Source organism: Haliotis asinina, chromosome 4 (genome assembly GCF_037392515.1).
Source record: "Haliotis asinina isolate JCU_RB_2024 chromosome 4, JCU_Hal_asi_v2, whole genome shotgun sequence".
Lineage (NCBI taxonomy): Eukaryota > Metazoa > Mollusca > Gastropoda > Lepetellida > Haliotidae > Haliotis > Haliotis asinina.
This window is the reverse complement of record NC_090283.1, coordinates 54,813,623-54,885,711: the sequence shown is the minus strand read 5'-3', so window position 1 is coordinate 54,885,711 and position 72,089 is coordinate 54,813,623. Positions and strand designations below refer to the sequence as shown.

The 72,089-nt window shown below is 40.3% G+C and overlaps 2 protein-coding genes and 1 pseudogene across 2 annotated transcripts; 2 read left to right on the top strand and 1 right to left on the bottom strand.

The window, feature by feature from the left end:
* Positions 1-12,194: 12,194 nt before the first annotated feature.
* Positions 12,195-15,797, bottom strand: LOC137281006 (uncharacterized). The gene is made up of 4 exons (XM_067812170.1): positions 14,841-15,797; positions 13,688-13,756; positions 12,844-12,960; positions 12,195-12,251 (listed from the first exon to the last, which is right to left on the bottom strand). The coding sequence occupies exons 1-4, from the start codon at positions 15,795-15,797 to the stop codon at positions 12,195-12,197; spliced, it is 1,200 nt and encodes a 399-aa protein (XP_067668271.1).
* Positions 15,798-29,231: 13,434 nt separating this feature from the next.
* On the top strand, positions 29,232-52,399 carry LOC137281005 (uncharacterized). Its single transcript, XM_067812169.1, has 7 exons — positions 29,232-29,307; positions 32,119-32,174; positions 33,559-33,638; positions 41,348-41,406; positions 43,783-43,862; positions 50,487-50,562; positions 51,958-52,399. Exons 1-7 carry the CDS (start codon positions 29,232-29,234, stop codon positions 52,026-52,028), a joined length of 498 nt encoding a protein of 165 aa, XP_067668270.1. The 3' UTR covers positions 52,029-52,399.
* An 11,877-nt stretch (positions 52,400-64,276) lies between these two features.
* On the top strand, positions 64,277-65,374 carry LOC137281680 (cAMP-dependent protein kinase type II regulatory subunit pseudogene; annotated as a pseudogene).
* Positions 65,375-72,089: the final 6,715 nt, after the last annotated feature.

Sequence of the window (72,089 nt, the reverse complement as noted above, 5' to 3'; positions counted from 1 at the left end):
AAGTTATCTAGAACATTTTCTGGGTTTATGTCGTTTTTCATTTCGTCTAAGTCCATATCAAATTCATTGACAATATGTTTATCTATCGACAAATAATCCTTCATATTACTGGTCCAAGCATTAAAATCACCCATAAGGGTGGCATAATCACTAATTGAAAGGTAATATAATAGTGACTGTTCTATTTCGTTAAAAGCATCATTATTTACATATTTAGATCCTTCAGGTGGAAGATATACAATGCCAATATAGATGTCTTGATCAATGTGAAACACTTGCCTGTCAAGTTTTATCCATAAGATGAATTTATAGTCATTTTCTAAAACTGTGACATGTTTTTCATATTTATGTTTTATAGCAACTCCTATTCCACCAGACTTTCTGGCTGCATTTAGTCTGTGTTTTAAGCATATTCTATATCCTTCTAATTTTATAGCATCAAAGCAGTCTGTTTTAGTTTCTTGAAACCCTATTACGTCATGATCTTCCAAGAGCTTAACAAATTCATCATACTGAAGTCTTTTTGTAAGGCCACATACATTCAAACTTAAAAAGTTCATAATAGTGTTATAATTTTCAGATTCATCAGGAGCATCATCATCATCATCATCATCATCATCATCGTCGTCGTCGTCATCATCATCATAATCATCATCAGTATCATCATTATCTACAGCAACAACCCTGTCAACATTATCTGCAGCATATGCACTATTAACAGTATTTACATCTTTAGCACCATTACAATCATCATCATCATCATCATCATCATCATCATCATCACCATTATTTGTTGCTTTGTTATCAGTTGTTATTGTTGATCCATTGTTCATAGAGTTCTGCATATCAACAGAAATGACTGTGTGTGTATTTGGGTCATCTACATCAAAATCAACATCATAAATATATACATTTGATTTCAAAGAGGAATTTGTAACATAAGGTTTGTATATAGGTAACATTGATTTATTGAATGGAATGTCATTGTTAGCTATACTATTACCACTTCTTGTTGTTGGTCCATTGTTCATATTAAGACTATCACACTTTTTAAATGGATTAACTAGTTGTTCATTACAGAAAGATTGGAGTGATGGTTGTATTACCTTTCTGTCACTGTGCTTATCTACATGTACAACTTTCCTGGGATATTTATCACTTTGTTGGGAGTGATTTGTATTTGAAGTCTTACAGAATAAATCAGAAGTGTTATTGTCAGAGCTGTGGTTACAGTTTTTGTTGCATGTGTCCTTTTCAGTTAATGGTTTGTAACACTTAGGGTTACATCCATGGACAGTATGCGAATATTGACCACCGTGCCTGTCCTAGGGTATTCTGTGGGTAGGAGTGCCCGATGAAGTTGGGAGTCTATAAGGGAGCTTTCTGTCTACATAGAGTTTATCTATGACAATATACGCCTGTTTGCCTTGTCTCTTCGCGTCTCTCAGTAGAAGCATGAGTACATCCCGTCGATACTTGCCGATTTCATCCGGAAACTGCTCCATAATACTGAACGGTTTACCTTTCAATCGTCGTGCAGCTGATTTTACTGTGTCCCTCTCTCGTGTGTAAATAAACTTGGCAATCATAGCTCGCGGTCTGGTGGCACCACCTTGTTGTTTTTTGTTGCCGATCCTATGAACCCGCTTGAACTTCATGTCATCACCGTCAAGTTGAAGATGTTCCTTGATGAGTTGTTTCAACACATTCTCACAATGTTCCAAAGTTGGCTGGGGTTCTGTTTCAGGGATTCCAGTAAAAATTAGATTATCATGCATGGATCTGCATCTGAGATCTACTGTGTATTCTCTAAGGATAAGGTGATCTTCTCTCAAGCGTGAAATATCAGAGGACCATGCATTGACCTGGCTACCTAGTGATTGTAGGTCCGCTTCCATGTTTACTTTGGCAGCGTTCCACTGATCGAAGCTATCACTCATGAATCGTGAGCCTGCCTCAATTTCAGCTAATTTAGTTTTTATGTCATCAATTTCCTTGACTTTGAGCTCAAGCTTGGACATGTTTACTTTGATTGTGTTAACATCATGTTCAATAGCATCCAACTTTGCAAGTCTGGCATCCATTTGTTCCAATTTAGCTAAGATGACCGACGTGTCGGGGTTATGCTGGGTTTGTTGTGGGTGGGGGTAAGGGTGTTGATACTGACCTTGATTATGCATATACATTGGAGTGAAAGGTGGCGATGTATAGACCGTTTCCAGAGACTTTCTCACAGCTTCACCGACGTTCATATCTGCTTGGCGTTTGCTTGTCGGTGTGTGTCCTGTATTCGTGTCAGACTCGGTCGCACTTGTCGAGGACGATGACTTCTTTTTTCTTTTGTTATCTTTTTCGGGCTATGATGTTTTAGGCATGTTAAACGTACCTTGGTGTCACGTGATGTGTCATTTTGCGGGATGATATTGTGTAATCAAAGCCTTATAAGAGCTATAGTGATGAGCACATGAAAAAGCAAACCTTCTCCCGCCATCTTGATCACGTGACCTATCGAGTAAAAAATACATAAATTGGGAGGACACCCTCTTAACTAATGGGAGTGAGCATTGTAGGGAGTACCCTCACTCTCACAAACCCACATATTGAGGAGAAGCGGCCGTGTTTGTCGGGGATTCTTCTGGCTTTGCTAAATAAATCGTACATAAACATGTAAAATATTTTGCTTTGATTCTTTAACTACCCTCATTATGACATTGAGACCATACTGATTTATCGAGTAAAATACGATTGTATAGTTTTGAGTTTGAATCTTGGCATATTTTACCTTTTTGCCACTTTAGCACTCTATCTTTTTAAATGGGACGTGCATAATTTGATGATTTTTAGTATTCCACTTATTTGTTTAAATTAATTGATTTATTTGTTTTTGCTTTGTTTGGGTTTTTTTACTGCTAGTGGCCCAGCGAGTGAGTCTGCTTTGATACCTGTAAATTTATTCTGACGTTTGACGAGCGGGACGAAAACAAGAACATATATGGAGACCCTGCATCAATACATATTTAAGACTAAAGTGTTTGAAACATTATTCTAGACCAGTATTTGTACACAACTGATGAAATGTACCTGAAAGTTCAAGGTTCATAAGAACGTACAGGGCACATTTCTCCTACCCCATTTAAGAATGTCCATTTCTGATTGGTTCACGTGGCCTTGCCGGGGAGAATAGGTCATTAAGTTTTAGCTCGCCACGTGGGAAAAGCATGCATCCACGGCAGTCAGTGAACTGTAAAGCAGTGGTTCGAATCGACTATAGTTTGTACCATCTTAATATAATACATCATTTCAGCTTGTTTTGATGCTCTATTTACATAAAGTGATATTTAAACATTCGTTATGGTAAATGCAGTGTAGCACTGTGATGAGTATGCGGGGTTTCACCGATGCGGGGTTTCACCGATGAAAATGGTGGTATCCTCAGATACACAACAGGACTGTTGAAAAGCAGTGGAGTGTGACAGTGCTCAACACTGTTCTAATGACACCCGGAGCGTCGACTGCCTTGGAGAACTTGTGCCCGAGAATAGCAGAAGACTCGTCTCTACTTTATTAACGAGCTAAAACACATACACAAAGGCATCGGTGAAAGAATGAGCTGTGGAACCAATTCCTGAATGATAGTCGCCGCACGAACAGTAGTCGAGAAAGTTGGCATCATCGTGAATCGAGGGTCTGTGAGCAATGTAAACTGCATATTGTAACACAGTGGCCACAATAAAGAGTAAAGGAGAACTTGACAGAAGGCTTCAGCGTCTCAACGACCAGCTTCAAAGACAAGAGATTTCCGTAATGAACTGTGCTCATCAGACTGTCTACCTCGCTCATAGTGACCACATTACTGTACTTTATAACGTATTTGGTTTTCCTTCATGTCCGGAGCATCGAACGCCATAGTGTTGACACCTGATTACCTCCTTACGTAATACCCGAAACATCGAATTTACAAAATTTTCAATTCTATTTTAGACAGCCCAGGCAAGTTGTTTGTTTAAGGAGTAAGAGGATTAGGCGGTATGGTCGACTAGATTTCTTTGTTAAACACGGCCTTCACCAATAGAGGGAATGATTTCTGTTCAGTTATGACATTGCTGTTCTCCATATGTCTCTGTTGTCTCCACACATCTCTATGTTATTGTATTTTTGTGTGTTTTGAAACTGTGATTGGGACTAGTGAACAAGCTTTACAGTACCTCACCCATACAACATATAATACAAAATATAAATGAAGCATATGTCGTCATCCATATGAACTATTATATAATAACATATGCATACATATCATTACATCAAATACAACTATCATATAAGTAAACATGAAAAATAAAGTTACGGTTTGTTGTGTCTGACTAGCTCCTTGTAGAAATACTGAACATTTGTGAGAAGGTTTTTGACAAGTTAATTAGTTTCCTGTTAAAAAATTAAAAATCAAGCTTTGTGTTGTATGATAAAATCGTGGACGGATTCAACTATTTTCTGGTTTTCACAGTGAATAAGTCTTTTTCCGTTCACCGAAGTCATCATAGACCACAGTGAGAAAAGGTCAATCTTCAAGCAGTAAGGAAGACCATGATAGCGTATGGAGTAGTTGTGTCTTCCTTGGCTTGGTCATCTCCTCCGTTACCCCCTCCCGTGAATCCACACCCCACCAGGGCGTGTAGGACTTGGCTCGGTGGATTAAAAGGGACTCCTATAACCCCATATACCCCTAATCACAATGCTATAATTTGTCGTTTTTGTGTATCCGGTTTTGTGTATTCTGTAAAATTGTATAGTACTGGTGAAGTGTTAATCGAAGCAATATTTTGCTTGCTAAACGAACCAGATTCTTTGAGAATCAAAATAAATATGTTTTAAGCACATTTCCAAAATTGAAATACAGCATGCACACAATAACTAAATTGGAAGGAATATCGTGTCGGACAAGGTTTTCCAGAGCACATGCACATAAATGTCAATGTCTTTCAAAGACTAATATGTGCAGGTCTTGCAAAAGGACAAAGCAGGTATGCTTGACAAAGTTCTTGCAAAGGAGGTTTATACACAACACCAAAACCAACTGGTCAGCTCGACGCCTTATAAAATAATCAATTCGAGATTTCCTTTGAATGTGAGAAATTTGGCTGTGCGTCTTGCGCAATCAGTCTTATTCATCCATATACATTCACGAACACCTGTTCATTTCAAATCTGGTGTCACATAATGACCTAATGTGACCCATGGATGAATTGTGTATATGACAAGTAAAATACACTTGAAAGCGGCAGCTGTTTTACTCCAATAAACAAGACCAGCGGACGAGACGCGACTTTTTCGGCGCAAATTGTCGTAGGCGCTTTGCGGAAATTACGTAAGTGAATGCGGAAGAGACAGAAAGCGTCATCGTTCCGCTCAGTTTTCATTGTCTTTGCGAGTTATGCTGAGATAATCAACAAACTGAGATTAAAGTCAGAATGATGAAAAAGTGGAAATCAGTTTGTGGATTAGAACTTGAAAATCACTCATGAAGTCTCTGACAAAGTAATATCTGTTCAGGTCATGATAATTTGATTAAAAAAAAACAGAGAAAGTTCTATGGATATACAACTTCTTATAAGGTAAGCAGCATTTCGGCGCAGCTGTTAAACTTGTTATTCAGAAAGGGATGTCTACGGGGTAAATGTGTAAGGTAAGTTAAACCTTTGTTTTAGGTCAAGGTCAAAATCGTTTGGTGTGGTGACAACGGTGTTATTTTAAGGGATTAGACACGGGTTTTCTTTAAAAAACAGTAAAATGTGTATCCTCCGGAAACGAAATAAGACACGTGTACCAGAATGTAAGTGAATCGATGTTAGCGAGTTCAACCAGTGACTTCAGTTAATAAATTGGACTTTCAGTTCACTCCTTCCATTAGTAATGAGTTATTCATTATCATTTTAACAACTTCAGTTATGGCAAATGCGCTGCTATGCTTCACGTTTCGTCCTACTTATTTTACGGGAAGATACCTTTGTGTAAACAGCTATATGTTCATTTTGAGAACTGGTAAAAAGGGAGAATGTATCTCGTGAAAATGAATTTTGAAAGACTGCAGATCAACAGTTCCAGTTGTCTCAACAACATAATTTCTAAAATACTTAGAGACCACAATCACGAAAGCCAAAGTAAATCTTTTCGACTGTAGCCAAAATGGTGAAAATCTATTTAAAAATAGAAAAGTACGCGCAAAATCAATCTTGATTATATTACGTATTCCTCACAGCCCAGTGTAAAGATTACACATTAATAGTATGGATACTTTAATCTATAGTTTAGACGAATCTCCTCAAGTAATCGTGACTGGATTCATAAACATAAACATACATATCAATGCCACTCCATACCAATAATATAATTACATAACATACATGATAACAACACTTCATGTTCCGCTCGTCAAACGTCAGAATTTGTTTACAGTTATCAAAGCAGACTAGCAGGACCACTAGCAGCTAAAAACAAAACAAAAACAAATAAATCAATAAATCTAAACGAATAGATGGAATACTAAAAAACACCAAAATATGCACGCCCCCTTTAAAAAGGTAGAGTGCAAACCGGTAAAATATGCCAAGATTCAAACTCAGAACTTTTCAATCCTATTTTACTCGATAAGTCAGAATGGTCTCAATGTCATAATGTGAGTAGTTACAGAATCAAAGCAAAATATTGTACATATATGTATCATAAAATGATAATTTATCAACTGAATAATACATAAAAATACTCTTATGATTATGTATAACATCACATTTTAGTAAAAAGTTGTATGCGTTGAGCTTGTTAGATGTTTTAAAGATTAATGGAAGAGGTAGAAAAGGACACCCCCACTTGTGAAGTTGGGCGCAGAGAGACGCCACGGTTCAGTGGTTACAGCTATACGGCCTTCTGTGCTCTCTGCTCAATATATTAAGGATGGTGATGTAGATGAAGGTTACACAGGAAAAGCAGGTGATGTGGGTATACTACGTCAGGCAGCTGTGCAGTCAACCAGATAGTTTGTTGTTTTAACCTGTCTGACAATTGTTATGTCTGACCAGGGAGACGATAACAAGCTGATGTTAACACAAGTGATCTAACGATAGTTTTGCGTTCTTTAGCATGTTTTGGAAGGGGTGGCCGTGGTGTATCATTTATTCTTTCATTCATTCACATATGTACTTCTTTCTTTTAATATTTCTTTCTCATTCATTCACATATGCACTTCTGTCTTTTATTATTTCTTTCATTCATTCACATATATTTCTTGCTCTTCATTCATTCATTGTAAGATTTCGACTGATACATTAAACTGGCTGAAGTACTGTTAAACGCAGCCAAAGTTGCGATGGAAACGAACCAGGTCACTGTGTGCATTGAAGCATGACGAGGCACATACTAATTAGTACAAATGGTAAAGAAAACAAGCGAGTGACCTATCCCTGTTGTAGATTATTTCTGATCTGACAAATAGGAGAATACCCCATAAAACCTCAGACGAAGAAAAGCCGGGACGGGCAAACGGGAAGTACTAAAAATGGAGACCACACTATTAATACGAAACATGCTAAACTGGGTAGGTACACTTAAAACTACTAGGTAAGTATATTTGGCGAATGTCAGTGGGATTGACAGGACATATTTCAATACAGTTTAAAGATCTCACAACACTGTTTATTAATGTGTCCCAGCATAGTCACTGAAGTTCGGTCACTCTTGATTAGGGCTTCACAAATAAGTTCAACTTCATAGATACAGCTTGAATTTTGTTATATTTATAGAATACCTAAATTCAAAAGAATCTCAAGGCTTAATATTCTAAGTGTACTGTATATGTTGCTGGAAGTAAAGGTCTGTGTTTGGGACCCGTGAAGATCTGGTGTAGAAGAGGGCTTCAGCAACCCATGCTTGCCATAAAAGGCGACTATACTTGTCGTAAGAGGCGACTAACGGGATCGGGTGGTCAGGCTCGCTGACTTGGTTGACACATGTCATCAGTTCCCAATTATGCAGATCGATGCTCATGCTGTTGATCACTGGATTATCTGGTCCAAACTCGATTATCTACAAACCGCCGCCATATTGCTGGGATATTACTGAGTGCGACATAAAACTAAACTCACGAAATTAAACTGAATTGTCATTAGAATTTCATCTATTTTTAAACCATATGTTTGCAAAATAAGGAAAACAAGCAAACGAAAATATTTTCGTCCACGAGCGAGATTAGTCGAATTAAGATCGGAATGATTTCATCTTTTTTTTGTCATGATACTTACTATACTCATGATAGTTACTTTTCTAAATACGATCGATACGGTTTGTCAAGTATGAGAGGTTAGGTTAAACAGGGATTACCGTCGTACCTAAGATTATGTAGCTCATTTGACGACGTGCATGTGTGTGTATGTGTGGTCCAGATTCTTGTACTTGTTACAAATTAGCGGTATTAAGTCAAAATGAGTTGAATTTTGTGCCATGATACTTATAAATGTATCCTCATTCATTTTCAACCTCCAAAACAGGAAATTGCCCTGAATTCGCAAAATTATGTCAAAATCAGTTGAATCTTGTGTCATGATACTCATAATGGCACTTTCATTCATTTACATCCTCCAAAACATTAGAAAAGATGTATTTGGAGTGAAAAGGAAATATTCTCGCTCATGGGCCAAATGTTTTTCGCCCATGGGCGAGATGTTTTTGAACGTCGGTCTCAATTAGCAGAATTAAGTCAAAATGAGTTGATTTTGTGCTAAGATACTAATAAATATATCCTCATTCATTTACAACCTCCAAAACACAGGAAAAGATGTATTTTGAGTGAAGGCAAATATTCTCGCCCATGGGCCAAAATGTCTTTCTCCCATGGGCGAGAGTTTTTAAAATGGCTCTCATTTAGAGGAATTAAGTCAAAATGAGTTGAAATTTCTGTCATGATTCTCATAGATGTACTTTCATTCATTTACATCCTCCAAAACATTGGAAAAGATGTATTTAGGATAAAAGGAAATATTCTCGCCCACGGGCCAAATAGTTTTCGCCCATGGGTAAAATTTTGTTAAATCGCTCTAAATTAACGGCATTAATTCAAAATGAGCTGAAATTTGTGCCATGGTACTTATGAACATACCTTCATCCATTCACAACCTCCAAAACATGGAAAAAGATTTATTTTGAGTAAGAGTAAATATTCTCACCCATGGGCCAAATGGTTTTCGCCCATGGGTGAGACCTTTTACAAAATCACTCTAAATTAGCCGAATTAAGTCAAAATAAGCTTATTTCGTGTCACGGCACAAATAAATACACGTTCATTTACTAGTATTTAAAAACTGCAAAGCATGGAAAAAACATGTATTTTCAATGAAAGTAATTATTCTCGTCCATGGGCCAATATGATTTTCACCCATGGGCGAGATTTTTTAAAATCGCTGTCAGTTAGCAGAGTGAAGTCACAACAAGCTGAAATGTGTGTCATGATACTTATTAACATTTTTTCATTCATTTACAACTTCCAAAACATTTATTCTGGACGAAATTAAACCCTCTCGCCCATGGGCCTGCCCATAGGCCACTGTTGGCCCATGGGAATGCCCATGGGCGAGCGAGTTTAAAGTTTGAGTTTTCGAAAAAACTTTTTTTCATTTTTTCATCCTTAGCACATATACATAACAGCTGCATGTTTAATGTTGCCAGATCCCTTGTGAGAGAGTGGCCACAGTGCTTAGAGTTTCTGGACGTTTGTGAGTCCAGAATTAAATTGTGATGTGTTTTCTTTAGAAGGGAAATATAACTTTAGCTGAAATGTATTTGCAAGTAATAGTGATAGTTTTATGACTTCCAAACATTGTTAGGGTGTAGTTGAGGTGTGTGAAAAATATGACATATCGCCAATCTGTTCTGATCCGCCAACGAAACGCTATATTAACGTTTCGTTGATGTCCATTCCATTCCCCACGTGCAGATATCTAAATTAATTATTAATGTAAGCAAAAGTGTCTCAAAGTAGATTTTTTAGAAAGGACAGCTGATGTTTACACATGTGTTTTAGCGATAGTTTTGTGTTCCTCAACATGTTTCGGGGGGATGGCCGGGGTGTATTATTTATTCTTTCATTCATTCACATTTGCCCATCATTCTTTTATTCCTTTTCCATATTTCTTTCATCTATTCATGCATAACTTTTGTTCTTAATTCTTACTATAATTCATTCATTTGTTCACTGCAAAATTCCGACTGATACAATACACTGGCCGAAGTACTGTTAAACGCAGCCGAAGTTGCCCTGGGAACGAGCCAAGTCACTGTGTGCGTTGGAGCATGACTAGGCACACTTTAATTAGTACAAATGGTAAAGAAAGCAAGGGAGTGGCCTATCTCTGTTGTAGATTGTCCCTGCTACAATTGCGTCAATGACGCACGAGTATAGCGATCTTATAAAGCCACACATACAGCAGTGACTTTTCTCTGTTGTAGATTGTCCCTGCTACAACTGCGTCAATGACGCACGAGTATAGCGATCTTATAAAGCCACACATACAGCAGTGTCCTATCCCTGTTGTAGATTGTCCCTGCTACAACTGCGTCAATGACGCACAAGTATAGCGATCTTATAAAGCCACACATACAGCAGTGTCCTATCCCTGTTGTAGATTGTCCCTGCTACAACTGCGTCAATGACGCACGAGTATAGCGATCTTATAAAGCCACACATACAGCAGTGACCTATCCCTGTTGTAGATTGTCCCTGCTACAATTGCGTCAATGACGCACGAGTATAGCGATCTTATAAAGCCACACATACAGCAGTGACCTATCCCTGTTGTAGATTGTCCCTGCTACAATTGCGTCAATGACGCACGAGTATAGCGATCTTATAAAGCCACACATACAGCAGTGACCTATCCCTGTTGTAGATTGTCCCTGCTACAACTGCGTCAATGACGCACGAGTATAGCGATCTTATAAAGCCACACATACAGCAGTGACTTTTCCCTGTTGTAGATTGTCCCTGCTACAATTGCGTCAATGACGCACGAGTATAGCGATCTTATAAAGCCACACATACAGCAGTGACCTATCCCTGTTGGAGATTGTCCCTGCTACAATTGCGTCAATGACGCACGAGTATAGCGATCTTATAAAGCCACACTTACAGCAGTGACCTATCCCTGTTGTAGATTGTCCCTGCTACAATTGCGTCAATGACGCACGAGTATAGCGATCTTATAAAGCCACACATACAGCAGTGATATTTTGACATCACATTGTGATAAAATCAAGACTCCATCAATGTGAGAACAAATGTTTAATGACTCAGTTGAACAATGTTTTCAACACGTTCTACTAAAGTGTGAACTCCTTTCTCCTACACGACGAAACGCATATAAATTACTAGTAATTACTTCATGTGTTTTTACGCGTTTTGTAGTTGAAAGTTGATCTGCAAATCTTGGTCTCATTCGTGAAGAGCACATGCTTTACTAACTGACAATGATGTTCGTCTGGTTTGTTGTTTTGTGGTCAACTTGGCAATAATCTAGCTGCACGACATCGGTCAAGAGATTGATATGATGGATATAGATATGATGTCCAAACATAAACCAAGCCGGCTAGCTTGACCATCTGAACGAGCGAGTCGCCACTGGTGACAGCAGTTCTAACGCTTATGGTCAAGGGTTTCATGAAGTTTATGAAACAAAGTCCAGTTTGCTGAGTTTCAAAAGATATGACATTGTTTCTCGCCGATCTAATTCGTGTGTTTTCTAGACAGTGATACCAAACGTATTAGTCTTTCAGACGGTGTGTCGTATTCTATTCTATTCTAAGTCACCATAAATTGAACAGCCTTTATTGCAGTTACGTTGAAAAAAGCAAAGAGAGCAACAGAACTGAGAGATATATCAATATTAGAGTCACAAGACATGAAATCAGATTAAAGGAATTCTCTTTTGATAGCAATGATAAAGAAATATATACCTTTTCAATAATCAGTTTATTGTTTATTTCTGATGGATGTTTATTTCACAATGTTCTTGTCCTTAACTGTAGAATGGGAGCAAACTATACATCTTTTCCATCGCGTCCTTTGATATCATCTTTCCTCTTAACAACAAACGGACATCATCAATGGCAGATAAATTCTAATGCTACACTGAATGATGTCGCTCTGTAACGAAAAGTCAATTAGGCTTGAACTGAAGAACCACAAAGACGTAGGTCAGCAATGTTCCAGAGAGCTGAAATCAAACATAAACATAATATAATGTTGAACCTTACAGCAGAAACGATCGTTCAATATAAACTATAAATATTTTGTACTTACATTGTTGGAAGGACATTAATCTCGATAGTAGAAATATCAAAGGCTTTTCGGTATTACAGTAAACCTATCTTTTCATTTCTACTATCCATATGCACAACATTTGAAGAGACATGTGTGTCATCGCAGACGGCCCAACACATTGCAAATGCTTCAATTTGGACTGAAGGTGCATTGTCACGACGCGACTTGGGACAACTTGTAGCATGCAATTACAACGTATGGCAGTTGCAACGTGAGAACAACCAAATTGTAACGATTTGAAATCGTATTCAACCAACTGAAGCAAAGTTGTAAGGCATAAGATTTGTCCCACTACAAGTCACAAGCTGTCGATCAATCGAATCGGTTACATCTGTGACCGCCTCAGAGTGACGTCATGCCGGAGATGCGGCGGAAACAAAATCTGGCTTCATACGATTTGCTATCTGAAAGAAGTTGTTAAGATCTGTGTTGTTCCTACACGTCGTATGCGACAAGTTGTCATTACTCGCACCATGAGAATGCACCTTTAAGTCAACAACCTCAGTGCTTACCATTAGGATGGTGGAACTGTCGACAGTGAAGAGATTGTACACAGTATACCCTATGTTTGTGGATGTTATTCTTGTAACAAAAAGGTTCATCTGGAAAAGAAATAAGATGTATCCAGTTTGCAGGCGTCATACAACAAGCATTAACGTTTTAGGTCAATAGTGACATGTACGTGTCAGAGAAATGTAATGCCAGTCTGAATGAGTGAAATCTCTGGTAAAGTACAGTCTCGCCCAATACAGAAATGGCGTCATCAGCATTTGCAAAATGCTTGCCAGACAGCTGTTTTTCAAGTGAGAGCCAAGGTTAAAATCTGAGTCCTACGAATGGTGAATGCAGATGATGTACAATGAGTTCCTATGGCAGCAGGTGCCCTCAACAACTGTGAGCAGAAACTGCATACCAAACGTGCCTTGATCCGGTGTCGGTTTATCTCTTTAAAATGGCATAGTGCTTCTTGAAGCCAAACAAATTGAAGCCTGTCATGCCAAGTCCATTCCACAGACTGAACACTGGTCTTCTGCCAATAGTAATAGTCAAAAAGTAATCATTCTCTAACTTGGATTTGTGTCTGTAATATATCACACCAATCCCTGTCTAGTAGAGAAGCGTAATACTATTTTGTTTTCACTTATTGCAGAATGGTTGTATAGTATGTCTCCCTGAACTGTATCCTTTCCCTTCCTCCTTTTCAACTAAAAACACTATTTGTTTTTGTCCAAAAATATATATTCATAGACTAAGCATAGCAAAGCTCGAAATGGGAGGGATCGAGAACATTCGCCAAACCGTATTAATTATATACAATTATTGACTTACAATTTGGAGATCCTTTTCAGACCATCTTGAAAACTCAATCTTGAGGAGTCCCGTCAGACCGGCATGAGCCTGTAGTGTGGAAGGGGATAGTACCTGAGACTACATCGTGATTTACTGAATGAACATTGTATGTTTTAAAAAGAAATACAAAGAGATTATCACAAAGTGGGATGGTACACATCATGTTAGAAGAAATATATTGTTTTGCATGTGCTTAACCCAAGTCATATCATGTATATGGAGCAGGAAGTAGTCAGAAAGTAGTCAGAAAGATTTGCTGGATTTCAAGACTCAGTTGTAGCTTCCATAAATGTTCATTGAAAAGACAAAGACCGTTACCTCTCAACACTGAAGGTGGATAACAGATGAGATTATAAATCTGTTCTTAACGAATGGATTGTCTAGGCACTATGATGTTGTGACTTTCTTGGACAAGTACTTGTTAAACGCAAGAAGTTTTCAAGGACTATTTGGTCAACGTATTGGCAATGTAGTGCAGGTGCTGACTTCGGAACGAGAGTCTCTCTGAATCCTTTACTGACTTGTTACTAAATCCTTTTCGCTTAACAAAGAGGACAGTTATAACTTAGAACGTCCTCAGTATAGACCCAAATCATTCTTATTCACCTGTCCTACATGGATGTATTTCACTCTGCAAAATCACGTTATCCTCCCTGCGTCCTTTTATGATGACTTTGGCATATTTCATCTTGGGAAATAGCATAGAAAGAAAAAGTGAGGATCAGTCATTGCACTTGAAGGATGCATCCATCTCGATTCCAACAGTTCAGGCATATACAAACTTGGGGATGCAGTTTAAGGACCACCTCCACAATACTCTTTTAAATGACTAATTTCAGACAGAACACAAACTCAGTTGAACACAAATACGATGGACAGAATTCAGGAAAAGGAGTAAGGGCTGATGTGACAGACCAGCCTGAGGGCAAGGATCACCTGGACTCTCTTTGTTGCATTTATATATCTTATTTCCTAAATAATATGTCCTTTCGGCTCCATAAATGCAACATTGTTCATCAGAAGCGTGGTACAGTGGACGAGGTTTGATAAATGTAGACATAAGAAATAATGTCAGTAATAATCATAATAAGGAAATTAAGAACTAATTTAAAGGAAAGACCAAAAGGTTTACCTTAAAGTTCAAAACCACTGAAGTCAAAGTCAGAACGGCAACAATCGTCAGCAAGACAATCATACATTCGATCAACACGAGGTACTCTTCTCTCATTAAGTCATTCTGTATGAAGCCATACAGCATCAGGCAAACAACAGGAATGGATGCTATGAAGCAGGAACCGATCACGTGTTTGAAAACGTCATTAGCCGTTTCTACAAGACCACAGATGTCTTCAAACTGTCTACGGATCCTGTCAATGACATTTGTTGATGGCACATCTCCGCCTTTAGTGCCAAATGTGTGTTTTATAACAGCATGCAACCTGGAATATTCCTTAGAGATACAGAAGGTACAGATCATGAAGAACCCTAAGATGGCATTCACCTGAAGTATCAAAAGCCACAGGTAAATAGTGTGTGCTAGTTTGAAAATAAGACGGTAGTCCTCTTGAATGTATCCCAAAGGTATGAGATATAATGCTTGGTCATTTACACTATCAAATATTGTCAGATACACAGTGAAGAAGTTGAAAATACCGATTGATAAAACCAGACACATCAGTACTTTAACCATTCGTCTGATTTTAGCATTGTCAATGGCTGAGCCATAAGTCTCACGGTAGCATTCGAATTCCTTGAAAAGGTTGGGCAGGTGCTTGTTGATGCTGACACATGTAGCACTGACGTAATAAGCACAAGCCACATGAAACCCACAGTAAGACAATACAGCGGTCCATTTGCCCACAGTATCAATACTACTTGTGAACAGAAAGAAACGAACGTTCCCCAGGCACATGAACACGTAGAAGCACACACTGTACACAACACTCAAACCATTGGAAATCTTTCCTCTTTGCAGTGGCATGTGCATCCCTATACAATCAAGAAATTTCATCAGTGGTTTGAAACACCATTCCAGGTCTGCACTGGGGGCGTCTAGAACTGCTGCAGGATTGTCCACCGATACAGACATCTTCCTATTCAACGTCTGCAGGGATGACGAGCCCAGCAAGAGTGATTGCACACGCAGTTAGCTTGGTGTAGAGGCAACTGAGGCATGTGCCGGGAAACACACAAAATCCATTTTGTGAGTAAACATTGGCGGCTAATGGGAAAAAGTAATTAACTAAAATGAAGTATCGCATGAAATAACAGCGTTGATCTGTCAAACCATCCTTACTATTTCCTGTTTGTTTTCACTCACGGTGTCATTATCATGACGTTATTTCCATTAACGACAGAGCTCAAAGATCGGACTGACAGAGGTCTCTGCTTTCATTGCTGACCAGGCCAGTAACTCATTAATGTAATGTTGTAATGGGGCTGTTACCTGTACATTTTACAATAAAGATTCCTCTCTACAGTGCCCCTAACCCTATCTCCCTTTGTTTGTGTGTGCGTGTGTGTGTTTGAGTGCACACAGAGTTTTCAGTGCAATATTGTCAGCTCATCTGATGTCATCTCAACCCAAGAATGACTCACAAAATTCAAATGTATTAGACAAAATTATCTGTTGGCAGCTTTTAGTCCTGTGTATTGTAAAATCAGTTTTTGTCCAGTATAGACAATATAATGAAAAGTTGCCCGACTATTCCATATTTCAATATGATTCAGAGAAGATGATGTTTTATTGTGATCATTCGGCACTATAATGGCTGAATTGTTCAAACGTGTGATGTCATAAGAATCTTTGTGATATGTTTCTAAACATAGGGCGCTGGGTAAACGGTATAGGGTGTGATCTTAGTCATGAGTGGATCTTCCTCAAACATTGTCACTTCCATCAAAAGTTCATAACAAAATGCCGGAACTCTGCTCAGGCATAACAGTTCTAAGTATCTGGTCAGTGTGAATTGAACAATGTATAGTCTATTAGTCAGGGTAAGACTCCTATCTGCTGATCTGAGATGCAATTCGAGGAAGAGACCTAAAAGCGCTGTCGAAAACGTTGTGCTTATGTTGGAGTATAAACCTATGATAGAGGTTACCTGCCCCTGAGAAGGTAGACACGGCGACGACATCGCGGGAGAGGAAAATACGCTCTTTCTTCTTAGTCAAGTCTTTGTAGTGCCTTTTTCTTGGGCACAACACGTTAAATGAAGAATGGTTATCGACGTGGACAGTTGGAGGTGCAGAATTGGGTGTTTTAAGATGCCCATGGGTCACAGACAAATTGAACATGTTAGAAAGTACATGGCGGAGACAACATGGACCCCAGGTATGGACGTCGCCTACAGGCTGTACGCAGTTGGTGTCACTTTAACTGTCATCATGTTGATGAGTCACAGTATAATGATACATAGTGTGAACCTCAGACATATTTTTTCTCATTTGCTCAGCACAAACAATTTTAATTATTGTCAAGAAATTTCAAACGTGCGCACGTGTGACAGGAGTTGCACGGATTCTACAATGTTTACATTTGACGCAAGATGGCAGCTTCTGTTGTCGGGTGACATCGAACCCAACCCGGGACCCGGACCCAGCACAAGGGGGAGGGGATCCCAGCCGGACACCGAGGCGGAGACCAGTATGAGTGAGTCTATGAAAACATTGACTGGCCAATTTGATGCATTGAATAAGACAATAGCGTCCATGAGTGAAATGCTATCGACCCTGAAAAATACAGTGGACCAAAACAGTGCAAAACTTAATAATCAGTTGGAACAAATTCAAAACGAAAATATAGATCTTAGGAAGATTGTAATGTCTCAGGCAAACACTATCACTGCTTTAGAGGCTAAACTTGATAAAAGTGAAAACTACCCCAGAAGAAATAATTTGATTTTGTTTGGAATGGAAATGGAAGGACGGTATGAAGAATCGAGTGAATCTAAAAGAAAAGTTTATTCATTTTTGAAGGATACATTATGTCTACAAAACGGAGATGATATTCTTTTCGACACTGTTCACAGGTTGGGCCCAAAGCGTGAACAGGGGGGAAATCCGCCTATCATGATGAAGTTCGTCTCCAGAGACGACAAACTCAGTGTCCTTACCAAAGCTAAGGCAGAACTGAAAGGTAACACCACTTTCAGAGTATCTGAAGACTTCTCTCCAAAAACGAGACTCGGAAGAAAACAACTCATACCCCACCTTAAACAAGCCAGGGACCAGGGCAAAACAGCCTATATCAAAGGCGAATTTCTAGTTATAGATGATGTTAAGTTCATGCCAGATAGTTCCGGGTCTCTAGTCCGATTTGCCGGAGATATACACGGATTACATTCACCAGGTCATGTTGACCTAAATCACAGTGCTCTATAGCAGAGTGGCCTTGACCCTGTGACTGATATCGACATTGATATTGACACCCGATCAGAAAGCTCGTGCTCTACGTGCACCCCAGATGCATCACATTCTCTGCAACTAATAAGCCTGTTGTGTTGGAACGTAAACGGCTTGTATAGTAAAGTCATTCATCCAGACTTTCGTAAATTTATCTCTAAATATGACATGATATGTTTGACCGAAACCTGGGCTAAATGTTCAAATGACTTTAGTAACTTAATCGCCTGTCATTGTGCATTTCAATCAGTTCGCTCCAAGGTAAACAACATCGGTCGGTTCAGCGGTGGTGTCGCTATATTTATACGTAAAAATATTTCATCCTTTTTCCATCGTGTACACGAGGAGTGGGTAGACGCCGTGTTTCTTGCATCTAGTCGGTGTATACGGTCAGGCAAAAAGCTTATACTGGGGTGTGTCTACATAACTCCGGAAAAACCCAACAGTAGCGATGGGATGGAGAGATTGGAAAGTTATGTTGCGGTAATAAAAAACGAATTCCCAGACACTGACCTCATTATTTGTGGCGACTTTGATAGCAGAACTGGCACTGAACTAGACTATATTGTTGATGATAGTGTGGACTTTTTACCCTCGGACGAAGACACTTACGAGGAATTTGATGCCCCACCTGTGTACCCAAATCGTAAAAACAAAGATCTGGTTGTAAATAACTATGGTAGAGAATTACTAGACTTATGCAAAACGTTTGGATGGCACCTGTTGAATGGCAGATTCTCAGACGAGGGGGACTATACATATATTGGCCCCACTGGTTGTAGCACACCAGACTACATTGCAGTGTCAGCATCGTTGTACCGTTATGTGGAGGACTTCAAGAGTGTCTCTCGCACGGGGTCAGATCATCTCCCACTCACAACTATAATCTCATCCCTGTTCGATGTTGGCAGGCCAGCCGATGATAAGTATTTTCTTTGTATTAACAGATGTAAATTAAATGGAATAATGAAAAATCACAATCATATCTTGATAACCTGCAAAATGCTGATACAAGTAATTTGTTCCAGGGCTTTATGAACAGTCTACATGTCAACACTGATAAAGCAGTAAACATACTGCAGAGCATTCTGCAAAGCTGTGGGCGAGATATGGAATGTAAACATGCCAAAACCATCGACTCTAATCAACAGCCAGAATGGTTTGATCAACAGTGTCAGACTCTTAAACGTGAAAAGTACAAATTACTTAATATGTTTAGAAAAACAACAACATTTGACAATTTGAATAGATACAAAGACATTAGATCCAAGTTCAAACAGACCTGTAAAACCAAAAAAGATAGCTATAATCGTTCGATTACAAAAAAAAATACATGATGCAGCTTGTTCTAGAGACTGCTCAGCATTTTGGAGACTTGTGAAAAAGTATACCACAAACTGTGCCATGGAAGAACGTGTAACGCCATCAACATGGGCTGCATACTTTAAGGACATGTTGAACCCGACGCTGCCAGAAGATGGCAACATTTCAGAAGATGTCAAATCATACATTGATAAACATGACTTCAATACATGTGTTGACTGTATTAATGACGATGATATTCTATCATGTGACTTTACAGTTCAGGATGTACTAGATGCTATCAGACATCTGAAAGATAACAAATCCCCAGGCGATGATGGTATACCCGCAGAGTTTTTCAAATATTCTGAACATATAATTGTTCCTTATTTAGTATTACTGTTCAACAAAATTCTTTCATCCGGTGTTTGGCCAAATTCCTGGTCAGCTGGTATTATCATCCCACTATATAAGAAAGGTAGTAGATCTGACCCGAATAACTATAGGGGAATCTCTCTTCTAAATGTAATGAGCAAAAGTTTTGTTTCGGTTCTAAACAAACGGTTGGAGTACTTCTTGGAACTTCATGAGATAATTGGAGAATATCAGGGTGGATTTAACACTGACCATTCGACTGTGGACAGTATCTTTATTCTCCAGAAAATCATTCAGAAATATTTAACACGCAAAAATGGGAAGATATACGTTGCATTCATAGATTTTCGTAAGGCCTTTGATATGGTGAATAGGTTTAAACTATTGTATGTTCTTTTGCACAATGGGATCAACGGTAAATTTTTCAAGTTGATTGAAAATATGTATACTAATGTCAAGGCCACTGTAATCTGTGAGTACGGTAAGAAATTAACTGAATATTTTGGTAGCACCTGTGGGGTTCGGCAAGGCTGTGTCCTTAGTCCTGTACTATTCTCTTTATATATCAATGAACTTGTATCGATATTAGAAACCAAGTTTGATGATGGTATATTTATCTCTGAAAATATGTTGAATATCATTGCTCTCTTATTTGCAGATGATCTGGTTTTGATTGCCGATACTGTCGTAAGATTACAGCGTCGCCTTGACGCCTTACATATATATTTACATCAATGGGGCATGGATATTAATACTGATAAAAGTAAAATTATTGTCTTTAAAATGGGTGGCCCATTGTCCAAACATGAAAAATGGTTTTATAATGGTACCCAGATGGAAACTGTCAATATTTATAAGTATTTAGGACTTATGATAACTCCAAAACTGATTTGGACTAGGGCATGTAAAACATTATCCGATCAAGCTAATAAGGCACTGTGGCCGATCAAGTCATTTATAAGACGATACGACATGTCACCCTCAGAAGGATTGTACATCTTTGATAAAAAAATTGTACCAATTCTAACATATGGTGCCGAGATATGGGGTTTTTAAAAGAGAGAAAGTATTGAAATTATCCATCGAAAATTTTGCAAATTCTTACTTCAGATTAGTTACAGATCATCTAATGCTGTTGCATATGGGGAATGTGGGAGGGCACCCTTAAGCGATGTTTATTATGTCAAATGTATTAAATACTGGCTGAGATTATTAAGAATGCATCCAAGTAGATTTCCATATCAATGTTATCAATTCCTATTATCTGTTGAATTCAGGAAACGTGCAACATGGGCTCGTCACGTCAGTGATTTGTTATTTCATTATGGTTTTGGTACTGCTTGGATTTCCCAAGATGTTGGCGATACAAAAATGTTTCTATATATGTTTACCGAAAGAATTAACAACTGCTCTATGCAAGAGTGGCATCTTTCCCTAGATGCTCCTTCGCTGTCGTTTTACAAATCACATAAATCGCTGCTGACTTGTGAAAAATATCTATCATTGAACATAAGTAATAAACTTAAACGTCTTTTCACGTTATTCAGATCAGGATCTAGTGCACTTGGTATCAAATATGCTAGACGAAGTATTGCCTCTTGCAATGACGACATCATGTTATGCAAACACTGTAAAAGTATCGAGGATGAAATTCATATTGTTTATATTTGTAAACGCTATGAGGATATGCGTCGGCGTTACATTCAAAAAACGGTCCATGGATACTATTATTCCCTCCATAGCATATGTACATCATCAGACATTAATATCATAAATAACTTTGTCAAGTACTTAGAACATGTTTATTCTGCTCCTGTTAGCGTTGTTTAATGAAACTGGTAACCAAGATCACTATTGTACCGTCTTGTTCTATGGGTCGTATGGCCTTTATACAAATAAACCCTTCTTCTTCTTCTTCTTCTTCTTCTTCTTCTATGAACCAAGGTCTCTGTTTTGGTCAGATCTTTCTGGCGATTACGATAGGTGTAGACAGGATTCATTACAAAGATCGCCCGAAGTTTCACGAATGTCGGGCATATCGAAACGTTTAAACTCTTTCCACACACAGGAACTTCAGTAAGACTTAGTCTTGCAGGCCTAAAAGGCAAAAATTCCTGGGTAAGTCTCATTACATTAAATGTACTTTACGACACCTAAAAGGCAAGGCTTTCTCTGAATGTGTGAACCAACCTGTTTAGCGCATATGGCATATATTGGAGGCGACAAGGAAAAACCAAAGATGGGCTGTGGTAATTTGACACACTATGGTGTCAGATGAACTACGGTTTTGCCAATCACTCACAGGCGTCCACAAAGGTTGTTGGCGATGCCGTATGTCAGGGCAACAGACCTTGACTATGGTTGTCAAAAGTGATGATATGAGATGAGTGTACAGGGCCTCGCCCATGGTATGCAAACACATGCAAAAGCAAGTCAGTTGTTTAAACGAAAATGTGAGGTAAACCTTTACGAAAATGTGAGGTAAACAGAAGTGCATTGGACATGTCATTGTCACTGATGTAATCTCTATGTTTACCACAATACTGTCTGCTTATTCTCATCAAGATCAGGACCTACCTCAAGGCAGCATCCTTTCTGTCACACTTTGTAGCATCAAAATAATCAGCCTCGCTAACGTTTGAACAATTGCGTCGAATGGTGACTTGACATTTTTACCAAAGTGCTTTAAGGCTCTTGACATACTGAAGGTCGTTTCAAATACAGAGTGGGGATGGGTTCAAACTACTCTCCTTCACTTGCACAAGTTACTGGTTTCCTCTCAACTGGACCATGGTTCCATTTGAAGCCCGCAACAGTAATTTAGAATAATTAGATTCTACCCACCACCAAGGCCTGAGACTCTGCCACGTAGATGTTAGGCCTTCTCCAGTAGACAGTCTATATGCAGAGGCTTAACGAACCTTCCCTTGAACATCGCCGCACAGAATTACGTTCAAATGAGTCCATCCCATCATACGACTGCATTTCCAACCCCCTCTCTATGGAAACCTGTTTCCTTATATGCGAAACCTGGTTCCACCACTCGGAATCAGAAGTGAACCGCATATATATGCAGCTTTCTACCCCACCCAGATAGATGGTGAAGCAACAGATCGATGTTACCCTCATCAAACTCAAAACGTCAGAAACACATACTTTGGTGTTAGAAATAGAATACAACCAGTTACGTTCCAGGTATTACATCCATAGACCCATTTTCACAGAAGGATCCAAGGTCGATGGCCATTTTGCCAATGCCACAGTCATTGAATCCAAGACTGTCTCCTCTAGAATTCCTGACAACAGTCCCATTTTCACGACTATCGTCACATTTTGACCTATATTAAACACCAGGACCATTCCAAAACCTTCATCGTTTTTACAGATTCATTATCTTGCCTTCAAGCACTTCAAGATGTTACGTCAAGTCACCTATTCATCACAGACATTTTAGAACTTTACCACGACCTTTCTCCTGGCCAGTGTGACACCATCCTCTGCTGGTTGCCAGGTCACGTCGGCATAGTAGGTAATACAAAGGCCGATGCTGCAGCTAAACCAGCTGTTGACAAACATTCATCTCCACTGCTGATACCGAAAAGTGACCTCAAACTCACTATTAAAAACTATACTCGGGACCTCATGCTAAAAGGTGCACCACCAAAGTAGGAAGAAATAGACATCATGAACTAAAAAAACCTGGTTATACCTACTTGGGTTGTCAGTGAAGAAGTAATGTTACAAGGATGTCTCGAATTGGCCACAGTCGGTTTCCTCATGACTATCTGCTGTAAAGGATGGGGGTGGACCACCCATGTGTGTTTCTTGCGATGAAGTGTTCGTCATCAGGTGTGTTCTGCTGGACTGTGTGGACTTTTTAACAGAAAGAGACTCACATTATGATGCGAGAAATTTGAAGTGTCTGTTTTCCCGCGTGAGCGGGCATCTGTACTTTTGTATTTGGTGCTCGGATATTTTCTGTGTTTGAACAATAACGCAATGAAAGTGTGTGGTTTTAAAACAGAACTCTTTTGGACCTTGGACTTTAAATATTTATGAATACAAACTTGATCTCGTCACTATATGGCTAGAATAATGCCGATGTGACCTAAAGCCCAATTCACCTCAACTGTAAAAACATCTAAAATCGTTACTGAGACTTTGCATAATCTGATATTATATATGAGCACGAAAGAAGAGATGCACTACTGTATCAACAATATTGTAAACTGCAGATGACACAGGGCGGGGTGCTGGAGTACTGATGCTGTAGAGGGAACGTTTACTGTTGGGAAGTTGAGGTCATCCCACTTTTGATGCAGATTTAGGGATTGTTCTTAGCCAGTGTATCTTTGAAATACCAGACAAGGCAGAGATGAGAATTTACACTCAGATAAGCATCTTTATTAACCACAAATATACATACAACGTGTATACTATTTATCAACAGGATAAGAACTTATCGTCTCTCGTCACGGCGCATAAGTCTGAGTATTTAAATCTTCCTGACAGTTCCCGTGTTCCCACGGAACTTAAACTGTTAGTCACTCTTGAACTGCAGAACCACCACTATATAAGTCAGCATAGTTCCCGACACCTGCAAACAAAACCAAATACTGAAGTAGGAGTGAGTTGGTTTACTGTTTGGAATACCATTACGGTAATATGTTGTATCCCAAGTTATGACAGTTATATCATAGCTGTGTCAGGACGTATTGCAGTTATATCACGGTGTGTTGGTACACTGTTGGAAGAAGGCTTGAAGGATTTGATATGTCAGACCTTTACCAGTCGGGGTACACCAACCAGCAAGGGTATTGTGCTGAAAAACCTAGAACAATTATCCGGGCAACCGCAATTCGAACTGAACACTGTCGATTAGACTTTTTAAGTCACGCCCTTGTCGTGCCAACTATATGTCCTTGGCAACTGCCCAAAACTTGATGTTGTGTAGAAGGTTTCAATTTAGAAGGTACTAGATTGGGACCGATCGTCTGCACTGATTTTGGACGTATATGTCATCTCACAGTAATACTCACCATCAAGATTGTAGAACTATCAATCGTGAAGAGATTGTACAAGGTATACCCTATATTGGTTGTTGTGAGTCTCATGATGAAAGTGTTAATCTGAAACAGATATTGACGTTTCGTTGCAATTACTGAAAAATATGATACTCGTAAGCACACGGTCGCTTTTGGCAGTAGAGCACATGTACATAGAGGATAGAACTGGTCCTCTGCAATCAAAATTGTTGTAAGAGGAGATGAACAGGATCGGGTTCTCAGGCTCGCTCACTCATTTGTCATCGTATCCCAGTTTCGTAGATCTGTGGTCATGCTATTGATCACCGGATCGTCTGGTCCAGACACTATCGTGTAATGACAGACGCCATTATGATGGAGTGCGGCTTAAAAAAACAACCACACCAAACTGAGGGACTGTAATTATATATCTTGCTCTCATCACGAGGCAGAGATTCACTGTTCCCACCATTTACATACGATGTGGTCTGGTTGAGATGTCATCTTCACATACATATACGTGTTATTCTTCATAATCTGTGGTTAGTGCAAGTATATTTCTGTGTCGCTACGATGGAAGAAGTTAGCTCCCTTGTTTCAGACAGGGTTGTATGGCATGTACACAGATACGAAACGTTAATAAAATCCTAGCCAAAGTCAGTAAACCTTTTTCTGGCAAGAACATGCAATGATGAAAATCAGTGGGATTGTGATATTGTACGGAAGAGGCAAATGAGGTGTTTCTGTGTGCCTGCGTCATAAGGTGTGACAGTGTTTTAGTATTACCAGACTTCCTAAAATGACATATCTACACTAAACTATGGGTATTGTTCACTTGACGCTTAATGTGCTGAGAAGACAGATGCAGAAACAGCTGTCGAGGAGAAGAAGAGTATTTCACACACTGATCTGGATTTTTTGAGGCCCCCCCCCCCCCCCCCCCACACACACACACAGACACGCAGAAACACACATTGTTTTAAAAATAATTAATAATAATTGATGACCTCCAGAAACTAGTCAAGCTAGTGATTATCAATTTGCAAATGTGTTATTCATATTCCCTGAGAGTAAAGGTTGTGCTGCAAACAGTATTGACCATTGTAAACCCAAAGTCACTGTGTTCTGTAATCTGATTGGTTGAAAAACAGTATTGACCAAAAGACCACATCTAGGCAAGTATACATGATCTACTTACAGCATGCAGGCTCCTGTCTGACAGCTGAGAAAAATCACTCTTCAGAAAGCAGGACAATGACGAATGGGCCTGTAAATATTAAAATACATTTCACATTGATCTTTTAACCACCACTGTCATCACGTAGTTTCGGAGGCACTAAGAACAGTATCTTGACATCTTGATAATGATGGAGATTCGGAAATTATTCAGGCAATATGTGTTTTTTCTTTGGCATAAGACCCGTGAAGGTCGGGGTAGAATAGACATTCAGCAGCCCATGGTTGCCGTAAAGGCAACCTTGCTTGTCGTAAGTGACGACTTATGGCACCGGGTGGTCAAACACGCTGACTTGGTTGACATATGTCACCGGTTACCAGTTCGATGGTCCTGCTGTTGACCACTGGATTGTCTGGTCCAGACTCGATTGTTTAGAAACCACCACCATATAGCTGGAATATTGCTGAGTGAGGCAAAAACTCACTCACTAATTTGGTATAACCCACTGGTGAGCTATTGTATCCAAATGAGATCGATATATCGCGACATAAATTTACATCGACGTCGGAAATAGCCTATTAAATACACAGCAATTAATAATCTGTGCCATAAAATATCAGCTGTTTGTTATTTTCATACCCATCATTGGAAACAAATGTTGTTCGAGAAAATATTATATCGTAATGCGTACAAGATTACGTCCGTTCTTGAGTTTGTTTTTAATGAAGTTTTGTTTCCTGTGATCATGGCTACGGTCTGTTCATTTTATTTTCAGATCGACTCACTCACTGGTTAAGAGATAGTCACACTTGGTGACTTATTTTCAATGACCTAAATTCATTTTATCCCAAGATATTACTTTCAGATTACAATGTTACAATAATGATCAGATCAGAACGAATGCTTTAACCACTGGGCCATCTGCCCTGATTCTTCACTAGAATCTACGGTAGCAAATGGTATTAAGAATCAAGAAAATACAATTATGTTGTCATCTTTTGATTTGTTGCATAAATACATGTTTATAGCATAATCCCTTGGAATAGGGGTTAGTACGTAGGTGGGTACGCAAATAGGTAGGTAGGTACGTAGGTAGATAGGTAGGTAGGTAGGTAGGTAAGTATAAAGGTGTCCTTGACTGCAACTGACTGAAGCACAAGTAACTAGTCAGGAAAGTAGTCCGTCAGTGTCTGACCTTAGGTCATCACCATGGAGTAGCCAATCACGGTTCAGGAAATCGATCACACACACACACACACACACACACACACACACACACACACACACACACACACACACACACACACACACACACACACACACACACACACACACACACACAAACACACACACACACAAACACAAACACACACACACACACAAACACACACATGTTTGAACACTGCGGCGCAGCGATGACTTAGCATAACATCACTGCCACAAGCTAATTTGCATATCACGTGACCGAATTTTTCTCTTGTTTGTAAACAAACGCGCATGTTCGTAAATAAGCTGAGACTGGCATAACGCAAGCGATTCGGCGAGGTTTCCATATATTGTTTAACACTGTTACGTAAATATTCTTCTATTTCAAACTAGCTGCATCGTTTGTTATCCATTAGGCTTCGATGACAGCAGATGGAGCCGTACAACCCATGTAAACAAAGGGTCGGTACGCAAATCGAAATAGTGTTACACGTTATAGGATAATATCTCAATGAAAATGAACCATTTTAACAACGACGTTTAATTAGATGTGTAGACTCGTGAAAAATAAAACAGTTATGAAATGTGCACATTATATTGAATAAACTGTGTAAGATGACACGAATTGTCACATCTTGCTGACCTGTGGCAGAGGTACTGTGCTGGCTCGCCGCATGGAACTCTGGGTAGAAGAGTGACATGTTTGATGCCGATTTTTCCCATGGGTTTTCATCCACAGTTATGTACGATAAACGTGTTCTCTGAGTATTCCGTGTTAATAATCATTTTGTGGTTATACTGAGACTCGGATTACTCGAACAATCCACGTCGGTATTTTGAACTTCGACACTTCGATGTTTGATTGTTTTATGTTGCTGTGATCATACAAGTAACCTTTCAAAGCCGTGGAAAGCCAATTCGTACAATTATTAGTGTGCACGTACTGAATTCAATGCTATTTGATAAGGTCAGTATGTCACGGGGTAAATGTACAGGTTCAAAGTGAGTGAGTTACGTTATACGCCGCTTTTAGCAATATTCCAGCAATATCGAGGCGGGGGACACCAGAATTAATGGGCTTCACATATTGTACCCATGTGGGGAATCGAACCCGGTTCTTCGACGTGACGAGCGAACACCTTAACCACTACGCTACGCCACCGCCCCTCAGGTTCAAAGAAATAACATAACATATGAAATTAAATATAGAGCTCGCCTTACCTTCATATTCAGAACCACAGAGGTGAGGGTGGAAACAACAACCATACATATGAGAAGTGCCATACACAAGGGTAACATGAAGTATTCTTCCTTATCCAAACTGTCGTGTATCAAGCCATAGAGCATAAGACAGATGACAGGAACTGACGCAATGTAACAAGAACCAATCAAGTGTTTGAAGACGTCACTGGCCTTAGTGACAAGAGAACACGCGTCTTCAAAATTTTGACGCACTTTTTCAATTTCTGACGATGACGGTATGTCTTCATTTTTCTTGTCAAACAATTTAGCGATCCGGGTATTTACCAAAGAAAACTCTTTGAAGACACAGTAGGTGATGAATATGAAAAGATATAATATGAAATGCAGCTGTAGAGCATTAAACATCAGCAACACAAAACATGCTACTTTCGTGAAAAGGTGAGAACTTTGAGGGAGATCCTTCATAGGTGTAAGATATATCACGCTGGGGTCTGCATTGTGAAATGTTATAGGGTATAAACACGCCATATCAATGAGTATTTCTGACACTCCAAGAACAGTTATCACCGTGACATAGCGTCTAATTTGGGCATTTCCAAGACCAGAGCCATAGGTGCTGCGATATGAATCATATTCCCTGAAGAATATTGGCAGGTGTTTGTAAGCACTACAACACGTTGCAGTTCCAGACAAGGTAAGACTAAGCTGGAATCCGAAATAGGACAACAACGTCATCAATTTACCAACTGTAACTGTATCTGGGAACCAGAACAGGAATAGGAATCGCAAAGTTCCAAGCCATAGTAACGCATTGGTTACGACACAGTACAAGATGTGGATGACTCTCAAAGCTCCTCCCAGTTTAGATGGCAAATACATTCCACCGATGTTGAGAACTGTTGTCAGAGGTTTGTATAAACGCTCCGTTTCTGAGGATGCGGCGGTTTCCTCCTCTTTAGATTCCACAGGGTGAACCTTTGACAACGACATCTTGCTTCTGATGTGTCGAATGTTGGCTGTTGTATGATGAACGGTTATATTTTACACAGGTATGATGTACTTCCCAGTGGATTTTGCTTTGTTAATCAGTATAATGCGACTGGGATGGTAGAGCTTGGTTTCACACTCTAGGATCGGTAATGGAACACACGTTCCTGTTAATTCGTTTTACCTGTGTGTATTTTTATTTGTCTTACAAATTGATTCTGGTTTGGATTAATTCTGCTGACGCGTTTAACTGATGACGATGTTAATGGACTATATCATTGTTTGAAATAATTCTTGGCAGCATAATGCTCGTAGACAGCAAATTACTCCTTGTTTGGTCGTGCTTTATACGTACAAAACTTAATATACACTTGTCTGCGTTAAAACGGCCAGGTGAATGACAAGCATTAGCCAGATGAATTTGCGAGGGGTGATCCTGACCTGATGTTTACTGATCTCTCGGCTCACAGAGTGACCATTGTCATGACGCGTGTTCCGACAAGTTGATGCGTGGTGTGTTGTTTGTAGCTTTTTGATGCCGTCCTCAGCAGGACCAGTCAAAATCCGTAGTAGAATCGGCCTGTCGTAACCCATTCATGCTTGCCATAAAAGGCGACAATGCGAGTCGACTAACGGGATCGGGTGGTCAAGCTCGCTGATTTGGTACATACATGTCATCGGTTCTCAGTTGCGCAGATCGATGTTCATGCTGTTTATCACTGAATTGTCTGATCCAGACTCGATCATTTACAGACCGCCGCCACACAGCTAGAACATTGCTGAGTGCGGCAGTAAAACTAAACTCACTCACTCAGTCGCTTTCAACAGTGCTCTAGCTATATGACTATGGCCTGTATTTAACCAAGTGTGGACAAGACAATCCAGTGATTGACATATTGAGCAGTTCGCGAATGGGATATGATGACGTGCATCAACCAAGTCAGCAACCACCCGATCCCGTTAGTTGCGATTCGGAAAAAATATCTTGAAACGTATCAATTTTAGACTTTACCTTCAATAATGCATTAATCGATCAATGTGTAAGGGTGAATTTTAGCGGAGATATTTCATCTATCGTTTCTCAACCAGGCGCCTAAACTGACGTCATAGACAGCAACCCTCGTGATCGGGGCACCATTACAAACAATTCACCTGCAACACGTGCTGACGTGTGTTGGGACAGTAGGGTTGGCTTGTGGTTACGGGGTTCGATCTTCACCGAATTCTAAAGCTTAAATCGGTGTAAAACTACACTCACTCCTAATGTGTCTTGTGTCATTTAGTGCGATTGATCACTGGATTGTGTGATCCAGACTTGATTATTTACAAACCACCGCTATTTATCAAAATTATTGCTGCGCTCGGGTGTTAAAAGCTAACCAGGCAACTATCCAAAATAACCCGTCCTGGAATCCGAAATTTTAGACTTTGAATAACCCTTCCCAAAACGCCCTTTTCACTATTAAATTTTGAGGGTTTTTTGTACTTCTTTCTGGATAATGTGATTGTTTCAAATTTTCATACTGCTACTGTGACGTGCCACCATATAAAGCCACCGATTATTGCTCATCGTGATAAAATCGAGACATTCCTCAGTGTGAAAACAAATATTTGATGATTCACTTAATGGACCATACAATCCAGTGATCAACACCATGAACAGCGATCTAATTGGGAGATAATGCATTGCAGTCTATCAACATCATAAGCGAACCTGACCAGCCGATCCTGTTCGTCGCCTCTGACGACAAGATTGGGTTGCTGAAATCCCAGCGATCCCGGATCTTAACACCGCAACACCGCAACACCGCCAGTGAAGGTGTTTGTGTAACAATAATGTATTCACGACAGTTTTTGATAATTATCTAATATAACTTTGTCTGTGCATGACTGATGACTGCCACATGTTTTAATCATATATACTACAATCTCCCAATACCACAGCGAGCCCACACTCTCTATACCGATCCAGTGGGAACCTAATACACTAGATTTCCTTCATTTATGAGAGAAATCGTGTTTAAGCATGAATATGTAGGACATGTTATACATGCCGTTCACATACGTCATCCTGTTCCCGTACCTACTCTATTATGAAATACTCAGCAATGAAACAAACACCCTATTGTACGTTTTATTGAGAAACTTGTCATGGCTGAACTGATCTGATATTTGTGCTCAATTATGATGCATAAAAGGTGTTTACAATGCCCTCAACAATGCAAAAAAAAAAAAGAAATTATCGACAAAAAAATACTTCTGTGAAGTGGCTTTGGACTGACAAATATAACGATAAAGCACCTGACTGAAAAGAATGTCTGTGCTTTTATGAACCGTAGCAGGCTATTTGAAGTTAAAACTCCAAGCCCGCAAGTCCTCCTCCACTGCATTGTGCGCACCTGCTCTGTTGCTATAGAAACATCAAACTTCATGGCTCTGCGCCAACACTCGTGATTAAGCACCCGTTTGATCTGACAGTGTGAGATTCGTCGCCCTGTTCTTACAATCTGATTGAAAAGATAACAGTAACGACAGGCGCATCATAAAAACTATGATTGAGACTTCGGAATGTGGACGTCGTTTCTAAATGTGGATTTTTTCTGAAATCAGATTGATTTACCAGTATATTGTGAAAAGTATCATTTCCCCAAATACAATGTCAACAGTTTTACAGAAAACACATATCCGCAATGTTTGTGAAAATCATTTAAATGCTTCTTTGTGATGATCAGGTTATACGTTGCGTGGAGTCAGACATTGTATGAGTGTGAAAACCCCTCTGTGTCACGTAAGGATGGTTCAAACATTTCATAGATTAATACTCTTCACCTGGGTTTTTACCATATGAAATACCGGACCATTTTTTAATTTGTAAAATTATTTAATTATTATTTATTATTTAAAATATATTTTTAATTTGAAACTGTAAAATCATCGCAGCAGCAAGTAGTATCCTCCAGCCTAAAATGTTACATTGCGAGTGGTCCATGTCCTCGATTCGGTGCCACTGTAAAGTTTCCAGACAAAGTTTCAGATTCTTATTTATGCTTTGATGTGTGAACGATAATGGGTTTTCTGTCCCTATGTCCCTCCACTGAAGAGAGTTATCAACAACACTGTTTATAAATCACAACTGTATTTTTTTTCATCTGCAGTGTCCTCTCTGAATTGTGTAGTTTCGTTGAGAATGACAGAGTAGTATACTATGGATCGGCGAAAGTACAGTGCTGTATGAAAATGCCTTTGGCACTGCTCTGTGGGTTTAGTGAGTATTGTTGTACATTGTTTAGCAATATTCCAGCAATATCAAGGCGGGGTATAGTAGAAACGGGCTTCACTCATTGCAGCCATGCTGGGAATCGAACCCGGATATTCCGTGTGATTAGCGAACGGTTTAACCACTAGACTAACCAACCACCCTTTATACGCTGATTGGAACATGTGTTTGTGATATTCACACTATTTCCTTCCATTTTATGAAGGGTGCTTATGAATTTTGATGAATATGATCATCGGATCCTGCCGTGACGAAGGGGCGCATCCTGGCACTTGAATCCATTGGTCGTCCGTGCTCCTTCTGAAATCTCAGTGTGACGTCAGATTTTCCAATCTATTTGGCATATCAACACATATACCAACATGGATATGCATGAAAAAGATAAATGCGAAAAAAGACATCGCTTTCAAATTTGATTCAAACTTCGACATATCAATAGACGTACGTACATGAATATGAAAGAAAAAAACAAATTCTACAAAAGAAAAATCATCGAATTTCGGCTCAAACATCGACATATCAAGAGATATACTGACATGAATATGAAAAAAAAAATCGACAAATACGACGTCATCGTTTTCGACATAAAAGTGGATCAACCAACCGTTGCTAAACATGGGTTATTAACATTGTTATGGATAAGCACTTTGCTCGTTAAAAGCGGCGTAAAACAGTACTCACTCACTGTGCAAGTGTGATCTTTGCACATAATATGACTTGTCAATGTCACAGATATGTTCCGTCTTGTTCTGCATAACATCAAGCACCAAAGTCCTGCTGTAACCTGACAACCCCCTATGTGTACCTGGGGGACATTCTCTCAAGCCTTTGTCGCGATATGCAACAAGTGTAACTGAAGTTAAAAAGAATTCTGCTCCGCTTCTTAGAAAAATAGTTGTCAAGGCGACAGTCAACAAACAGACTGACACACTTAGAACCGTCTACACCGTGGCTTGTCCTGTTTCAAACTTTCAGGTGAGTTAATTTGCAATATTGTTGAAGCGATATACTTTGCGCGTAATGTATAAAAATTTGTATATTTTTGTTTGTAAAACTTTGTATACAAACCTTGTAAGTAATGCTCTGTTTGTATAAGCTAAAATAATATGCGTTGACCGGTATGTAAATAAAAGACAAATCTCTTTCTAAATCCATAAGAAGAATTAAAACTACTCAAAACTTACCTGATAAATATATATTTATTAACTTCGCATTTACTTTTGAATGCACATACATATCAGTATGGTATTAATGATACGCATATCTATAAACTTTCATTCTTTCATAATTATTAGATTATAAGTATAAGAATTTCATAGCGTTAATTCTTACAATTTGGTCCTGTCTGCGACAGACACATGTTTCAAGGTAACAGGTACTATTGAATTATCCCCAGGGTGAAAATTCAAAACCGGAAAATCGGAAATCATTAATCATAAACGAAAGTCGGTTGATCAGATCCTGAATCATATGTTGACAGCTTGTTTACTTGACCACGGAACAAAAACCTCCATCTGTGAGTCACTGAGACATACGCAGTCCAGTTAATTAAACTGGACAGTTGCAGTCGTCGAGTTTGCAAGATGCTATTCATAAGCCAAAAGCACCTGCTTTTTACCTGTAAATACAATAATGATGACAAAAAATATAAAAACAATCATGAAAATCAAGAAAGATAACTAGTCATTTAAGCAAACATTTAGCATGAACTGACATGTTTAGGGAGTACAGTATTTCTGTTGTCAGTGAGTGACGTTCCCGTCAATAAGAGCTGCCTTCTAAGATGACCACCGCGACCACGTGTCGTATGAAACTGAGTTTTGAATGCATCCATGAACTGTTTTTAACAAAAATCCATTAAATACGCACGTGAAAACACACAACTGCAATGTAAGCAATAAACAATTGTAGCTTTTCCCGATTAAAATACTTTGTCCTGGTAGTTAAGGCGTTCGTTCGTCACACCGACGACCCGGGTTCGATCCCCAGCAGGGGTACAATGTTCCCCGCCTTGGTATTGCTTGAATATTGATTTAAGTGATGAGAGTAGCGATAAAAAACATTTCCACACAACGCGCGCTACGTGCGCTGATCTAGAGTGTTACTCTGTCATTCTCAACGAAACTGCACAATTCAGAGAGGACAGTGTAGATAAAGAAATCACGGAAGTCCAAGACAAATAAATATTTTCAAAAACAGTTTATACTTTTTCAGCTCTCAGTGAACAGTATTAAATTTGCAGCACTAGTTTGAAGTAAGGTATCCATAAACACCCAAATACTTTATGTTGATGGGTAACTAGTATCAACATAAACCGCCCTTCTGGCATGCAGACATTCAAACGGGTACTAACACGTGTTTTATGGTGTGTTTTGTTATTCCCCTGTAACGCCATGGACCAATCTAGCTGCCAGTTAAACGTAAAATACTTTACGTTTCTGAATTGATGCTACATTAAACTACAGAACGAAATGTTGTTTCAAAGAAACCGGTGGTCCCATAATGCTTTTATAATCACGCTATAACAATGTCACCATCATACGATGACGTTATTAAAAATCGGTCTTTATACCGAACATTATTGGGCAGTGTTCAGCTAACTTGTATCTTTTGTAGACATGACATGTTTGCTATCTAAACTATATAATTTCATGCTCTATATTTCTGATATTGTAACAGTTTCTAGTTTTTATCTATCAATTGTAAAAATTGACTGACGCCACTGTAACCAGGAAACATACGAACCCAAATCAGTCACTAACTTTAGTTTCGAATGATTGTGTTATAATCGTTTCGTTTAAATCGTAGAGCAGACCCAACCCCATACCTCTACACACTAGAAAACACATGAGACGCCACATTCTCTAATGTTTTCAAGCAAGTACAAATTTAGAGGTCATTTGAGACTGTCCTATTCTAATCCTACGTTCATGGACTAAGTATTTTCGCACACCAACTAAACACTTGCGGTGTTTTGCTAATTTTGTCACGAACACAAAAACTTCGGCTGAGCATATCACTTGACATTGCCCACAGCGACAAATTCAAAACGTCAAAAGATGAGTTGCAAAACATTGCTTGGTGACTGAGGCAGACGACTCACCATAACATTTTTTCTTTTATTCCCACTCTCTGCCTTAGTTTTTACAAATGTTTATGTCTGCAATTGTTTATTAACAGATGAAATGAAATGGAGAACTACCAATGGAAAAGTATTTCAAATTTATTTATTTATTTATTTATTTATTTATTTATTTATTTATTTATTTATTTATTTATTTATTTATTTATTTAACGGATATAAAATAATACACAAGCTAAACAAATAGGGGAGTGAGTTTTCTTGTTCACCGCACTCAGCAATTTCCTGATGGTGGTCGGTATACACAATCGAGCCTGTATCACACAACCCACTGATCAACAGCATGAACATCGATCTGCGAAATTGGGAACCGATGACGTGTCAAACATTTCAGCGGTCCGGACCACCCACTGCCGTTAGTCGACGCTTACGACAAGCATAGTTGCATTTTATGGCAAGCATGGGTTGCTGAAGGCCTATTCCACCCCGGACCTTCACGGGTCCAAACAAAAGGGGAAAAGGGGATGGTTAAAACCCTCACTCGTCATGCAGACCGCACACACTCCCCATTATACACTGTGAGTGAAGCCTAGATGTAAGCAGAGATGCACACCCGTGTGCACAAGGCTTAAGAAACTGCAAAACTGCCATTGATTTAGATATTTAGATAACCATGACTTGAGTGTGCATTGCTTGCATGGGACAAATCGTCGATGGCTGCTATCTATTGCACTCAACCAGTGTTTTTGTGGCTGTACATTGACTGAACGAGACAACCAAATAACGTGATGACCTAGACAGATAGTAACACTAGATATATCATGGTGCATTGTTTTTCTGCATTCTCTCACTGTCTCACGGAGCTAGCTCTGAACGTAGCGAAAACCAAGACAATTATGTGTCAGCAGATCTGCATTTTGTCTGAATGTGCACAACAGAAGGTGCCGAATCGACTTTCACGTTGGTGTAACGACATTCACCACATTGCACTATTCAGATCTGAGGGTTCACAACCGGAAGTGATGCAACTTCTATAGCTTTCATGTTCAATATATGCCTAACTGCACTGTTTACAACATCTTATATGTTCTCACAGTGCACACCAGGAAGTGCCCTAACTTTTATAAACTTCATGAACAATACTTAGTATGTTTATTTCAAAGAGAATTATATACAATTCCCATTAAAAGCATATAGTTGTGGTCGCTAGCTCTTCCAAGGGTATTCGGAGACATCATGAGGTCATGCCAAAACGTCTTTTTGCGAACATTGGCCGACCAGTAACTAACATGACAGGTCGCGATTCCCGAATCATAAAGCAGATTTTCGGCACCAGTAACAAGATGGATACTTCCAGTCTATGCGAGGCTTTAATAATGTTCTCGACCTTAAGACTGAGAGCACACAAAACAAATTCAGTGTTAAACACGTGTCTGTTTGGCAGAACTATTCATCTTTGAGAGTTTCTATTTTCAAGGGGCGGTGGGGTAGCCTAGTGGTTTACGTTTTTGCCAGGACGATCTAGGTTCTATTCCCAACATGGAAATCACTGTGTGAATGGCATGCCTGGAATATTGATAAAAGAAAGGTAAGGCTAAATCAATCGTAAACCAGTATCTGCCATTCACAATAGCACGCCTTTAAGACATGCAGAAGTTGCAGATGCTTATTTTTTACGAAAATACATTCACTATCAAAACAATCATTTTTTGGGTCTCGATTCACAAAGCTTTCTTAGCCCTGCAACATTCGTCCACTGGGGAGGTGGGGTAGCACAGTGGATAAAGCGTTCACTCGTCACGCCGAAGACTTGAGTTCGATTCCTCACACGGGTACAATATAAGGTGTTCACTGGTCTCGAGGGGTTCGGCATTCCCAGCGGTGTACATTGAAAAAATACATCGTCTTTAAGCGGGGTACTTTGAAAAAGATATGCAAGGGCGCTTAGCCATTCATGTGTGAGATAAGATAATGTGTGAAGCCCATTTCTGGAATTCTCTGCAGTTATATTGCTGTCATATTGCTGGTATATTGTTGTCATATTGCTGTTATATTGCTAAAAGCAAAAGTAAAACTAAAACTAAACTCATTCATTTCTGTCGTAAACTATAGGGTTACAACAGGTCGTAGCGCAACGAATTCTTTGTGGACTGGGGCCCCGGTTACGTCTGAACGTCCTTCAGACCAACCACTCACAGCGAGCCCGTGGACTGGCTGCATATATGGGATTTTTACGTAACCGGTATTACAGTTAAAATGTTATGACAACAAATGCAAACATGCAGTTTACAGGTTGACAGAGCATAACGTTTCGGCGGCATTGCTGGAAGATTTTTTTTCTTTTTTATACATTTCAACACTCGTATGCAAATGCAAGTAGTTACCCGCCACGTTTTGCATTAGTTCTCAGTTCAATGCTAAATTAGAGTCAGATATGGTATGACTGTGATTGATCATGATTGTGTCCTCATGAAACACACTTCTCCGTCAGCACCCATAAACAACGCAAGATATGTTTCCAGAAATCGGAAAAAAATACATAAATCTATAGATAAGAAAATATATCTGTTTGCCATTGAAGATTAACAAATGAATGTGTGAGTGATCTTAATGTTATGTCGTACTCAGAAATAATCCAGCTATATCGCGGTGATTTGTAAATAATTTAGTCTGGAACAGTCAATCCAGAGATGAACAACATAAGCATCGATCTACTCAATTGGGTTACAATGACATGTGCCAACCAAATCAGCCAACCGGACCACCCAATCCTTTTGGATCAGTTGTTAGCGATCTGTAGCCCGTGTTTATTTTGTATTGTCTTTCATACTTTAGAGGCCCGTGAAGATCCCGGTGTAGAATAGCCCTTCAACAACCCATGCTTGCCATAAAAGGCGACTATGCTTGTCGTAAGAGGCGACAACCGGGATCGGGTGGTCATGCTTGCTGACTCGGTTGACACATGACATCGGTTCCCAAATGCATGCATTGGTGTTCATGTTGTTGATCACTGGATTGTCTGATCCAAACTCGATTGTTTTAATACCGCTGCCATATAGCTGGAATATGGCCGAATGCGGCGTAAAACTCAACTCATTCATTCACCCACTCAATTCATTCTTTAGATATTTTATATTTTCATACTAGTTTTAAAATCATATCTGTAATATTTTAATTAATTTTAGTTTGTTTTAAAATTTACCTTTATTGTATCGTATCAGCCACGATATGTCTGAAACACTGCCGATGTGATGTCGTATTAGCCACGATATGTCTGAAACACTGCCGATGTGATTCACTCACTCACTTACGTATCATTGGATATCGTCGTATCTCAAATGTACGGATCGATGCTCACACGCACACACACAAAATTAACACATGAAATGTTGCTATTGTAAAGAAATATCTAAGATATGTGTTTCTGTTGCATACTTCGGCATGTAATCCATTGTGTCACCTGAATACAATCGGCTCATATTCCTGCTCATGCAGGTGTGCACTCAGTATGATTCTGAAGACCCACACGGGGACGATATATTCTGTTACTGGGACGAACAAAGTACGGCAGAGACACGTAATGAGACTGATTTGCGTCTTGTTTGACTTATGTGCGGGAGCCGTTGGCAACTCCCTCTTGTCCGTGTGTGAATCGTCGTTGTTAAAATTTTTGTTTAGTTTTTGTTAGACTGATTACAGTTGCAAGTCAGCGAGTTGATTTTTACGCCGCGTTTAGCAATATTCCAGAAATATAACGCCGGAGGACACCAGAAATGGGCTTCGCACATTGTGCACATGTGGGGAATCGACCTCGGGTATTCAGTGTGAAGAGCTTCACCTCACCGTCCCAGCTACTTACGAAGAACACCTATAATTGTACATATTTGGCTGCTTATAATAAATTAAATAGGTGATCCTAGGGGTTTAGGCTCATGTGCCCGCATCACAGACAATGAAAATAGTACTTTCCCTGAGGCGATCTGCATGGTCAAACATAAACAACAATATTCGGAGAATGAGTAGACTCCCCAACACTGCTCTTTTCCGCATTACCAAGCACGTCCGAAGAGTCGTGTCCCTGAGAATACGACTTTATTAAAATTGACGAGCAATTCATTGAAACCAATCGTTGCGTTGACCACCCAAACTTTAAAAACCAATCGTTGAGTTGACCACCCAAACTTTAAAAACCAATCGTTGAGTTGACCGGCAATTCATTGAAACCAATCGTTGCGTTGACCACCCAAACTTTAAAAACCAATCGTTGAGTTGACCACCCAAACTTTAAAAACCAATCGTTGAGTTGACCGGCAATTCATTGAAACCAATCGTTGCGTTGACCACCCAAACTTTAAAAACCAATCGTTGACTTGACCAGGGCGTACGTGCCGATAAGTCTCTACGACACCCTGGATGCATCTACGGGTCGGACCGATACTTTTATTACCTCCCTTTGCTGGCTCCACATTCACAGTACATATTTCACAGTAGCCAATCACCTAAGCCTCCGTTACACAACCGAGTTTGCTAGTGTCAACAAGGATAGCGGGCGCAACTGCGAAAGTTCGTTAGCAGTGCGACTCAGATTTGGGGGAAATCATACAGACAAATTGACATGTCCGAAACTGTAGAACAATATATGCAAGAACTCCTTCTAACTCTCCCAGAGGATGGCTTGTGTTACCAAGTTTAATCGGTTAGATAATTTTAAAAGCGGACGTGAGTTGTGATTGCAACGCTCAACTTCCCAGCGTGGACACCTGATTGTCTAAAAAGCCAACTAAGGGAGGTAATAAATTCGTCGGGTTGAGCCATAAATTAAAACTAATCTTTGAGTTGACTAGTAATTCATTGAAACTAATCTCTCATTCAATACTTTCAACTGAATTCAAAATCTATTCATAAAGTAATTAATCTTATGCCTTTTTCTTTCACATATACAACATACAAAGAGATCACGGTGGTAAGTATGTCCCTATTTGAGGAACATTTGATCCTTGCCACTACACCATCTTTTTTCGGCTATTTTCTGCTCCAAGTATATAATATCACTGGACGAGGCGAGATCTATAAAACACCCTTCTACCAGTTCGTACCGCGTATATCGTCAAGAGAAAAATTTGCCATTTGCAACGTCGAAGTCCAGTCACGTCATTGATGTTCAATAAAGCCTTCTTACAATACCCGTGACATTGGATTTCCCTCACCATTTTCTTTAACAACTGGTTTCCTCGGAGATCAAATCATATGTTTCCCAGCCAATCGGGACCAGTTATTCTCTACCGTATGAAATTGTCTATAGGCATGGCTAGCCTTTAACTGTACGCAGCTTTGATCAATAGTCCAGTAATATCACGGCAGGGGACATTAGAAGTCTCTTCACAGATTTCACCCATGTTGGGAAATCGAGCCCGGTCTTCAGTGTGACGTTTTAACGTTTAAACTAGGCTAAACTCCACCGTCTCCAGCTTGAACATCCCCATATACACAGAACAGTTGCGTCTGTTGTTATCAATATATCAATAACTATTAGTTTCATGTGAAAGAACAGTGGCCGTTCTATATGGACGTGTACTGTAATCTGATTGGTTGACTGTTTCAGTCAGCATGCAACAGCCACCCCCGTATCCAGGACCCGGAGCGGTTCCCCAGCCGATGCCGGTGAGCTCACATACCCTAAATGTTACTATATTGGTGGACAAAACAAACTCTCCGAGGCAAAATCTTTCCTAATAATAACATAACATAATATAATAGAGTGCAAATGCCCCATAGTTATTGCCAACAGCAAGAATTCGATTTTGACGAACAGTAGCACTCAAACTCTGCATCGAAAACAGCAACATGCACGTTTTGGGCAAATATGGGGAAAATGCATTAACACGCACGGAATAAAACCCCCAGGGTACATCGTACTTCACTAGAAAGCTTCTTTACAACGTCGAAGTCAACTCCAGCAGAGCCAGAGACGGCCACTGGAATGCTACCAATGGGTGCTACAATGGGGTCACTTTGCAGGAAACCTTTTGCTTGTTCTGTCGTGACCTTCAGGAACCTTCGTCGGCGTTACCAAAAGACTGGTCAGACCTCAGAAACCGCTTCCTGTCGGTAACGTCATCAACGTCATCAACGTCATCAACGTCAACAGCGTCACAGTCGCCCAGTGAGTCGATGGGCAGTGACAAGGAGACTAAAGGCATGTGGTGTCGTGGCCTACCCACCTTACCGAGGAACGCTGCTGACAGACAGACCTCGTCGCCTGGGACTCCAATGGGCGACAGGAGTCGGACGTTGGCTGCTGCGAGAGTGACAAGTGCTGTTTTCTGACAAAAGCAGATCCCGAGGGGCGAGTGAGTGAGTGAGTTTACTTTTACGCCGCACTCAGCAATATTCAAGCTATATGGTGGCGGTCTGTAAGTAATCGTGTCTGGACCAGAAAATCCAGTGATCAACAACATGAGCTTGGATCTGTGTAATTGGGAACTGATGACACGTGTCAACCAAGTCAGTGAGCCTGATAACACGATCCCGTCAGTCGCCTCCTACGACAAGCATAGTCGGGACAATGGACGAGCTAGAGTTTACAGGAGGAGAGGCGAAACAACTCGCCATATGGTGGGAGGTGGGGGTGTGATGGTATGGGACGTCATATGTCGTAACCTAAGGTCAGAACTGGTTATCAACGGTAATCTGACGACCCAACGTTATACTGACCAGTTACTTCGACCGACAGTTCCCCTTTTCCTTCAGCAACAACCAAGGGGGCTCTTGTTCCAGGAAGACAATGCTCGCTCACGTGTCGTTTGTAAACGCCCTGCACGCTCTCCTGACGGTTCGCCTATCGAGCACTTACGGGACCAGCTTGAGTTATTCGACGGATTCAGAACCCACTATCTACAATACAGCGTATGTCTCAAGCCATTGTCGAAGGACGACGGCGTATCCCAGCTGACGCTTTCACAACCTCAGACAGAAGACGTGTGTTTGCATGTGCTCCAGCCTGAGGTGGTAATATTCGCTATTAGAGACTTCTGTTCACGGTTTGCTGTGTTACTCGAAAGGACCCACAGATAGGGAAGTCTCGAGTTTAACCCCATGTCCTGCTCAATACGTTATCAGCCCTGTTAACCATCGAACGTTTGTACTTAGCACGTGGCTGCGCCATTGCTTCACAAATTATTACATGCACACCTTGAAGGATCAGAAAAAGTCTTATCCCGTCACTATTGTGACCCATTGTGCCGAAGTTTATTGAACCTTCGTAATTACATGGAGATATCCGATGCTCGACATAATCGGTGCTTTCTAAGATATTTATATCCGGGTTAGAATTGATCTTTAGCAGCACGTGCCTGCTTGTCATAAGAGTGGACATTTATCGACTGCTGTCGTTTAGCTACAGTAAATAACAAACCACGCAAAAGGTGATTCCAGGGCAGAACAGAACACGATTTCTCTGTCCATATCGTAAAAGTGTTAGAGAAGGGATACGGTGGTTTACACAAGTCACAAAATAGATGGGTCGATACTCGAATATCACAGAATAACAGAGCTGATTGATCAGTATTAAGTTATAATGAGTTTAGTTTTAAGCCGCACTGAGCAATATTCTAGCAATATGGCGGCGGTCTGTAAATACTCGAGTCCGGTGATCAACAGCATGAGCATCGATCTGCGCAATTGGGAAACGATGACATGTGTCAACCAAGTCAGCGAGCCTGACCACCCAATCCCATTAGTCGCCTCTTACGACAAGCATAGTCACCTTTTATGGCAAGCTTGGGTTGCTGAAGGACTATCCTACCACGGACCTTCACAGGTCGTTTCGACTTTGATGAAACCCACGAACAATGGTATTGTGAGAAACCTAAAATTTAGGAAAATCAAGCTCTGGAATCAGAAATAAAAGGTTTCTTCATGCCGAATGGACGCATGAATGTCATACGGTGATATGGTGGAATGCGACGTAAAACAACTTTCAATTCATTTAATTTGTGTCATGAATATCTTATGATATTACGTAATATTTTATCACAGATGCAGCAACAGCAGTCCACCAACGTTGTTGTCGTCAATGCAGCGCAACCAGCGCCAGCAACCACCGTCGTGGTTCACAAGTGAGTTAGGCAGTGTCAGTCCTTTAGTGAGAGAGTGTAGTTTTACGCTGCCGTTTAGCAATTTTCCAGCAATATCGGTTTAAAATGATTGTGGGCCATAAGCATAGTGTTAGTTAGAGGACGATATAGAACCACAATCCAAGGTTTGCTACCTCTGGGTCGACTCCAAACGTTCAGCCGCGCCACGTTGCACTTGTGGTGTCTTAACGAGGACAGACAGCTCGCAAAACGAAAGATGAACATGTTTGTAGATTCTCAGAGCTAAACACATGCACTCCACATTGAGCTAAACGCCTTGGACTATCACTCGGCATTGATTGATTGATTGATTGATTGATTGATCAGTCATTTATTGATTGATTGGTTGGTTGGTTGGTTGGTTAGTTGGTTGGTTGACATTTAGCAATATTCGAGCAACATCACTGACAACAGAAATGGACTCCGCACATTGTACCCATGTGGGGAATCGAACGGATTCTTTGGCGTGACGAGCGAACGCTTTAACCACTAGGCTACCCCACCTCCTCTAAAGCTGACAGGCTGTGATGTCATTGGAATATTGTGCCAATCAGGGTCAGACTATGGTCACACTAATCGAACGTTAGCGTTCACAGTGTAGTCGTATCAGTTCACAAATATATCCACGGATCATGATTACGCATGGTTCTGAGCGATGAAACAAGTAAAGTTAACCACCCAGAAGGGAGGGTGTGTCCTCAATGACGGGCTGGCTGTCATGTTTACGAACATCGTCCCGATGTATGCAGAGTCTTTCCCGTGCACGATATTTATGGGTCCACACTAAATTTTATAAACAGTAGATAAACATGTTTTAACAAGTTTTAAACATGTAAACTGATGTACAAAAGAAAATACTAATATGATGTTTTGGATCTATTTTAATAACAATAACAATCCACAAAGATTTTGAAGAGTTTTGATTGTGATTTACAAGACAGAAACATTGTGTACGTGTTGTTTTTCGAAAATAATCCCCAAAATGTGTGTTCTCTATATGTGCGAAGGTTCAAGTATTGAAAAGATCGAAAGACATATTTGTTACCGGAGTTGGCTATCCCACACTACTCAGTAGTCAAACAATATGAGTGCGGTCAGAAAATAATCTAGTCTATAGACAAGACAAGCTAAGGCCATGCGGAAAAATAGACGTGTTTATCATCACCACCCGACCAAAAAATTCAATCCGATGTTTCTTTCATTTCCTGTTGGAGAAAAGCTGTAAATTTTCACAGAAATCAAGAGTCATTTGGCATAATGAAATGTAATGATAAAGAAAATGTAAAAATACAATCCGCTCACCCCATATTTTTTTTAAAATTGACGAGAAACAAGAATGTTCATTTGACCTAACACGTGATCAGGGTACGATTTCTTGGCATATTTAAGCAAAATCGGAAATCCCGACCAGTCGAACTGGTAAGTCAACTCGACTGGAGGAGTGAAAGGAGTAATCCTGTAATATGAGCTATGGAACCTATTAGACTTAAACTGCCATTCATGATCTATCATTTATCTTTCTTGTCCGCGTCAAACCTATCATGGAGGGACGCAAGTGTTAGATCAACACACACAAAGAGCCTGCCAATCCAAAGCTATAAATCCCCCTCACGTTCGAGTACTTCCTTGTCAACACATATCTAAGTATTAGTAATGGGTTAATAGCGCGCCATGGTTTCAAAGCCATGCAGCTTCGTTTTGCTTAAAAAAGTTTTAACTTTGCGCAGGCGAGATCAGACCGAGGCGAGATCAGACAAAACCGTGGTTGATATGAAATAAGAGAGAAAGAGAGTGAGTTTAGTTTTACTCCACATTCAACAGTACTTCAGCTATGTGGTGGCGGTCTAAACAATCTGAACAATAATCTGAACAAGACACAATCCAGTGATCAACAGCATGAGCATCGATCTACGCCACTGGAATGTGATCACATGGGTCAACCAAGTCAGTGAGCCTGACCACCCGATCCCGTTAGCCGCCTCTTACACGCATGGGTTGCTTAAGATCAGTTCTAACCAGGATTTTTACGAGTGGTTGATATTAAGAGCACAATGACATCAACAAACTCTACACGCTTGGGATTCCCACGGGTGTCCAGTTGGTGATCATCCAGGTCAGAGACGGTGTTCAGTGACCCATGACTGTCAGAGGTCACAAACGAGATCAGTTTGGCATGCTCTGCTCTTTGATTGACGTGTGTGCATGTCATTGAAAATCGATGCTCTTTTCGTCAGTCAATGGATTGTATTGTCCAGACTCGAATACTTACAGACCGGCGTCACATACCTGGAACTGTCATGAGTAAAGCGTTAACGATAAACAAACACACTGCTGTCACACCGAAGTACCCGAAACATCGATCTCATTCATCGTTCGAGGATTCATTCCCAAGGTGCATAGCGTGTCTACATGCCAATATAGCTGCACATGAGAAGGACGTAATCGCAACTTGTAAGCGTCAGGGTGACGTTCAAGTGCGTCACGAGGAGCAAAGGTTAATCAATCTGGTTTGTCCGTCACAAGTGATATTGTTCCTCCACTGGTCACTAGATTTCTCAAATACAAAATCAGGGAGCACGTCTGGATATTTTGTCTTCCATCTCTTACTGACTCGCTTACTTGTTTTCTGTCACAATTATTTATTTTGATTAATTATTATTTTGAGCATAACTTTATCCTCGTGACTTCTGTTCTGTAGAAAGATCACAGAAATGAGTAAGAAAATTATGACTGGGTACCTAGAAGCGAAGCTGGCAATAACTAATTTACGATTTGAGTGAAGTCATGTATATGGATTTAATGTTAATAAAACAGAGAATGTCAGAGCAAAGAAATACCAAAACATGAATATCCTCAGAAACTAACTGTTTGGTGTAAATGGAAAAATAGCCCTGAAAATAATATAAATGGATCATAAAAACCAGTGATGACACAAAATGTTCGTATTACAATATATTGTGACATGTGTTGACGCATTGCAGTATGTATTACAATATATTGTGAATGTGTAATACATGGGTTAAGGTAATGAAATTACCACTTCCTTTCATCTGAAATAATGCCACTGTCCATTGCCGGGACTCAGGTGTAACTGTACAAGAGATCAATAAACATGATTCCAAATTGAAGACGTCACTTTAAACTTTGGAACTAGAGAAAAAGCGCCTGCAGCGGCGTCCGCCATTTTGGTTCGCCGGTACCAATCTATTAAACGTTCATGCAATATGAAGAATAAACATTCTCAAAACGTTTAATGTATACCAAATGGAGGAAATACAAATGTTATTACTAGTTTTGACTACATCAAAACATTTCCAGTCGTACTGGGTCAACCGGTTCGCGTAATGTGTACCGCAATATAGCTCATTGTGAAGTTCGAATTGCAATATGCCGGTTAACCGGTATTATCACCTATCCTTAAATGACACCAGGTGTTCCCATAAAGAAGCCTCACTGTGGTACCAGTAACAGCTGCCATTCACAAACTGTGCCTGTGTACAGTATGCAGTACCCCTGTCATAGATCTATTCAATGGCTATCTTCCTCTATCGATGGACCAGTTAGAACCAGACAACCCAGTGATCAACATCATGAACATCGTTCTACTCAGTTGGGACAAGGTGATATGTGTCAACAAGGTGGCATGTGTCAAGCCTGACCACCCGAGCCGGTTTGTCGCTTCTTACGACAAGCATATGATACTGGCGGTCAGTTCTGACCCGGATCTTCATGGGTTCTGGCACACGTAAGGGGCGCAACTCTGCACAGCACTGGAACGTCATCGTCTTCTGGTCTTTCTCATCCACTGAACCATATAAATATAATACATGAACCCTAAATGAAGCAACTCTAGATTTTCTTCAACATCCACACATCACTGGGGCGGCCTGTCAATTTAAATGGATTTCATCCTGCTATACGTCGACTGTCCATCAATGCACAGCCATTTTTACGTCATAACACATTATGAACGTTGCTTGTCCTACGCTGAAACTCCGCTTTCAGAGAAGAGGTCCTATGATATACACTTTCTATGTGAAATGTAATTTTGAATGTACATGATCTCATGGAAACAAACTCTGTCTCCTTTCGGTCGTAAACAGAATTGTTGGGTCCTCCGATATCTCTGAACTTGATAAGACGGTCAACGTTAGTGAAGTACATAGTTTGAAAGGATTATAATCTGGAAACGGTCCACAAGGTCTGCGGAATCAATTTGAGTGTCACAGAAAAATTCTTTATCGGAGAGGCATTCTGGATATAAATAACATGGATGACAAGTCTTTATGGATAATAGACTTGTTTATTGTATAATGCTGTTATTTTTTATGATTGAAAACGACATATCTACACTGAAACGTGGATATTTGTCGTTCCCATAAAAATGCAACTTGAAACAAATTAAATGCTGACACGTATCAATTTCATACCAACCAACGGTCTACGTCTTGAATTCAATACCAAAAAGGAACCGTATGATGTAACTTGGGTAACCTCGTAACGAGATACATCGGCAAAATAACGCCTTACCTAGCAACGGGGTTGCTGGGTTATGTGTAAGGGTTGCAGGGTCATCTGGTAACCAAAGCTCTACTGTGTGATCTGTGCGCAACGTCAACGACAAACACCAGCGGTGCTCAAGAGTTTTCAATTGCAGCGGTCCCGGTAGTATATGCTCACGCACTATGGTAATGAACACTGTTTAATTCCTGCTTATTGTTATTAAGTAGGGGTGTCTCCAACGTGCGGCTAATAAACTGCCGTCCTTGTTTGCTTTTCGGGTGTGCGGAAATTGATTATTTGAGGTTTCTGCAGTAAGGAGAAATACCTGACGAATTCGCGAAGGTACTCGTTAATCCACGTGAACCAACTCGTTGCAACTAGTCATCGAACAATAGGTTGAGTTTTTGGAGATTGACGTTGACAATGAATTTGCAAGCCATACAAATTAGTCTTAAGGGAACGGAAATATACACTTGGCACTTACAAAAGCACGTCCCTTTGCCCAGTGATGTGAGCAGAAAATGGTCACAACATTCTAGATAGGCAGTATCTGGTGGAATAGACTATGGGGGAAGCAAAAAATGTAGGCAAGTTTGTATCGCCTGTGCGTGAGAAATGTTGATTTTTTCAAAAGAAGTTGTTCATTCCATAATTATTGTCCTGGTACGAACATGATAAGATAGTACCGGAACTCGCTGTGTGGACAAGCCCCTTGAAATCTACCGAGGTGTTTGACGTGTATCTCATGCATCGACCGTGAAGCGTTGACGTCCATGAAAATAGGGTGGGTAGGATAGTGCGACTTGAAGAAGGTCCGTGCTTTCTCCATACAGTCCCTAACAATCTTATCGTACACATCTACACAGCATACCTGTGCCTCCACCAAAGTTAACAGTAGGATGAATGTTCCTTGGCAGAGTTAATAAACAGTGTTAATGTGCCTCTAGCGTCTTAGATGACCGTGTGGTCCGTGAAGGTCCCAGGGTACGTCAGGCCTTCAGCAACCCATGCTTGCCATAAAAGGCGACTATGCTTGTCGTAAGAGGCAACTAACGGGATCGGGTGGTCAGGCCCGCTGACTTGGTTGACACATGTCATCGGTTCCCAACTGCACAGATCGATACTCATGCTGTTGATCATTGGATTGTCTGGTCCAGACCCGATTATTCACAGACCGCCGCCATATGGCTGGAATATTGCTGAGAGCGGCGTAAAACTAAACTCACCCACTCACTTAGATGGCCATCCGCAACATGAAGTTGGAATCTGCTTTCGTTTAATCAGTGGATCCGTCTCCAGGGATTCTAGTGCCGTCGAGTAAAACATCATTGCAGACGTTGCCTTTGATGTTTATGAGTCAGAGTTGGACGCCTGATGACCCATCGGAACCTCAACCCAAGAGGCTTCAGACAGTTGGGCCAGTCCAGACAGCGTGTTCCGGCACTATCTTATCATGTGTCAGACCCTGATGGCCAGCTGCAAATAAAGTATTGCAAACACTGCTTGAGAGCGTCTGTTTATTATTCCTTGACAGAGTCTGGTTTCTTTTCTTTTCTTTTTTTTCTTTCTTATTTTTTATTTGTTTTTTTTGGTGTTACAGGATACCTCTGATGATGTCATAGTTGTAGTAACCATACCGACGCCCGATTACCTTCACTGACCCTCTATCTGCCTTCTCACCCCAATGAAAGTCTTTTCTTCGTCATGTTAGCGTGTATAAATGTAACGGGTGTCATATTGTCAAATTTACTGAAAGTTAACGGCCATACAACCACATTGCTTAAAACAGAAAAAAGTATAAAATAAGATCTGTACCAAATGAATATCGTAGCGACCACTTGTGTTCACAATTCGAAAATACAAACGGAAAGGTAGTCTTGTGGTCAAGATGTTCTTCAGCCGAAGACCCGAGTTCGATTCCCCGTATGAGCACAATCTATGAAGCCAGTTTCTTTTGTCCTCCGCCGCGATTTGCGAAAAGCGGCGTAAATCTTTAGGATAATTCCACACGGCTTTAGAATGTATTACAACACCATACTCACTTGATTCCCAAGCAGGATACCATCTTTGATCAGTCGACTATATCATTTGGGTTTTTTCCAGGAGAGGTGTGAATCATTGCATGCACTGCTGCATCTCGCTTTTCTTCTTCCCGTGGATTTTCGTATGGATCTTCCTGGTAAGTAGAAATGAACACCACGGTGTGACGTTACGCAGGTATTCACTGTAACTTGTTGACTGGTCACGTGGGGTCCATGGGTTCAAGTACCCTCGAGGTTTGCATAAACAGACTCCGAGGGTACATGAGCCCATGAACACTGAGGGACCAGTGAACAACGTTTTTATCTAACTGAACTCCTGAATTTTAATTTTGAACTGTTTGAAGCACTTCTATTGAATGCGAGACGAATCGCCATTTCACAGATGCAGGCCTCCTAAGTAATGGAAGGAATTACGGCAAATTTCCAGTGACGCCATGTTTTGATGTGTGAGTTTCAGGACGCGACCGACAAATCACGGAACTGAGCCGAGAAATCTCCGAAGATGGCCGATCTTGTTTCAAGTATTACCGACATTGTTTCCGATAGGGGCGGTGTGTTTATGTTATTACCGCTAAACTATCTATATCCCTGCAATTGTTTCGCTAGTGGGCTGCGTTTGTTTACATTTGAGATGCAATCCCTTCAAATTTGCCGTAATTCCTTCTGTTAGTTAGTGGGGCTTGAGACGACACAAGGTAAACAGATTTAGAGTTATCTCCCTTCCATCGATTTTCAATCGCAAAACATCGGTAATTTCCGTGAATCATGCGTGAATCAATGTTATTCGAGACAAAGAAGTACTACCATGAAGCACCAGAAGAGGTCAGAATTCCCAGCGGCTTACATTGAAGATAATACATCGCCTGCAAGCGGGGTACATTGAAAATAATAGAAAAGTGCTTAGCCAATAAGGAAGCGATATTCATGTGTGAGCTAAGATAATGGCCTCTGTAGCTGTAGCTAGGGTGTGAGTTTCGCCAATAACGCCGACACCAGTTGCATCAATGACACTGCTAACATTCACAAACTGTAAGCGTTCTATGAGCGTTCTGCAAACATTACGAGATTTCAGATAATTTGCTGAAAGTTATCGCGTTTTGTGGAAATACAAATATCGATCTTGGTGCGAAGATGATTTCTACTTATAAGCAGTACTGCCATACGTGCACAAATCTGCGTAATATCGGCATTAATTATATATCTACGTTTTGTGTTGGATTAGGGCATAAATGTTCACAGCGGCGGGGAAATTGGGATAAGGAAACTTTTGTTATTTTCATATGGAAATAGAAATTATTTTTGGGTGGGAGATGGGGGAAAAGAACTAACAGCTTTATTCCAGCCAGCATAACCGGGGTTAGGTCCCAGCCCGAGTGTATGTCTCACCTTTACACACTAACAGGAAACGTCACTTTATATATATTTTATATTTTATATTTTATATATTTTACTTGGTATATCATCTACTACGTTGTTTTCTATCGCAAAAATAATGTTTAAAATAAACATCGTGATCTATTTTTATTTTCCAGTGCATCACGGACGACTCGTAGACGTGATGCCTTCAGGAAGGATAAAGATGACAAATGTCATGAAGTTCTGAATCTGTGATTTCTTGCAGTTATAGTGGATGTGTTAATATATGTAAACAAATTCCGATTTTGATATTACTAATATAGGCACGATAATGACGATAATGGAAAATTAAAATTATAGTCTTCGGCAAACAATATTTTACAGTTTGATAATTTATTTATTTGACTTTGTTTAATTACATCGCGAGAAATTAAAACTTATTTTGAAACTGGTTTAAAAAGAATTGTTGGGACCTTGTTTGACATCGCTATTTCCCTTTGTATATACGTCCTGTTTGTTGTTGTGTGCACACCTGATGCTGTTAAAAGTATCCATGATTTGTACATGTAAATTCCTACGACAATTATTTAATAGATATATAAAAATATTTTGAACAATTTTCTGAATCCATGTATTTTTACACCGCTGGCCATACAAGTCTGCCCATGTCCATGCTGGTGATTAAACAAGACATACTGAATATCGAATCAAGGATGGTGTGTATGGAGGCGATGGGTGGCCCAGTGGATTTAGTGCGCACCCGTGACACCGACGACCAGGGTTCTTTTCCCTAAATGGATGTGTGAAATATCTTTCTGATGGCCTCCTTCGTGATAGCGACGGCATTCGATAAAAGCGGAATAAAGTAGAGCCAGTCTCTCACAATGTAAGCACATTCATCTACAGCGCTGTACCCATTACCAAATAGGAAGTATAGTGTAGGACAAGTCACATGCACCAGTGGGACGGTAGGGTAGCCTAGTGGTTAAAGTGTTTGCTCGTCATGCAGAAAACGTGTACAATGACATTTTGGTGTCCCTATGGTATTGGTGTAATAGTGTTAAACGCGGCGTAAAACTAAACTCACTCACCCACTAGATGCACAGATGAACTCGCGATCGTTTCATTGAAATTCGTTATTCACTTGACGAGTGACGTTGTTATGGAAGCTTTTAGCTATTGATCACAATTCACTGTGCTGACCTGTGAGAATTGGAGATAAATATCCTGTGTTTGCTTTTCAAAGTTGTTCAGTTCGTTACCCATTGAATGTATCAATCAATTGATAGTTTTATCGAATCAATCAATCAATCAATCAATCAATCAATCAATCAAACTGATTTATATCCAGATTTGCACTTCACCTAGTAAATATGTCCTGATAGCTTGCCTTTACTATGTACTGTCCGTTAACAACCTTGACCCTGACGTATCCCGCACTCAACAGAGGTAAGGATCTGATTGGCTTTAAATAAAACATGTCCCATCAAATCACTAGCTCTTTTCGGTGCGGAGTATGTGGTCGCCAAGGTCGTCCGTGACGATCGGGAGCGACATGAGTCTGTTTGAACAGAATAAATGTACGTATAATCATTACGACGGTTACGAAAGTGAAAGTGTGGGAAACAATGGCGGTTAGCACGCTGGGATGTGCCATGGATTGTTGCGGGGTTTTGTGTTCACAGTTCAATAAAGTCAGCAGTACAGATTCTGAGCAGGGAGTTTGGCTAGGAATAAAGAAATCAAGACCTTGGAGAGCTTCTGGATATTCCAGCTCCCACAAGACGACTTCGATTTATGTGATCAATATCTTGTTTGGTAGGTAAAGGTATTGGTTTGAAATGGGTGTATAGTTTCGTGAGAATATGCAGAGCATGCATTGTTGAATTCGCCCTGGAATGATCTTGGTGTTTAAACCTTGTCACGCCCCCTATCCTGTTCTATAGTGCGTGTGTAGATTAGGATACGTTTCTCAGACGAAGTTCATGCAAGAAGAGCTGTTTATGTAGATATATCACATGCCGGAACTCATGGTATCCAGGCGCAAGTGGCCAATTATTTGCAATACGTCAGAAACTGATGTCTGTAAAGAACAAAAATGGTTTTCTAAAATTTTAGTATTTTTCTAACAACGAATTTTTAAACCGGAAGTCTTAGCTTTCCCTTTAAGATGACACAATGAAAATCAGATCAAGATCATGTACGTGCATGAGTGTGTGTGCGTGTGTGTGCGTGTGTGTGTGTGAGAGAGAGAGAGAGGGAGAGAGTTTGTGTTTGAAAATATATTACGTCAACGTTAGAAAATAATCAGTGCAAGGGAAAGTATTTATTTGTTTATTTATTTATTTATCGCTAATATCCAGATCACTTGCTCATTGGATCGATTATCAATCTCATCTCCCTGGGTACCATACAACGCTTGCTGCCACAAGGAGCACCGAGTTAGGGTGGCTTTCCCATCCTTACGACTAGGACACATAGTCACAGGGCACGTTGCTGTACCCGTAACTAGGTTTGCACCTAGCTACCGCCTGGTCATATACCAACGGATTCGTGGGTTATTTAAAGTGCACAGGCTTGTATAATGTGCACTAAGGGCTATGACAACACACAAAGTTGACTCCAAGGTTTTTACACCCGGACTCAGGCTGGCTCGATCCCGTCACCTCAAGCTCGCTCGATCACTAGCCTGGCGCCTTAGTCAGCTCGCCCACCATATCCCGTGTAAGTAAAAGTGAAAAGTACACGGATAGACCACTGAAAATCAGAGATGATATCAAGTTTTCGCGGAAACGACAAGCTTATGACACATTTCCAGGTAAATAAAACGAAAACCGTTAAAGTGTTCATCTTCACGCCTTCATCCGGATTCACTCGTGGCTTTGCACGGAAGGGGTGATGGGTTTGCCTTGTGCCTCAGACGTTCACTTGCCACGCCGAAGATCCGGGTTCGATTCATCACACAGGTACAGTAAGTGGAAAAGATCTGTGTTGTCCCCGCTGTGATATTGCTGACAGTCACTCATTCACTCACTCACTTAGCATTGTACGGGGATTGGTCAGCTCAAAGGCTAGGCATACCCGTGGGTCCCGGTTGGTCAGGGATCTACAGTTTGTCATAAATGGATTTAGTGGTCAGTCCCACTGACTTGGTTATCGTAAATGAGGGAGCGGACGAAGCTACAATTTCAATGTTTACAAGCAAGGTTGGTCATCGCTGATCTTGGAGAGAGAGCCTAGTGGTTAAAGCGTTCGCTCGTCACGCCGAAGACCCGGGTTTGATTCCCCACGAGGGTACAATGTCTTTCCGATGACCGAACGCATTAACCACCAGGCTATCCCGCTGTCTCTATTTAGAAACAGATACCTGTCCGTTGTGTAATTTGGGTAAACTGACCTATCAAGTCTGACCTGTGGTAACTCGGATCTATCATTTTGGAGTCATGAAAATCAGTTAACCACAAGTTAACCTCATTCACCATGAGCCTGGACATCGTTTAAACAGTAACACAACTGTGGTGATTGGTGAGCTGGGTTTCAACGCCCCTTGTGTTCCTTTCGTTCATACATTTGATGGAAATTAAAACGGAAAGTGGGTGCGTTTAGTTTTAAGTCGCTCTCAGCAATATTCCAGCTATATGGCGTCGGTCTGTAAATAATCGAGTTTGGACCAAACAATCCAGTGATCAACAGCATGAGTATCGATCTCCGAAATTGAGAACCGATCCCATGTGTGAACCAAGTCAGCGGGCCTGACCACTCGATCACGTTAGTCGCCTCCTATGACAAGCAGAGTCGCGTTTTATGGCAAACGTGGGTTGCGGAAGGCCTAATATATTCCGGACCTTCACGGGTCTAAAACGAAAGGCCACCACACAGTTCAGGTCAGTTCCAGATAGCTTAAGACAAAAGCAAATGCTGGTGTAAGAGTGAGTGAGTTTGTTTAATGCAGCTTCGAACAGTAACTTTGTTATATCACTGCATGTCAGCTTACTGGGGAGATCAACGCAAAGTAACTCAAATATTTGAGTTAGTGAGTGGCTTTGGTTTAACACCGCTTTTAGCAATATTTCAGCAATATCATGGCATTGGACACCAGAAATGGACTTCATGCATTGTACCATTCTGGGTCTCCCCGACCAAAAGCTTTATGTGACGTTTCCACAGAGTAATGGATACGGTGCTTTCAAACTCAGATATCTACTTGCCTTGTCCCTTTGGCTTAAACTGAGGTCTCCGTCAGCAAAGATCTTATTGAGCAGTGCGTCGGTATGGTTCAGTGGCCAGTACTGGTCAAGTGATTATAGCATAGCGCCATGTTCCAGAAGCCGGGATTCAAACCCGCGACCATAGTTTCCTACGTGACCAAGAGACACAAACCTGCTAAGTGCTGCTTAAACGACTGAGCCATCCTTGACCACTCAAGCTCGAACATTTCTGTATCAGTGACTTCTCTTAACAGCAATGGAAAACATTAAATGAGTCGTTAAAGCTTGTTAATGTTTCTAATCCAAGTCTTATAGGCACTTGTTAAAAGTGAACAGCTCGACAAATAGACCCAACACTTTAAAACGTCATATTTCCAAATAGCTACAGAATTATCATTAATCAATACGTCTCGTGATTACAAAGCAATTAATCTATGAAGCCAGTTTCTTTTGTCCTCCGCCGCGATTTGCGAAAAGCGGCGTAAATCTTTAGGATAATTCCACACGGCTTTAGAATGTATTACAACACCATACTCACTTGATTCCCAAGCAGGATACCATCTTTGATCAGTCGACTATATCATTTGGGTTTTTTCCAGGAGAGGTGTGAATCATTGCATGCACTGCTGCATCTCGCTTTTCTTCTTCCCGTGGATTTTCGTATGGATCTTCCTGGTAAGTAGAAATGAACACCACGGTGTGACGTTACGCAGGTATTCACTGTAACTTGTTGACTGGTCACGTGGGGTCCATGGGTTCAAGTACCCTCGAGGTTTGCATAAACAGACTCCGAGGGTACATGAGCCCATGAACACTGAGGGACCAGTGAACAACGTTTTTATCTAACTGAACTCCTGAATTTTAATTTTGAACTGTTTGAAGCACTTCTATTGAATGCGAGACGAATCGCCATTTCACAGATGCAGGCCTCCTAAGTAATGGAAGGAATTACGGCAAATTTCCAGTGACGCCATGTTTTGATGTGTGAGTTTCAGGACGCGACCGACAAATCACGGAACTGAGCCGAGAAATCTCCGAAGATGGCCGATCTTGTTTCAAGTATTACCGACATTGTTTCCGATAGGGGCGGTGTGTTTATGTTATTACCGCTAAACTATCTATATCCCTGCAATTGTTTCGCTAGTGGGCTGCGTTTGTTTACATTTGAGATGCAATCCCTTCAAATTTGCCGTAATTCCTTCTGTTAGTTAGTGGGGCTTGAGACGACACAAGGTAAACAGATTTAGAGTTATCTCCCTTCCATCGATTTTCAATCGCAAAACATCGGTAATTTCCGTGAATCATGCGTGAATCAATGTTATTCGAGACAAAGAAGTACTACCATGAAGCACCAGAAGAGGTCAGAATTCCCAGCGGCTTACATTGAAGATAATACATCGCCTGCAAGCGGGGTACATTGAAAATAATAGAAAAGTGCTTAGCCAATAAGGAAGCGATATTCATGTGTGAGCTAAGATAATGGCCTCTGTAGCTGTAGCTAGGGTGTGAGTTTCGCCAATAACGCCGACACCAGTTGCATCAATGACACTGCTAACATTCACAAACTGTAAGCGTTCTATGAGCGTTCTGCAAACATTACGAGATTTCAGATAATTTGCTGAAAGTTATCGCGTTTTGTGGAAATACAAATATCGATCTTGGTGCGAAGATGATTTCTACTTATAAGCAGTACTGCCATACGTGCACAAATCTGCGTAATATCGGCATTAATTATATATCTACGTTTTGTGTTGGATTAGGGCATAAATGTTCACAGCGGCGGGGAAATTGGGATAAGGAAACTTTTGTTATTTTCATATGGAAATAGAAATTATTTTTGGGTGGGAGATGGGGGAAAAGAACTAACAGCTTTATTCCAGCCAGCATAACCGGGGTTAGGTCCCAGCCCGAGTGTATGTCTCACCTTTACACACTAACAGGAAACGTCACTTTATATATATTTTATATTTTATATTTTATATATTTTACTTGGTATATCATCTACTACGTTGTTTTCTATCGCAAAAATAATGTTTAAAATAAACATCGTGATCTATTTTTATTTTCCAGTGCATCACGGACGACTCGTAGACGTGATGCCTTCAGGAAGGATAAAGATGACAAATGTCATGAAGTTCTGAATCTGTGATTTCTTGCAGTTATAGTGGATGTGTTAATATATGTAAACAAATTCCGATTTTGATATTACTAATATAGGCACGATAATGACGATAATGGAAAATTAAAATTATAGTCTTCGGCAAACAATATTTTACAGTTTGATAATTTATTTATTTGACTTTGTTTAATTACATCGCGAGAAATTAAAACTTATTTTGAAACTGGTTTAAAAAGAATTGTTGGGACCTTGTTTGACATCGCTATTTCCCTTTGTATATACGTCCTGTTTGTTGTTGTGTGCACACCTGATGCTGTTAAAAGTATCCATGATTTGTACATGTAAATTCCTACGACAATTATTTAATAGATATATAAAAATATTTTGAACAATTTTCTGAATCCATGTATTTTTACACCGCTGGCCATACAAGTCTGCCCATGTCCATGCTGGTGATTAAACAAGACATACTGAATATCGAATCAAGGATGGTGTGTATGGAGGCGATGGGTGGCCCAGTGGATTTAGTGCGCACCCGTGACACCGACGACCAGGGTTCTTTTCCCTAAATGGATGTGTGAAATATCTTTCTGATGGCCTCCTTCGTGATAGCGACGGCATTCGATAAAAGCGGAATAAAGTAGAGCCAGTCTCTCACAATGTAAGCACATTCATCTACAGCGCTGTACCCATTATCAAATAGGAAGTATAGTGTAGGACAAGTCACATGCACCAGTGGGGCGGTAGGGTAGCCTAGTGGTTAAAGTGTTTGCTCGTCATGCAGAAAACGTGTACAATGACATTTTTGTGTCCCTATGGTATTGGTGTAATAGTGTTAAACGCGGCGTAAAACTAAACTCACTCACCCACTAGATGCACAGATGAACTCGCGATCGTTTCACTGAAATTCGTTATTCACTTGACGAGTGACGTTGTTATGGAAGCTTTTAGCTATTGATCACAATTCACTGTGCTGACCTGTGAGAATTGGAGATAAATATCCTGTGTTTGCTTTTCAAAGTTGTTCAGTTCGTTACCCATTGAATGTATCAATCAATTGATAGTTTTATCGAATCAATCAATCAATCAATCAATCAATCAATCAATCAAACTGATTTATATCCAGATTTGCACTCCACCTAGTAAATATGTCCTGATAGCTTGCCTTTACTATGTACTGTCCGTTAACAACCTTGACCCTGACGTATCCCGCACTCAACAGAGGTAAGGATCTGATTGGCTTTAAATAAAACATGTCCCATCAAATCACTAGCTCTTTTCGGTGCGGAGTATGTGGTCGCCAAGGTCGTCAGTGACGATCGGGAGCGACATGAGTCTGTTTGAACAGAATAAATGTACGTATAATCATTACGACGGTTACGAAAGTGAAAGTGTGGGAAACAATGGCGGTTAGCACGCTGGGATGTGCCATGGATTGTTGCGGGGTTTTGTGTTCACAGTTCAATAAAGTCAGCAGTACAGATTCTGAGCAGGGAGTTTGGCTAGGAATAAAGAAATCAAGACCTTGGAGAGCTTCTGGATATTCCAGCTCCCACAAGACGACTTCGATTTATGTGATCAATATCTTGTTTGGTAGGTAAAGGTATTGGTTTGAAATGGGTGTATAGTTTCGTGAGAATATGCAGAGCATGCATTGTTGAATTCGCCCTGGAATGATCTTGGTGTTTAAACCTTGTCACGCCCCCTATCCTGTTCTATAGTGCGTGTGTAGATTAGGATACGTTTCTCAGACGAAGTTCATGCAAGAAGAGCTGTTTATGTAGATATATCACATGCCGGAACTCATGGTATCCAGGCGCAAGTGGCCAATTATTTGCAATACGTCAGAAACTGATGTCTGTAAAGAACAAAAATGGTTTTCTAAAATTTTAGTATTTTTCTAACAACGAATTTTTAAACCGGAAGTCTTAGCTTTCCCTTTAAGATGACACAATGAAAATCAGATCAAGATCATGTACGTGCATGAGTGTGTGTGCGTGTGTGTGCGTGTGTGTGTGTGAGAGAGAGAGAGAGGGAGAGAGTTTGTGTTTGAAAATATATTACGTCAACGTTAGAAAATAATCAGTGCAAGGGAAAGTATTTATTTATTTATTTATTTATTTATTTATTTATTTATCGCTAATATCCAGATCACTTGCTCATTGGATCGATTATCAATCTCATCTCCCTGGGTACCATACAACGCTTGCTGCCACAAGGAGCACCGAGTTAGGGTGGCTTTCCCATCCTTACGACTAGGACACATAGTCACAGGGCACGTTGCTGTACCCGTAACTAGGTTTGCACCTAGCTACCGCCTGGTCATATACCAACGGATTCGTGGGTTATTTAAAGTGCACAGGCTTGTATAATGTGCACTAAGGGCTATGACAACACACAAAGTTGACTCCAAGGTTTTTACACCCGGACTCAGGCTGGCTCGATCCCGTCACCTCAAGCTCGCTCGATCACTAGCCTGGCGCCTTAGTCAGCTCGCCCACCATATCCCGTGTAAGTAAAAGTGAAAAGTACACGGATAGACCACTGAAAATCAGAGATGATATCAAGTTTTCGCGGAAACGACAAGCTTATGACACATTTCCAGGTAAATAAAACGAAAACCGTTAAAGTGTTCACCTTCACGCCTTCATCCGGATTCACTCGTGGCTTTGCACGGAAGGGGTGATGGGTTTGCCTTGTGCCTCAGACGTTCACTTGCCACGCCGAAGATCCGGGTTCGATTCATCACACAGGTACAGTAAGTGGAAAAGATCTGTGTTGTCCCCGCTGTGATATTGCTGACAGTCACTCATTCACTCACTCACTTAGCATTGTACGGGGATTGGTCAGCTCAAAGGCTAGGCATACCCGTGGGTCCCGGTTGGTCAGGGATCTACAGTTTGTCATAAATGGATTTAGTGGTCAGTCCCACTGACTTGGTTATCGTAAATGAGGGAGCGGACGAAGCTACAATTTCAATGTTTACAAGCAAGGTTGGTCATCGCTGATCTTGGAGAGAGAGCCTAGTGGTTAAAGCGTTCGCTCGTCACGCCGAAGACCCGGGTTTGATTCCCCACGAGGGTACAATGTATGAGCCCCCCCCCCCCCCCCCCCCCCCCCCCCCCCCGCCGTGATATCGCTGGAATATTGCTAAAAGCGGCGTAAAACCAAACTCACTCACGCACTCTTGGGAAGAGCAACAAACAAAACAGTTGCCATATTCTCTGAGAAACGAATAACGAGCTGATTATCAATATTCCCGCAATATTCCAGATCTGGATACCAGATATGATCCTGTACCCATGCGAGAAAATCGAACCCGGGTCTTTCCGATGACCGAACGCATTAGCCACCAGGCTCTCCCGCTGTCTCTATTTAGAAACAGATACCTGTCCGTTGTGTAATTTGGGTAAACTGACCTATCAAGTCTGACCTGTGGTAACTCGGATCTATCATTTTGGAGTCATGAAAATCAGTTAACCACAAGTTAACCTCATTCACCATGAGCCTGGACATCGTTTAAACAGTAACACAACTGTGGTGATTGGTGAGCTGGGTTTCAACGCCCCTTGTGTTCCTTTCGTTCATACATTTGATGGAAATTAAAACGGAAAGTGGGTGCGTTTAGTTTTAAGTCGCTCTCAGCAATATTCCAGCTATATGGCGTCGGTCTGTAAATAATCGAGTTTGGACCAAACAATCCAGTGATCAACAGCATGAGCATCGATCTCCGAAATTGGGAACCGATGCCATGTGTGAACCAAGTCAGCGGGCCTGACCACTCGATCACGTTAGTCGCCTCCTATGACAAGCAGAGTCGCGTTTTATGGCAAACGTGGGTTGCGGAAGGCCTAATATATTCCGGACCTTCACGGGTCTAAAACGAAAGGCCACCACACAGTTCAGGTCAGTTCCAGATAGCTTAAGACAAAAGCAAATGCTGGTGTAAGAGTGAGTGAGTTTGTTTAATGCAGCTTCGAACAGTAACTTTGTTATATCACTGCATGTCAGCTTACTGGGGAGATCAACGCAAAGTAACTCAAATATTTGAGTTAGTGAGTGGCTTTGGTTTAACACCGCTTTTAGCAATATTTCAGCAATATCATGGCATTGGACACCAGAAATGGACTTCATGCATTGTACCATTCTGGGTCTCCCCGACCAAAAGCTTTATGTGACGTTTCCACAGAGTAATGGATACGGTGCTTTCAAACTCAGATATCTACTTGCCTTGTCCCTTTGGCTTAAACTGAGGTCTCCGTCAGCAAAGATCTTATTGAGCAGTGCGTCGGTATGGTTCAGTGGCCAGTACTGGTCAAGTGATTATAGCATAGCGCCATGTTCCAGAAGCCGGGATTCAAACCCGCGACCATAGTTTCCTACGTGACCAAGAGACACAAACCTGCTAAGTGCTGCTTAAACGACTGAGCCATCCTTGACCACTCAAGCTCGAACATTTCTGTATCAGTGACTTCTCTTAACAGCAATGGAAAACATTAAATGAGTCGTTAAAGCTTGTTAATGTTTCTAATCCAAGTCTTATAGGCACTTGTTAAAAGTGAACAGCTCGACAAATAGACCCAACACTTTAAAACGTCATATTTCCAAATAGCTACAGAATTATCATTAATCAATACGTCTCGTGATTACAAAGCAATTAAACTAGAGTTGTTATGCACAGGATTTCTCTTTGCCGATCAATACGAAGACAAAGGACTGTTCCTTCCTGCTGTTAAATATTCCATCTTCTCACATACATCTTGAATAAGCCCGTCAGAGAATCACATGTGCTAGACTGCATTACCATTCAGGAAGTTCATAAAATGACACACGGAGTAACTGTTTGCAAAGACGCAATATCGACCAGCGGAACGTATAGCTCGCAAGGCATCTATAGATTTGTGGGTGGAAATTAGCACCGAGCAAATACGGATGGAAACCAACAGATGTTATTTGCCAAGTTCCACAATAAGCACTTCACTTAACAACGTCAGTTTATGGTTGTGCAGTACGGTGGAGTTGACGAGCCCTGCGGTCGGGGTTTCTGTTAAGGTGGAGTTCATCTTAATTTGAAACAGGTGGTATGGAGAGACATGGAGGACACATGTAGATGAAGAAATGTTGGGTGTAGAATCGGAGCAGTGTGGCACTTGTGAAGAAGTTACACGCTTGACTTTACACAAACTGGATTAGATTGTTTGTGGACCTGAACTGGAACTTGAACATTCACTCAACATCAAACTAGATTCAATTTGCCTGTGAGTTGGAACTCGAACTTGAATCGTTACTCAACTTTAAACCATGTACAGTTTGCGTGTGAGGTCTGATCTGACAACTAGCAGTTGAGGAAAGACTCGCTTGAGGCAGTCGAGGAAAGACTCCAGTGAGAAATTATCAGCAAGGAAGTCCATAAGTTCTACATAAAACGCTTTGAAGGATTGCTAGCTTCAACGGATAAATGCACCCTAAGGAGGTTGTTGAGGAGCTTGTATTTTAGTTACGTAACGATACCATAACGATAGTAAGGATTCAACAATGCAGTGTTTCGAGATAGTTGTTTTGACATTTTGGAATTGCAATGTGTGGTATATATAACCCATTTTAGGAAGGAGTAATCACAGTGTAGGGCCCTTTAAAGTAGAACTCATTTCTGTATGTCATTGGTGAAGGCGCTTTTCATCGAAAACATGGTTGTTTACACATACATACTTGATGGAAATGGATATTGTGATGTTTCTGATGATGATGATGAGACTGCCATTGTCTTCAAGGATCCAGCGCATTCAAACTGAATCATTTTCTGAATATACTGCGAATTAAAGTGAATCTGACGAACAACTGCGACGTTTTAATTGACTGACACTCCTTCCTGTAATTGGCACACAAAGATCGGTGCACTTGCCATTGCAAGACTTGTTGCGAAGGAAACCAACAGCAAATACTAGTGCATTGCAGGCAAATCAGAACAGTGCACATCGCCATGTATTGGCGATTCGTGTGTGCATAATGAATGTTTCAAGATTAAAGGAGAGCGCACCTGTTGTCAATTAGCCTTCATCAAATATACAGAACTATAAGACAGTGACAGTTTCTCCATCAGGTAAGCTACCGATCAACCGATATGGCTGCATTGATGTGAATCGTCTTATGGTGACATCGGGGTAAGTCATGATGAACCTTGAGATTCCGTCCGGGTTGGGTGACATGCTGAAGGATTTCACTGTTGCAGTTCTCCGAGAGAAACCAAGAGACCTCAACGATTACGCCGTGGAATATTTCACCCGGGCGAGAGATATAAGTAAACCGAAAACAGTTCCTATGTACATCATCGTCGATGATGACGAAGCTGGCGAGCCGGATCTGAAGCCGAAAACCAATAAAAACAAGTACGCCCGACGGAATTCAGTATCTGCAGAAAGATATGACCCGGAAGCTGATGATGATGATGAAAAGGAAAAGGTGATTTACCCCAAATCTCCAGAACAGAGGAACCGTCTTACAGAAGCCCTAGGAGGAATCCTGATATTTCGTAGCTTGGATTCCGATCAGATCAATGACGTCATTGATGCCATGTTTGAGAAGAACGTTACCGAAGGGGAAGTTGTTATTAAACAGGGCGATGACGGTGATAACTTTTACGTCATTGATTCAGGCACGTATGACGTCATTGTCGACACAAACGGAGACGAAAAGAAGGTGTTTGAGTTCGACAACAAAGGAAGCTTCGGAGAACTAGCCCTCATGTACAACATGCCAAGGTCGGCGACGATACGTGCGTCGGAAGACGGAATACTCTGGGCCATGGACCGGTCGTCATTTCAACGTATCATCCTGAAAGCTGCGTTTAAGAAACGCAAGCATTACGAACGACTGCTGGAACGTGTTCCTATGCTGCAGTCAATTGACCAATATGAGCGAATGAACCTTGCCGACGCACTTGTCACTAAGATCTTTGCTGATGGAGACGTCATTATAAGCCAAGGGGATGAAGCAGATGGGATGTACTTCATCGAAGACGGCTCAGTGAATATCAACATAAACAAGGATGCCGGCCATGTTGAACGCGTTGGAAGTCTTTGTGAAGGTAAATATTTTGGAGAACTGGCTTTGATCGAGAATAAGCCAAGGTCAGCTAACGTTGTTGCAGACGGTAAGGTGAAGGCTGCGTTTCTAGAACGTGAATCCTTTGAGAGACTTCTTGGGCCATGTTTAGATATCATGAAACGGAACTCGGAGATTTACAAGAAATATGCTGGTAAGAAATGAAGTAGGACAGAAAGTGTCCGTGTGGCAACTTGTACGGGTGTTCTGACCCGATCCAACCTTTCGTTTCGTCCTTAACTCGGACTTAAGGAAATATGGTGACGCTGTGTAGATACAGGCGTGTCCGTGTTCTCTGGATTCGACCTGATTCGATTCTGATGAAGACTGAGCCGGGTAGTGGCACGCCATTTGGAAATGAAGTAACTCAAGATGACAGGTTTGTGTTTATAGGAAGGGAATGATGTGATGCCAGCGTCGAATTTTAATTGACAGAAAAACGAATACATCCCTAACCATTCCACTGAAACCAGTTCATTCCAATCGAGATTATTTAATGTGTGTCACGTAATAGTTCACATACACCATATACCAAAAATAATGAATATTCCACATTTCGAGCATGCTAATATAACAGCCAATGCCAATGAATTTGAGAAAAGTTGATAAAAGGAAAAATGGTATATCCATACAGATGGAGCATCTCCATAGAAATGGAATAAATTGTCACATTTTCTCCCTTTGGCTTCATCATCTGCTTTTTATCAATCTTGTAAATCAAACATCCCTTACATTTTATGAATGGTGTGTAATAACATAATTAGTCTGGTAGCTTGCATAAGGAGTATGAAACTACAAACAAATCTAATCTGATTATAGAATTCTTTTACATACATATACAACTTTCCTAAGGTCTCCAGGTATCCGAATTTAAGATGTTTCACTGCAGGTAATATGGTAATACTTGCAAATTTCGACATCCTGCATACAGAATGCCACAGGATTAAGCGGATGTTTGTTGTGTTGAAGATATGATGTATGCCTGCTGGTTTCGTTTGTCTGAAAAAAGATAGACTGACAAGTAAATATTGCCTTTAGTAGAAAGGCTGCATAAAGTACAGCGTAGTTTGCGCACGAGTGAATTGTTGAGTAATTACATGTGATTCAAGGCGGATGCAGGATAAATATGTAAGTGTGTCGGTTTATTTGTATACACATGTTATGAGAGACAGTTGTAAATGGACTCGTGGTGTAAACTTCATAATATGAAAGATTACGTTAAAATAAGCGTAACGGTTTGGTATTTATGAAGGACAATTTCGGCTGACCCTTATAGACTAGTCCATCGTATAAATGATTACTTTAACGTGACCATTGGCGACTATGCAGTCTTATAAGGGATTGCTTTAAAGTGTTTTGTAAATCTGAAACAGATACCTTATATTGACTCTTATCGTTTAATCCACAGTTAAGGGATAGCGATGTTCAATTCACTACATTAACGTTCTTTCGGATTTAATCCAGTTGATAAAGGATTACTTCATAAAGTGACTCTTAGTGTTGAACTAATCTCAAGGATTACTTCCTAAAGTGACTCTTAGTGTTGAACTAATCTCATGGATTACTTCCTAAAGTGACTCGAAGTGTTGAACTAATCTCTCCAACCTGAATTTAAATTACTGAGATTTACATCTTAGCCGTGGCCTCTGTAAAGTAATTCTTCATAAGATGTTTTACGTGTAAATGAACAATCACAAATTGACGATTTTTCCACAATCTTTACATTTTGTGACGTAAACGTGTATGTATACTATGAGCAAATATTGTTCAACTTGCATCATCCTCACTCGTCCAGAGTCATATATGGTACATGTTGTATGTCATACTGTTATCAATATGTAAATCCTAAACCGTATGCATGCAGGGTTGACAGCAATATCCAGGAATAAACAGTGTCTTAGAAAGTACTTGTTACGTATTGTTGAGTTCCATGTGTACGACGTTTCGCGTCGTCATGTATAACATTCCTCTCATGCATGTATTACTTCGTTAGGGGGCGGTGGGGGAGTCCAGTGGTTCATTCAGACCCGGGTTTGATTCCCAAAAGGGTGCAATGTGTGAAGCCCGTTTCTCGTGTCCCCCGCCGTGATATTGCTGGAATATTGCTAAAAGCGTCGTAAAACTAAACTCACTCACGTGTTGGACGCGCTCATTTGTCTATATGTGGTTTTACCTTACTCGGCAATGTCATAACTCTCCTTATCCCGTGATAGACATCATGAGCACCGATCAACTGAAATACTTCATAGGACACATTTTTTCTTTTGTTAGTGGTATTGTTTGAATATCAGTATTGTAAAACAATAACAGATGTTCCTGTAGCGCAAGCAAAGACAGGCTGAAAAAGGTTTAAGAACTGACTTTCACTTTGTGTGAGTTCATTGGAGAGTGAGTTTAGTTTTTCGCTGCTTTTAGCAATATTCCATCAACATCACGGCGGAGCACACCAGATATGGGCTTCACACAGTGTACCCACGTGGGGAATCGAACACGAGTCTTCAGCATGACGAGCGAACGCTTTAACGGCTAGGCTACCCTATCGCCCCTCGGTGGTTAGAAGGACGACAGGAAACAGTCACAGAGTTAGTTTTTACGCCGGTTTTAGCGATGTCGCGGCTGGGGACACAAGAAATTGGTTACACACGAAGGTAAAAAAGAACACACAGTTTTATGCTTTCAATACAGGGTACAATACTGTCTGCTGGAAGAGATACGGTTGCTGATGATCTCCAAACTTAATACTCCATTATAGAAGGCATTTTATCACCATTCTGACAATGTAGGTTCACCACCCACTCCTGACGCCTAATTCTGGTGTCCTCCGCCGTGTTACTACTGGAATCTAAGCCAAGTGGTTAAAGCGATCGCGCGTCATGCCGAAGACCCAGTGTATGATTCCCCACATGGAGACACTGTGTGAAGCCTACTCCCGGTGTCCTCCGCCGTGATATTGCTGGAATATTGCTAAAAGCGGCGTAAATTTTAACTCACTCACTTAAACCGCCGACATATAGCTGGAGAACTGCTGAATGTGGCGTTTAACAAACAATCAAATTAACAAACAAACACTTGTTCCCACTCTACAATTCCTCAATATGACTTTGGAGGTGATTGATATTCATCTATTCGCTCGCTCTCATTTACGATCCCCTTCAGGATGAATTTTGATGATTTTCAGTTTGAATAGTCCCAATGTAATCAGATAAGGGGCAATGACACTTCCAGATACTCTTGTGTTTTACGTCATTACGCTCTCAACGCTGATACAGGAATCGATGCTCTCCAAAGGCAAACCCATTTTCACACATCTTTTTAACAGGTTCTGCATTAGTTGTTGAGCTTGTGAATTTATACCGACTGACTGCTCCTGTGAAAGCTGATCATGAGATAAACACTAATAGCCCATAATTAAAGAGGCTGGAGACCTTGGTTTATGCGCATACCGAATGCGACGGAATATTACAGCAGGAGAGCGTATTTATGTTACGCAGTTGTTTCCCTTTACCTTGCTTCTAATCCTACGTCATTATATTTTGACACAATCAATTATCCTGAGGTAAACTAGGGCAAGAGTTATCTGCCCTCGTGAATTTAATTTGGGTATACTGTTTTTATTGGACATACCTTCTGGTAACGTTTTTGTTTTATTTTGGAACATTAATCTAGTGTGAATTTACTGTGTAAAAATTCATTGTATAGAAACATCTTGTCATTGGAAGAAAATGTTTTCATTGATGAATGAATGTTATTTTTAATTCCTGTTTTAGAAGTTAATTAATGTGTCACTAATCTCACATACTGCCTTGGAAATTGACGTCCCTGCTTTATTTCAAATGAATATTGTCATATCTTTATAAAAACACATATTGTATAATAAAAGTAAACAAATTACTTTTAAGAGAGTGACTTGTTACTTTTTACAGAAGATGACACAAGGAGGCCCTATTTGTCAAACACATGCCGTTGTGGCTGGATATTTTCATTGCATAATTCGATTCAGGACACATTGTTCTGTCAATAGACTGATCCAGACCGGGCCGATAAGCCCCGGACACTTTGTATTTGACACTGACTAATCACAACGGTGTCACCGCAGGCGAAACGTTCGTTATCGATGAATCCTGCTTGTAGTACATTGGTATGCGTCGTTTGTGAATGACATTTAAAAAGCAAAGTCGTTTGTGAATGTTATTTAAAGAGGACAGTTCGCCGTATTTTATTTTTAACATAACTTAGTTGGCAGATTGCATTCGGCGAGTGAAATGGAGTAACATGTCCTAAATCGTCGAAAAATCGTCCCTGCCAGCTGCTGCATGAGGGTTGGAAGCGTATTTTCTCTCGAACCAAATATCTGACTATTCACGTGTGTTGAGCGGGGTTTAAGGGCCGCACACACGTGCTTCTAAGATACTAGCAGGGGAGTGTAACTGAATTATGTTGTTCCTCTTAAATTCCCATCATAATTTTACAATACAATGTGGACACAACCACATGTTCACGTTGTAGATCGTTTAGATATCTATAAATAGATAAACGCTGCTTGTCAGGGTGTTCAAATTTAGTTAATCAGTATTGTGTTAACAGGGTTTTCTACCTTTTAATGAACAAAGCAGAAAACATATTTCGCGTCCACTACTTAGTGCACTTTATTTGGTTCTATATATACAAATTCACACACCCACAGCATTATTTTATAACTTATATGTGATCTTATTGTTGTTATATGTGATCTCTGGCTTGTATACAGTATTTTTCCATGGATGTACCCGGACACACCCATAATACACCTGTACACTGGCCCATCTTCCAGAAATAGGTCTCTGATGCAAATTCTTTGAACAGAGGATGCACAGTTATCCAGCCAATTAATAGGTTTGAAATAAAATTATATTAAATAGAATAAACTTCTTTTTCGTCAGAGATATTTAACTGCTAATTAATAATGTAAATAACGTGCAAAGAATATTTACTAAGTTCAAAGTATTTTGTCAATAAAATTACATTATTACTTCTTAAACAATGGTAATCTTTGTTTCATTGAAATTTGAGACAATATGCAATTCAACATGGAGGTCATTTCCCAACCAATAATCAACAAACCTTAAACAATTTCTCCAAAAAACCAGCATCTTGATAAACGCCACTTGGGTGCAGTCTTCAAACATTGGTCACCTCCTCAAAAGGTGATGATTTCTAAGAAGTATAACATCAAATTTGGGTTAAATGTACGTTTCAATATTCATTCCAGTTAAATGAGAATTTTGTAAATCATTATTTTCGAAGATTGAATAATGCCATACCACGATGTGACCATTTGTTTTATCAAATTCGCCGGATGTTGAAATGACTTTTTATGTATTATGATACTGGTAATGGTCACTTTCAGAATGATATTTTGGTAAATACATTATTTACAAAAAGAGATACTATCACCTTAAAGCAGGAAAGCAGGAGCCAAGAAACCAGGTGTCAGTACCAAGTGACAGATCTGCCATGATTTATTATGTTGTAACAATAATTCAAAGCAAATAATGTTCTCTTAGTTAAGAAATACAATTTTATTTCATTCCGTCCAATATTCCAGAAAGTCACTATTCTTATCGTATAGTTTTCGTCTCGATCCACCCAGAGTGGATCCATTTAGTTTAACAAAGTCCCATGTCTTTAAAGAAATTTCGAAATGTTTAAGTCTTGCTTTTATAGACACTTCCTTGAAATAATTTTGATGTTTTGGATATTGCTTGATAGGCATCTGCTGACGCTGTCCGTTTGAATAAAGAGGTATTGTTACTCCTCAAATACTTTGCACTAAATTACAGATAGTGTACTGAAGAGTAGACTTTCAGGTTGTGCTTTTTAAACCTGAAAACATTCTAAAATGTGTGACAAATTTAAGAATATATTCGAGCGAAGGCAACAATATCCATCCATCGCATTGTTCCCTGATGTAACAAGTTTTACCATTTTGGTCGACACTTGCAGAAATCAGATCGCAGTCAGATTTGTTTACATTACGTCACGACTTTTTCGCCCGTCTCATTTCAGGTTTATGGTCAACCAGCTCAATGCCCAGTATTGGCTGAAAACGTTAAGCAAAATCAATATTGCATTTACAAGAATTGTCCTTGTTTATTTCATTTGAAGTCTTAAACTGCTGTATGTTGTCATCTAGTTGGTAATGATTTTGCACATGTGCGAATGTTTGGAATTTCGTGAACATTCTCACCTTCGAGCAGACGGTTGTTGAGCCTTTAAACCCCGAAAGGTCTTAAATCCACAGAAATCATAAATATGCATGAGTGGGCGGAGCTTATGTGGCCAGGTCGTACGTGTTTCTTACGCTCAATTTACTTCTGCGGAGTCGTGCAAAGTTGGAAAGCGTGCAGTGAGAGTGTATTTCACCCCAACTACCATTTCAATACTACGGAAAATATAGCCATATCCCAATGTTTGTTAAAATAATCGATCGTAATATTATGTGAAGGACCGTTGATAATTTAGTGTAGTGTAGGGGTGTAGTCCAGCATGTAACTAGACGACTTTGCACTATACCAAGGCGTGCTCGATGTAGGCCTTGGCTGGAATACGAGTTTATTCATATGAACTAGGGCGTGGTGATGATGGTTTTTATGACACCAAAGTAATTCTACTAAGTGGCCCACAGGGTTGGCATGGGGAAAATCAGTGAAAACACTCACTGTACATGTGTGCAGAATTGATTACACTGTATCAGTTATGTATCGTTGTAGGAAAGAGTTTGACAGGGAAATGGAGTGTTGTTGTTGTCAAGTCACAATTACAGTTTATTTTAATCAGTCAATGATTCCAGTAAATTCATAAAACTAAAGAATATATGAAATATATACATTTTCATCCGCAC

Coding starts and splice junctions, on each gene's coding strand:
- LOC137281006 (XM_067812170.1), bottom strand. CDS start 15,797: ATGTCTGTATCGGTGGACAATCCTGCAGCAGTTCTAGACGCCCCCAGT. Junction 13,757..14,840: donor CAGTGGTTTTGAACTTTAAG/GTAAACCTTTTG, acceptor TCCACACTACAG/GCTCATGCCGGTCTGACGGG. Junction 12,252..12,843: donor CTGAGGTTGTTGACTTAAAG/GTGCATTCTCAT, acceptor GTTTGATTTCAG/CTCTCTGGAACATTGCTGAC.
- LOC137281005 (XM_067812169.1), top strand. CDS start 29,232: ATGTGGATGACTCTCAAAGCTCCTCCCAGTTTAGATGGCAAATACATT. Junction 41,407..43,782: donor CGGTTCCCCAGCCGATGCCG/GTGAGCTCACAT, acceptor ATTTTATCACAG/ATGCAGCAACAGCAGTCCAC. Junction 50,563..51,957: donor TTTTCGTATGGATCTTCCTG/GTAAGTAGAAAT, acceptor TTTATTTTCCAG/TGCATCACGGACGACTCGTA.